The sequence below is a fragment of the Dipteris shenzhenensis genome, chromosome 2, assembly GCF_047967505.1.
Source record: "Dipteris shenzhenensis isolate YYH24624 ecotype China chromosome 2, Dip_SZ_1.0, whole genome shotgun sequence".
Lineage (NCBI taxonomy): Eukaryota > Viridiplantae > Streptophyta > Polypodiopsida > Gleicheniales > Dipteridaceae > Dipteris > Dipteris shenzhenensis.
Window position 1 is genome coordinate 45,425,429 of NC_141597.1, and position 72,089 is coordinate 45,497,517.

Consider the following 72,089-nt stretch of genomic DNA (forward strand, 5'->3'; position numbering starts at 1 on the left):
ACACAATGGTATTCGTGGACACTCATCAGAGCCAAGGAGTCAGCATCTGCCAATGACATCACCTCCTCTTGCCATCTCCACCTCCATTTCTGCAAGATCGACATCTATCTCTTCATCCTCTTGTGGAAGTGACCGCTCAATTTCTTCATCCATACCTTGAATTGCAACACTATCCACTTTAAGAACCTCTCTTTCATTCCCTATGTTGTCATGGACAGATCCCTCACTCGGGGGGCACTCTCTTTTCCTTCTTTGTGCCCTTGCAGTAGTGGCAAGAGGAGGCTTTTTGTTTTCACAAAGATTCAAAACCCTCTTCTTGACCATGATTCCAAGACTGAAATCCACCAATAACAAAAACCAATCCATGATGAAAAAACAATCAATCCGTTATTTTTCAAGCATTTGCTATATCAAGGCAAGCCAAAATTCACCTTTTTGCTCAAGCCCCAACAAATGGCTCCAAGAGTAAGCACGAGCACAACACTAATATGCCCTCCTAAATTTGCACGGGAACAACCTTTTGCACAGCGTATTAATACGCTGAGCTAAAACCTGCAAATTGCCTTGTTTAATGACATCTGAAATCTTGCCTTCCTCAAGCGCAAATATGGAATTTTCATAGACAAATCGTTTCCTAAAACACATCATTCTTGCCAACAAATCACCTCAATGGGGAATTGATAAAAGGCAAACTATAAAATCTTTGTAGCATGAGAAAATGGTAGAACATTTGGAAAAAAGCAAGATTAAAAGGTTTTCAACCACGTATTAATACGCGTGCTCTACCAATGAAAAAAATGCGTTTAGAGCTTGCCTGAAAGGCCTTCATTCCAAACTTGTTATCATGGTACTTGATTTTATCTCCACTGCTCTAGTTGAGTTGGAGACGAAGATTTGATCAAAAAGCTTTGTGATCTGTGAGGAAGTGGCAATTCAAAGAGTGAGTTAATTAAAGAGAAAGCAATAATTCAAACTAAGAGGAAGTGATAATTCAAACATAAACTACTTTCTCACATGCAAAGAAGTCATTTCAGCTTGCTTTGATACGAGAGTTTGGCACCGCGTATTAATACGCGGTGCTCAAGCCATGAAAAGGCGAAGATATATGCTGGTTCCATGGAGAGTGTGTAGGTGTGATGGAGAGAGAAGCACGATCAGCGAAAATCTATCCTGCTTTCAGTTACAGGCGTTGTATGTCCACTCTCGTTGAGTAACCCACAGCTTGGGGGCGAAGGCGACCATTTGTCCACTTGGACTTTCGAAGAGTGTCTTTCCAGTTAAGAAATGTTTCAACATGAGCAAGGATTACTTCTGATCAATGATTTCATTCCGGGCCTAGAGGATAGAGAACACATTGATCTCATTCCGGGCCTAGAGGACAGAGAACAGGTTCGTGACACACCGGCTGCAAATTCCAGCAACATTGAAAATCTTCCGAAAGAAAACCTTCCGCTCTGTGCATTACCCAACAACGAGCTTGTAGAGAAGGGACTTTGGCACTTTGGCACTTTGTAGAGAAGAGCTTATATAATACACTTTGGCACCGCGTATTAATACGCGGTGCTCAAGCCATGAAAGGATAGCAGCATCTGCCCGAAAACTTTGAGACCACATTCGTTTAAAACCCACGAACAGAACATATTCAGTGAAACGAAACCCACAAACAGAACATATTCAGTGACCAGCCAAGTGCTCACGAAGAGAAACTAGGGGCTAGCGTGTGCAGTGAGGGAAAAGAGAGTCGGGAGGTGCTCACCGAGGAAGGATGGGACGGAGACGAGGATGAGGTGAAGAAAATGCAGGTGGGAGGCAATTGCATGAAGGTTAGCATGTGGGAGGCGGCTGCATGAAGCCCCCTATTGCGATAAGGGGCTCACGGTAGCTATGGCGTCAGTCCTCAGGCTAGCAAGCTCTGTGCCATTCGGCGTGAAGGGAGCTTGAAGAGATGCAGAGAGATGGCATCAAAGGAAGCTCACAGAGATGCTCACAGAGAGACATGGCGTCAAAGGAAGCTCACAGAGATGCAGAGAGATGGCATCACAGAGAGACACGGCATCAGAGGAAGCAGACGATGCTCACAGAGAGACAGATGATGCTCAAAGAGAGACGATGCAGGAAGCTCACAGAGAGAGACATGACGATCCAGAAAGCTCACAGAGAGACCATGCAATTGAGGTCGCTGCAATTGATGGCTTTCAATGCTTTCCTGTGAGCTTGCGGGATTAAAGTAAATGCAGGATTACTGTCAGAGCTTGCAGCGCATGAGAAGTATTTTGGAGCGCATGAGATTTGGAGCGCATGAGAAGAAATCCGAGCGCAAGAAAAATCCAACGGTTTGCAGCGCATGAGATTTTGGAGCGCATGAAAAATCCAACGGTTTGGAGCGCATGAGATTTGGAGCGCATGAGATTTGTTGGTCGTCGACCGAATAGGAAGAGCACTTGCTTATTCTTCGAGCAAGCAAAGTATGGGAGAATCGGGTAAGCTTGGAGCAGTTTTCATGTGACGTATTCTTCTTCACCCAACTTTTCAACTTTGTCATACACCAAAAACTAACGATTATTTACGGTCTGCTTATCTATTGATTCGTTCAACTCTGCTTCTACGATTGACAAGAGCGGTGAGATGATACGTTCCTTCTTGCAAGCTACTGGGGCTGCCCAATGTGATTCCCGGTTTCCTACAGTGATAAATGCGAAGGAACATCTGGGCCTTGAATGCGGGCAACAGAGCGGGTAGAACTATATCTCTCATGAAGAATGAAAAGGTGATGCATTCCTTCGGAATCGGGGAGCATGCAAGAGGTAAACGAATGCTAAAATAAGCTTGTGGATTTGACAGAGATTGTGCTAGAAGAGGCTGGATTGAACTCTCCAGAGTTGAAGAGACCCATGACTGAACCCTTGACAACAAGAAGAAAGAGGGGTTCAGGATTACCTACTGAGGAGCATGAACTAGATAGTCATCGTCGTGAGTACATCACAGTGACAACAAATAGAGTGCTTGGTAAAAGAGGAAAGCCAAATATAGCAAGCCATTTAGGTCAACCAATTTGTAAAGAGACAGATGTGCATGTTGCCAATTGGGCAATACAGAGAACTGATCCACACAGTGTTGTCACATGCTTTGGGTACATGAAACATATGCGAAGGAGGTGTGGGGTGTTGATTAATGCACAGGGTAGAGGGGCTGATCATGGAGTGCCTGCACCATGCTTCAAAGGTAGAAGACAACATCCAAATGGAATCACAGAGCAATTTATCTGGTTTTGCAATACAACGGTGACCCATACTTGGAACGTGGATCGATCTATTCAAGGTGTGCTAGGGGATTCACCTGGTGTGTGGAAGGTTGCTGAGGGAACCTCTCTAAGTATTGAAGAGAGAGCTGAATTGATAAAAGTAGGCTTTGCCCTTGAGGATGTTGGGCAAGGTGATCCAGTGCAACAAGGCAACACAGTAAGCCATGCACGTCCATGTCATCGTGATGGAAAGATTGTGAGATGGAGATCTAAATTGAGTAAGGAATTCAAAGAAAGGATTGCGAAGGCAATGATAGAAAGTGGCGAGGTTTTGAAAGAGGATATCATTGTTCCAAATGTGTCGCATGTGTTTCACGTGCGGACTCCAGGCTCAATAGCTAAGAAGGTTAGTTATGCTGTGACAATTGCGGAGTTTCCACGTTGCACTTGTTTGGACTTCACACAACATGATGCAAAAAAGAATGCATACATGCCTTGCAAACACATATACTTCATATTCATTTCGGTGCTTGGCCTTGTTGCAGAAGTCTATCAATTCATGCATCAGGTTGCACTTACAAAGGTGGAGTTGTTTCATGCCTTAGCCGGTGGTAGAAACGTTGGACGCATGGAGTAGGTGCACAAGAAGGTGGCAAAATCCTAACATGTGCAGAGTGTGGAGAATGGTAGCAATGTATGGGAGATGAAAAGAGATCCCTGTCTCAATTTTGGTAATGTTTTGCACATACAATAACAAGGATTTGTGGGTTTGGTATATCAATACCTTTAGTCTTTACAAATGTTTGAAAGTAAGTAGAGCCAAACAAGTGTGGAGTAGATGAAAGAGACATCTCTATATTTCTTTAGTATCTATTGCATAAACATGTCATGGACACTTTTTGTAAGTGCAAGGTCGATGGGCTGTGATTTTCATATACATGGAAATAATGAAGATCTTTTGGTTTGGACTAGCTTCAGTACCTTTGGTATTTCACTCTACTGTGCATGAACTTTTTTTTCATTAAAATACTGGATGCATTATGAAATATGCTCCACTACATAAAGCAAGTACGTGAAAGTGGACTGATGGGATTTGATTGTTTGAGAACTAATTTGGCATCACTGCCTACCTGGCTTAATTCTTTGCATGGCTTCCTTGCTGTTACTAAATGCTTTCTCTAATGTCTTACCCCATTTCCATAAATTTAAGGTGCCATGATTAAGGAGACTGTGAAACTCTTCTATCCTCAGATTATTCGTGAAAAATGTGTGTGGCTTTGAAGTACAATACAGTGTCATGCAAAAGCCAAAATAAAAGTTTATTTCTATGCTCATATGATGTTAGGATAGACAGATAAAAGGTTAGGAAAATAATCCAAAAATTGAAGCTTCTTATGCTCCTTTTATTTGTTGTAAATAAGAAATAGATACATATATAGATAGATTTTGATAATCCATGTGAGAGGTAATACATATATAGACAGATTTCATTCATCCATGTGAGAGGTAATGGATCTTTAGAGTTACCTATAATGAGAAATAGGATGCTTAGAGCCTACAGAAACGAGTAGCAACTTTCCCTACACCACACTTCTGGCCCTTTCATGTTTTTAGTTGTGTTTGATGTTGGTTACAATATTATTTCACCAATACAATAAATGAATGATTTGGATGGTCTGCTCGCTTTTTTATGCTCGGTGTAATAGCTCTGCTCGGTTTTTCTTGCTCGCTTTTTGGTAACCCTCGGAAAGAGGCATTGGGAGGCAGTTAAGTGCATCATGAGGTACATGAAGCGTACCAAGGAGATGTGCATCTGCTTTGGTAGAGGAGACATGCGTGTACTTGGGTACACAGATTCAGACTATGCAGGGCATATGGATAGTAGGAGATCCGCTTTTGGTTATGTGTTCACCTTTGCAGGTGGTGCAGTGTCATGGATTTCTCACGCACAGAAGTGCGTTGCTTTGTCTACCACAGAGGCTGAGTATGTTGCAGCCACAGAGGGTTGCAAGGAGGCTATATGGCTTGATCAGCTAATGGGAGATTTGGGGATTCATACAGGTGTACCGACATTGCATAGTGATTCCATGAGTGCTATTCAACTAGCACGGAATCCGGTCTTTCATGCAAAGACCAAACACATTGAGGTCAGGTACCATGTCATCAAGGAGGTACTTGAGGACAAGTGCATAGAGCTTGTCAAGGTTCATACAGATGATAACCCTTCAGATATGCTGACGAAGAGTCTACCTAGTCACAGCGGTTTGAGTATTGTCATGTATTGATGGGCATTGGATCTCCGTTAAAAGGCACATTGTCCTTTAAGTGGGAGGTTGTGGGGGTTAAAGGTCACTATGCCTTTACCCCAGTTATGTACAATACTCAAACACATATATAAATGAATGAAAAAGAAGATTAGGGTGTTCTACACCCACCAAAACTTGTGTGGCTCTCTGTTTCTCTCTCTCCCTCTTCCGTTCTTGCTTCTGTTGAGAGCACTCTCAAAGTTTGCATTTGTCGATGGTATATTTCTCATCTACCAATTGTATTGTTCATACTACCAATCGTAGATTTCAGATTTCTAGTATTTTTATATTGGAAAGTTATTTCTATCTTTGTGCATGTCATTGCATGAAAATGATATTCACAAGAATTCCATGTGATTGTATGAATATGCAATCCCTAGAAAGTATCTATACTTTGGTACCTATATTGACCATTGTTTTATATTTATGGGTCTATCCTTTGAAGGCAATTGTGATGTATGTATGATATTCATTAGTTTGTTGTGATTGAAAACTAGACAAGATGTAAGGTACAAACTTTAAGAACAGGCAAACACAAGTAGCACATGTCAAATGCTTTTATAGCCTATTTGCAAGAAAAGGGCATTATGCACTAGTGTACATTGCTAAACACACCTCAACAAAATGGTGTTGTTTTTTAGAGGAAAAATAAGTCTTTAATGGACACGGCCAAGTGTGTGATCAAGGGTAGAAAGCTTCTTCATGGAAGAATTATGTGTGCCACACATGTCTTGAATAGGTACTTGACAAAATCCTTGGAAATGATCACACCCTTTGAGGCTTGGCATGACAAGAAACCCAAGGTTACCTTATGGTGTTTGGCTACATAATATATGCACATTGCTCTTTAGATGAGAAGTGAACTAGATGAGAAGGCCACAAAATTACTTTTTGTTAGCTATTTTAGTGAAAGTAAGAATTATCATCTCTAAAGTCCTCACACTTGGAGAATTTTTGTTGGATATGCTAGTGAAAGAAGGTTATCATCTCTATGACCTCACTGAAGGATTTTTGTTAGTTCAAATGTGGTCTTTATTCTACGATCAAGGGTAGAAATCATCTTCCTAAATTATGGATGGAATCCATTATGTGTGCCACACGTTTTGAATAGATGCTTAACCAAATCCTTGGAAATCATCACACCCTTTGAGGCTTGGAATAATAGGAAACCCAAGGTTACTTACCTTATGGAGTTTGGCTACATAGTGTATGCACATGTGCCCTAGTAGATGACAAGTAAACTAGATGCCATAAAATTACATTTTGTTGGCTATAGTAGTGAAAGTCAAAGTTATCATCTTTAAATCCTTACATTTAGAGAACTTTCATTGGATATAGGAGTGAAATGAAGAATTATCATCTCTATAATCCTCACTCAGATGATTTTTGTTAGTTTAGATGTGGTCTTTATCGAAAGCATAGACCACCCCATGACTAAATTTTAAATGCAACTTCCTATATTTTTATAAGAAGTATTTGGATTGCTACTCCCACTACCATCATAGATAGCAAAAAATCAACTTTTACAACTTGCATAGTAGACTTTGGATGCTCAAGATTAGGATTGTGAATAACCCATAACACATGAAGATCTGGAAAAAGTCAAATAAGAGAGAAAATTGTACAAGAAACCAAATCAGCTCCCAAGAAGTTGAAGCAAACTTTATAGGATTGAGATTAGCTCCTCTTCTCACAGAACATGGGCTGGTTCAAGGTGTCCAAAAGGAGAACAATATGTTGAAATAGCTTGGATGATCATACTTTGTGATTTGAAGAACTTGATATCTTCCAAAATCCTCAAGAACATGAGCATTGAATGAGAGCCATGAAAGATGAATTGGATTCAATCCACAAAAACAACCCATGGAACCTAGTGGAGTTGCCCATAAGTAAAAAGGTTGGGATAGATTATGATGAAACTTTTTCCCCATTTCTATAACGACCACCATCAGGTGTGTTGTTTCATTGGCTACTCATCATTGCTAGAAACTACATTAGCTAGACATTAAAACATCTGTTTTGAATGGGGACTTGCATGAGGAATTCTATGCAAGCGACCAATTATTTTCAAGATGATGATTGGTTGGGAAAATAAAGTATGCAACTTGCATAAGGCTCTTTGTGGGCTCAAACAAGTTCCATGGGCTTGGTGTAAGAATATTTATACTTATTTCACAAGCTAGATTCTAAAAAACATTCCAAGTAAATGTACCCTATATGTCAAGAAAAGCAAAGGGGATTTGTTGATAGACATCCTCTATGTGGATGACATGCTGCCAAGGGTAGCCATGAGGACAAAATTGCAAAATTCATGACTAATCTTGAAGCCTTATTTGAGGTATCAGATATGTGTGTATTGATTTATGACTTGGTAATTCGATTTATGCAGTTGGAAGAGGGCATTGTCATGAAACTAGTATATACACAGGCTATTACATAGTCCAAAATGCAAAATTCTAAGCCAATTTCAACTTCGATTGTACTTGGTCTACCTATGCAACACATATCTTGAAATTTAGTTTGGAGTGTCACAAGTAAGCAAATATATGCATAGGCCAAGGGACACTCCCTGATATGTAGTAAAATACATTTGTAGATACTTGCAGGGTGCCCAACCTCTCAGATTCTTTTATGCTAGGCATAGCCACTATGCCATGTTCAATCACTGAAAACATGGAACTAAGAGTCACCTTGATTGAGCAAGAAACAACCCACTATGTCCACCTCCCTCTTCATGTGAGGCTAAGTGCAAGGCAGCCTTCAAAACTCTAGGTGACTATGTATGACTCGAGATTAATGGCAAATCCACATGGGTTTTGTATCCACCAACTTATATTCTCACTGATAGTTATTGTGCTATCATAGTACTTCATGCTTGCACAAAAAAATATTAAGGTACACTATCATTATGTTAAAGAGAGATCATCTTAATCTATTGTCCTACACACTAGACATGGCAGATCTTTACACTAAAGAACTATTTAGAGAAAAATTTTAAGCTTTCCACAAAGCTTTTGGATTACTTTCTCTTGGTGATTGGCCCATTTCTATATACATTCTCACACTACCACAATAGGGGGGATTTGTTAGATTATGGTAGTGTGGTGTGAATCTACCCTTATGGAACTTTTCTCCTCCAATTAGGAGGTTTTGAGATCATGGAGTTCTTTGACATCTCTATGCAAGTTTGAAATCAAGTTAAAGAGGTTCATATAATCCTCTCATTATTTTAATACCTTCTCTCTCTCTCTTTCTATTGGTTCATTCCTTACCTTATAGAAAATATAAAAAAGTCCTATTCGACGTAACTTTGTAATACTCAAAATATAATACCTCACACATTAACAATAATTAAAAACTTTGTATGTTTCATTCCTAAAGCAAAACATTGAAGAGCCTCCCCAAGATGATATGGAATGGGAGGAAGAAGAATGAGATAACACAATTCTAAAACTAAAAGTGGAAGTTTAATCATTGAGAGACATGGTTTTCCTTGTAAACACAAATCATCACTTACAAGATGTGCTTGAATCCCTTGGTCTTCCCTAAGAGTTTGGTAGGGAGAAAAGGGAGAATCATATGGATTATGTAGAGTAACAATTGAATCAATATATATGTTATTTTGACTTGTATAATTTTAATTAGCAAAGGAGATTAACCACCATTGTAGGGGTATTTAGAAGGCAAAGCATTGAAAATAAAACCCTTCACCTAGGAGGAATTTCGGGAATATTTCATTCAAGATGGTGATGGAGTTCAATCACTTTCGTAAGTTTTAGTGGGTGCTAAGCATTTTACTAAAATTGATCTACATACCGGATATCATCAAATATGAATTGATGAAGGGATGTTTTATGCAATAAGAATGAGGTATGAGCACTATGAATTCTAGTAATATCTTTAGAATGAGTTATGGGCCCTTTGAATGAGGTATTACCTTTAGAATGAGTTGTGTGCCCTTTAAATTCCTAGCCTTACCTTTTGGTGTCATGATCTAGAAACCTTTAAAAAATGATGTATATTCAAGCCTTATATGTCCAAGTTTGAGGTGGTAGTATTGGATGATACCCATCTTACAATTGTTTTAGATATCCTAAGGCAAGTAAATTTATATGCCAAAGTAGGCATTTTGTTGAAATTTTCACATTTACATTAATGCATCATTCACGATTGTCATTTTTGGTCCAAAATAGCACAAAAGTTATCACATTAGTAGTTTGGAAAAACAATAGTGAGCTGGATAAATATGCCATTGATAATAGCATGATACTAACGGTAGTAGCCCCAGTACTAGTGGCAAAGAATATACCATCGATAATAGTCATGATACTAACAATAATAGACCTAATACCGGCGGTAATAGCTATGATACTAGCAGGCCATTGAGGATTACTGGTAGTAATAGTCTATATACCATCGATATTATGATAAGTATTGGTACTATTGCATTTATCGGTGGTGATATATATTGGGTTGTTTTACCAGTTTTTCCTTAGAAAGTTGCAAGATCTATACGTTCTTTTCATTCAGCAATATAGTAATCTATAACTCCTCTAGTTAGAGGAAGAGGGTGAGGGAGATACTGCTCATTGTGGTTGCAAAAGTGGTTGATTGCTCCAATATCTAGCATATCGGGGTAAGGATTTACTAGCCAATAAATGCAATAGAGATTATGGGAGGAGAGTGAGGTAATGAGATTTCATAGAGATTATTTTTTAAACTATTTTTTGAATCTAAATTTTGGTGCAACTTGCATGCACCACACCTTATATTTGTGTGAGGTGCTAGTTGTGGTTGAGGAGCAAAAAGCAATCCACCATCTAGGCCTTTCCATGCCTTTGGGATTTTTTATCCTCTAGAGTTTCTAGAATATTGTCCACAGCTTGCATGTATTAAACCTCTACTGTGTACTAGACAACTTACTATAGAGTAGACCCTTTGAAGTAATCATGGATAGTAGCATGATCATCTATTGTTGTTCTTTGAGTACCCATTATTGGGACCTCCTTCTAGGACACTTTAGAAGGTGATATGGGGTCTCGACCAAAGGCTCGATGATCGTAAATAAATTTGGACCATTTCTCAATTTGTGTGTGTCATCCTTGCATAGGGGTCATGCTAAACTTCTCTAGTATAAGTTCCAATTCTATCAAAGCTTCTTGTTTTACTATGTGTTACCGATGCAAGAGTGCAACAATAAGGCTATATTTGTAATGCTCCTCATCAACATTAGGAATGTGAATTCTCTCTTTAGGTGTTTCTTGAGCATGGTGCTTGGGATTGATAAAGTGTAGACATGTCAAGAAGAGTCTAGGGACTCCTGAGTGCCGATCCTTCAAGATATACATCAAACGAGAGTGAGGAATGAAAAAGAACACACATCAAATGAAAAAAACAAGATAGTAGGGAATAAAGATACTTACAAAATAGGTAGGCTCCACTGGTTAGTTTCTCTTTTAAGCTCTTCCTACTTTGAGCTCCTCCTTTGTTGGGCATCAATCTTCTAAGAAAGTGGACCAATATCTTATGGCTTGTTTGCCATGGTTTTGAGATTGGTTCATCAGCATAGTGCTATGATAATGATTTATAAAAGGTATGAATGATGCTCCAATCCCAAACATACGTGAAGGGTGTAGCCCAGTGAGCTATACCATTCACATGTATTTGGGATCAGAGCATCATTCATTCCATCTGCAAGCCATTATCATAGCACTATGGTGATGAACCAATATCAAAAGCATGGTAAACAATCCATAATCTACTACACCACTTACTTCGAAGCAATCTTTAATAGGTTTTTCTAAAATTTGTGGTTCTCCCAAAAGCCACAATAAGTATGAGGGTTGCATGCTTACTTGGTCATGACGATGCAATATGATATGATGCATGAGGATGCTACATGACATGAGACAACATGATACAATGCATGAAGACATTTGTAGATTTTAGGAAAGTAGATTCAAGAGGCTTAAAAATGAGTCCAAAATGTGACTTTATTACATCATTATTAAAAAATGTATGTACAAACAATTTGCCTTCTATTTCTACTCGGCCTCCATAATGGAAAATCCCCATCTTTATAGAAGGCTTTCACCCTCCATTCTCCATCCCAATTGAGAATTCCTGTCATCCTAAAGCAATCTATCTATTAAAATATCCAATGAAGCATATTGGGGATACATACCTTGGAAACTTTTTGGTGTTGGTTGCCGTTGGAGCAAGCCAAGTAACCACCCAAAAGCACCCTCTTCTTATGTGCCTTAAACCTTTGTGTAAAGTATATATTCATGGTCCCCTCGGTGACTATTTTTGACTGAGCTAATCCATCTCTACAAGTGGTACTATAGTGGTTCTCAAATCCCAAGGCTGAGCAATACCTTCCAAGCTCCTGCACAAAGTGTAACTCTTTGCTCCACTCTTCAATGTCTTTCATGAACACGGTCACAGGTGGGTTCACAAATTCTATCTTAATGGGACATGGAGTTGTCACTAAGAGTAGTTTGTCTCTTACCCTAAGAGTAGTTCGTCACTTACCAAATTGTCTAATGCCATGTCAGAGATGTCATCCTCCTTCACTTGGTCAGTCACCTTCTTTCGACAATCTTCAGCAAGATATTCAACTGTGTCACAACAAAAGCATGTTTTCTTGTTCGCTCTCTTCTCCTGATTTTCACTATCATAAGAGTGCCCATCATGATTCTTGGAATCCTCTTTTTGTGGCCTCCATTCTCTATTCTTGTATTTTGCCAAGGAGCTTTTCCATCAACATCATCCTTTCTATCATATAGTTTCATATGGGCTTCTTCTTGAAGCAATAGCCACTCCCAATTCCTCAAATGTGATTGGCCTTGTTTGTTCTCTAGTACTGAGAGTCATAACCAACCCTTGATAGCTCTTTGGAAGCTTGTTGATTACCAAGAGCATAGCCAACTAATTGCTATCCACCTTGTGACCAACTGCTACAAGTTGATCTCCAAGAATCTTCGCCTTCACAAGTCATGGGCTGACTCTCCTTTCCCCATCATTATGGTGAATAGTTGATTCTAGAGCATGATGAATCACCCCAGTGTTTTTGGCTTCATAAAGACCTACTAGCAGCTTCATTTGCCTTATCTACTAGCAGCTCGATATGAGGTATCATGACATCCACAATTGTCACATGGAAAGAGCAATTGTGTCCTTTAGGTTCCACTCCTTCACGTTATTTAAATTTTTCAAAATTGAGGTCTTTATTGAGGCATCCAACACGCTGATAGGTTTTGGCTCCTGTCAACCCCTAGCCTTTTCCTTGGCCACTAGATGACTATGAACCTTCACTTTCCATATAGGATAGTTAGTTTTGTCCAACTTCCCCGACTTGTTGAAATTTGAAAATGGTGAATTGGATCCCATGTTAGGGTGTAGATGACTTGAAGTCTTTTGACCTGTTTTGCATTCAAAAGGCCATAACTTCTTAATTGAAGTCACCTTTCTTTCTTAGAGCAAAGGCCTCCACCTTTAGTTGTCTTCTCGAAGTGGATTCTTGAGCATGCACCTTAGCTTTCTCACCAAGGACATTCACCATCTTGGCTCTAATACCATGCTCAAACACCTATCGTTGTCTAGAATATGGGAAAGCTAATGCAATATGTAGATAAATGAATGAATGTCCTTGCAACCCCCAATTGATAAAACAAGATATCCAAATGATTGAAAGATTTTGCCAAAGTACATCACTCACATATCCTGCTTCAAACTATGCATCTAGAAGAAGAGAGGGATATAGAACACTTTCAAAGCTAGAGAGAGAAAGAATACGTAGATGTACGTCCAATGATAGCTCTCATATAAATGTAGAGAACCATACAAAACAAGTCCCCAAAATGTACCTACACCTACAAAAAGCTTGTTGAGGAAGCCATGCACCCTTTGTCTTAGATCTCCTTCAAATTGTCATGTTTCACTCCTCTAGGCTTCAGTTAAGTTACTTCGTGTTGCTACTCCATCTTGGTAGCCTTATACACTTTTATGGCTCAAGGCATGCACCCAAATTCAACCCAATAAAGGCTGAGGTCTATATTGTGAATTGAGGGCCTATTTATAGAATCAAGTGACCCTCCAAACTGACCAACCCTATCAACAACCCACCGACTAGTAGAGAGGTTTGTTGACTTGCTACTGTGTCCTTCTACCTATGTGAGGTCTTCCTTGCAACTGCCTAGATGCTATTTATTGCTCTAGCCTTACGACAACCTTTAGGCCTCTTCTATACCTAACCAGTCCAACAATCCTTAGACCTTCGTGTTTTGCACATGCTATTGCACATGCCGACTTATTCTTGTTGTCCATGCCATCCTATTATAAACTTTGACCTACTATACTCAACCACTTTTACTATACTTGCCGACCAATACCTATGACTTGTTGTTCAAGCCTTCCATGGTGCCCTTCAACACCCCTTGGTGGCTACCTCTATTGATGTCTTGCCCCAACCCCTTGGGCTTTGTCCATAAACCGATAGTAGCATACAACCATATCACAAGCCCCATTCCCAAGCATGAGTGTTGCCCATGTGTCAACCTTTCATGCTTAACCACATGGCAACCATTGTATCTCGTTTGTTCTTGTATCATGCTACAAGCATCAAGCCTCATTGTACGCCTCATTTGGCAGCTAAAAGGTAGGGCATTGATTGTGCATAAATCTCTCCCTATGCTGCCACTAATAAGAAGCTGCAACAAACTTTAAGAATTCAACTTGCCCCAAAGAGTAGCTTCATTACCGCATCTGTTCTCGAGTTCACAGAGCATCTGATAAATAGCAATACCCTTTCCAATTCAGCTATGAAGACTTTTTTTAATCCTGAAGATAGCACTGCAGCTTCCCTTTAAAAAACAGGTGAGGTAATATATCTTACATTTTTTTGAAACCAATCTGTGAAAACCACGTACTCTAGGCCTTTCTCGTAAAAACATTAAGGCTTTCACAGTGAACTTTGTTAGGTTTACCTTTCTTTAAGAAAAGAAACTTGCGAACGACTCTAAGCTTAAGACTGAATGCACACATCCCTGAGCTTAAAGGGATCTGAAAACTCTAAGAAAATAATGGCAGTTGCAGGTTCAAAAACGATAGCCTTCTACAAAAACTGGTCTTCTATTATTACTTTGATAATTTCCAACTGACTAATTATTGTGGGAGTCATCAGGTGACGGGCAGACTCCATCACGGTGCTTTGCTTGTTCAGATAGTAGGCATCAAGCACAATCTTCATCCACTTCAGCAATTTGTCAGGAGTCCTGTCACCCAACAAAGTAAATAACTTTGGTCCTTCAAACCTGCATTCTTCTCAAAATAGCAGCGCTGAGCTAAGCATTGAACAATGGAGCATAAGAAAAGGGCCAGTGGGTTTCATTCTTACGTGTAAAGCAAATCCTGCTCCTGCTCATCTCCAGGCGAAAATACCGCAGTAATAGCTTCAAACCGCTGATTTGGATCGTCAAACGACAAGATGTGCCGTATAATGTGAATCTCCTTTGGTATCGATTTCTGCAAGCTCCCACGAGCTACCATATAAATATATCGCATGGTCTCTTTAACCTGCATTCCCAGTCAGCCAAAAATAAATCAGGGAACCCAACAGTAAAAACGTTTCTTTTGGTTAAACCCCAAACTGTAAAAGAAAAAACCAAGGCCTCCTGCATTTTTTCCTAAAACCAAACTAAAAGTCAAGAATGTGCTTTCCTCTATGACATCCTGTCAGTAAAAATTCTTAATAATGGAGAAAAACCACGGTCCTCTTCAGATCGTCCCTCTGGTTCTTCATTATTGCTCCTCATTACTGATCCCTCTAGCAGCCCAGCTTCTGTCTATTCAATGTCCTGAACTGCAGTATTCTTCCTTCATAGACCTTTGGGCAAAATCACCACATGGCTCTCGTATCAGTATAATCCTATAGTTCAACCTTAAAAACATTAAAAGACAGCACCAGTTTGGACTGAAACTGCCTTTTTTGCTTGCATCCCCACATAATTTCCCATAGATTCCTCTTCTTACCATACTGGGCCTCTTTGAGATGTTCCTTGTGTTACTAGTTTATCCACGTACCTGCTGTCAGTGAGTGCTATTACAAAGAAAGACATGAAGGTTGACTTCGACAAGGCAAGGCTATTCAAAGATTCAGAGGACATATTTCTGGTTTGCATAATGGATTATGGGACACAGATGCTTTCCCTTAAGAAAGAAAATTTTAAGGCTAATGCTCCACTTCCACAAATGTGAATGGATGCGAGCACGGCCTTTAGCAAAGCCGCCTACTTTGAAGTAAGGAACCACTCCATTGGTGAGATGGCCTGTCGCATGCTCAAAGAAAGGGGTCTTCTTGATTCAGCACGGGTAAAGGCAGCACACAGCCATCCACTTTCTCAATGAAGCATTACAAAGGCAGGTCAGGGGCAAGACACCACATGAGGCCTATTCTCGTAAGAAACCTTCCATCATTCATTTGAAGTATTTGCTTTGTTCATGTCTTAATAAGAACAGGACCAAGTGTGATTCAAAGAGCCAATGAGTCTAGTGACAAGGAACAAGAAAGTTCCTTGTTGCCAGGTTTAAGAATCTGTGTACCTTTGAATCAAGGCTACACTTAATGAAGATGTACTCATCGGCTCTTTGAATCAAGCTTGGTCCTGTTCTCATTAAGAAATGAAAAAAGCATTCATATCCAAATACTTTCAAATGAATGATGGGAGGTTTTTTTAACTAGAGGAGACCCAGTGTAGTGTCTTGCCCTTGACTTGCCTTTGTAATTCTTGTATTAAGCAGCTAGACACCACGTGTAACCTTTACCCACAAGAAATCAAGAGTAACGCTTTCTTTGAGCATGCCACAGGCCTGTTTTTGGAACAAGATGCCTAGGTACCAAAACAAAACAAGGAGAATTTATGACATTCATACATGCTGACATTGGAGAAGTCTAGTTTCGCATGACATTCCCAAGACAAGTTCAAATCTCTTGGCAGAGGTCGAAAGACCTTGAGAGAATAGCATAAGCCAAGAAAAGTCGCACTAAAAGAGTATGCCATGCAGCAGGAATTCGACTCCACTCATTGTCATACTTTGTGGACAAGACAATGAAACACGAGGTTGTAGACACGAAGTGAATTAAAATCTTGAGAAAGTTTTGATGAGTACAACACCACGTTGGTAGCCATTGGTTGATAGCCAAGGATAGTGTAGAGATGGGAACTTTAGTACCACAAGACATTTGCTCTAATGGCAAGGACGACCACGATCCAACCATTCTTACACTCTTTATCACACATGACCTAGGTCCCAAATAGATGTCAAGACAGCCGTTTTACATGGTGGCCTTGAGAGAAACCTGCATGAAGTAACCCTAGGGTCTGACATCCCCAATTTAGAGAATACAGTGTCCAGTGGGGATGAACACATTATTAGGCCAAGGTACTACTTAATTGAAGAGACCTTTCAAGAGAGGCTTGGCTTGGGGCCATATAGGCCACCCCTTTGTACTTTCTCATTATCCATTTGCAAGTACTTCGTGTTCCTTCAACTGGTTTGCTCCCTTGCACTCCACTCCTATTCCATTGCTTTCCGCACCCAACAGTGGTATCAAAGCGGGTTCTCTTGTTCCTACTTGCCTCCCCTCATGCTCGACCATTGCTCCTACCTGCCATTTTGCTCCAGCTCAGTCCGGTACCTCATTTCATCGCCAAAAAACTGTTTTTTGAGCAGAAAAAACAGTCCAGCGGCTGTCCCGCACCATTTCGTTCCGGGGGGGGGGGGGGGCAATGTCCGTACAGTTGTACGAACACTTGCACAGCGGTGCCAAGAATTTGTACGACCTGTCAAAAGTTGATTTCGAGCATTTTTTGGCCTTCCTCCGGCTGCTCTTTTCAGTCATTCGGACCTTCCTCCAACTGCTCCAACCTACTCTAGCACCATTTGGCTGGGATTTTCTCCCTCTTGATTTAGATCTGCCTATTGGTACAATTGGATTTGAAGCTTTTGACCCTCTTTTCTGTCACATTTGCACACAATGCAGTGACATTGAGGTGATTTTGCTCTAGAAATTGGGGCGTTTGCAGATTTTGCAGTGACATTTGCTCCCTTTGGTCACATTTTGGGGATTTTGCAGTATTTGCCCTATTTCGACTCCATTTGCCTAAATAGCAGTGACATTTGGCTGCTTTGATGTGAAATTGGGAGTTTCGAGTGACATTGGCAAGAAATTGCAGCAGATTTGGTCCCATTTGCAAAATTACAGCTTATTTAGGGGCTTTTACCAATTTGCCCTCTTTTTGGCATAATTGCCCTCTCCAAATTTGGGCTTTTGCCAGATTTGCTGATACTTGCAGCATTCTTTGCTTGACATAGCCAAATGTGCGTTCTATTTACATTTTCCCTTTCCTTTGGGCCATTTGTTCTCTGATATTTGTGGCATTCAACCACCATTTGGGACAGATTCAGCTCAAATTTGTATTGGACAGATTTGCAAACATTTGCCCTTTGATTTGGGCTGGTCAATTGCAGGACAACTATTTGCAGGGGGATTGTTTGATTGGACATATATTCTCTTGCAGGTCATTTTTTAGAAATGGCTTGTGCATTTTGGTCAATGTTTGAGGAGCCATCTTGGCATTGACACTTGCAGACATTTGCTGTCATTTTTGGTTTGACTTTGTAGCCAGCAATCACATACTTGGGCAGCCAGCTCTTTGCATTGTAGCCTTGAGGCTGTAACACTTGCGGAGAACTTTTATTTTTTGGGGATTTTCATTTGCAATGGCAAACCGTGAATCTTTTGGGATGCTTGTTGCTGAGGACACGCTTGATGGCACCAATTATCCCATGTGGTCGTACTTGGTGCGCCACCTGTTGGTGTCCATAAACTTTTGGGGAATTGTATCTAGATCGGGGACTAGAGATGTCTCTTCATCACAGGCACCTGCTGCCACCGCAGCCACTTCTGCCACTTCTGGTTCATCCACCACTACTCCCTCCGTGCCTACCGTCGACCCTCCAACACAAGAATAGATTCATTGGGATCAGCAAGAACATGCAGTGCTTGCCATGAATTGCAAGGGAGTTATTATACCTCACATTCGGTCTTGCAAAACAACCAAGGCTGCATGGGACACTTTGGCCAGTCTTTATCAGACACGCAATGAGGCCAGAGTTGCTTATTTGCGCAAGCAACTTGACAATGTTGAGATGAATGAAGGGGGCAGCATGGATGCCTATTTGACACAGGTCAAAGACTTCAGAGAGCAGCTCATCAATGTTGATGAGATTGTACCAAACCCACAGGTTGTGTCTACCACAATTGATGGGCTTCTTGACTCATATCAGGGATTTGCTACAACACTTGGACTTGTGGCCATGGGCAACCCCATCCACTATTCTTTTGATCAGCTTGTTTCCTCCTGCAGCAAGAGTAGAGTCGCCAAAACAGGGCTGCTTCAACTCATGTGTCTTGCAACATGCACAAGAGTCAAGGAAGAGAGAATGTGAGGAGAAGTTTCCTATGCCTAAGTGGTAAGGCAGGTGCTTTGGTGGCACTGCGATCAAGGATGCCCTTGTCCTACGGATGTCAATATTTAGAGCCATATTCCTTGCCCCCAAAGTTTTGGCTCCAAAGTAAGGTGTAAACAAGTTTGCTCCTTTTCTTCAACAACTAGTCTGTCTAATCGAATAAGGAAGTAGGAGACTCTGTTGCAAATCTCAAACATCTTCTTGAGGCTCTAGTGATCCTATCCTATCTCTGAGACATAGCTTCAGCATCGTCTTCCAAGGTGCCTTTTCTAATTTGTGCTAGACTAATCAAGTTCCCCTACAGGTGGTGTATGACTTGACATTTCATCCTTGACATTTCATCCTTTTTTGTATCCTAGGCCTTTTTGGCATTCCATAGAGGTAAATCTCTCTCTCTCTCTCTCTCTCTCTCTCTCTGTGTACCGAGTTAGGAAATATGGGGATTACACCTCGGGACGTAGCAGGCTACCATGGATAGCTCTATCCTCTTCTATGGCACTTGCAGCAGGAGGGGACCAGCGGTGCTGGTATGCACATACAGAGAGATGGTTTGAGCGACTGGGGCTCCACACGGATAGACTACCTTCCTTCTAGTATAGCATGGATGCTCCGTTTTCTCCCCTCCTTATCACACGAGGTTTCTTTCTCTCCATCTTAGAAGGAATCCCCTTAAAGGACAAAGAAAAGATTGAAGGAGTATGCCTTTTAGCCACAAACAATAGCTTTGGACATTTTTTGACTCACAAACCATTACAAGCCATGAAAAATCTCTCTCTCTCTCTCTCTCTCTCTCTCTCTCTCTAAGATTGAAGGAGTATGCCTTTTAGCCACAAACAATAGCTTTGGACATTTTTTGACTCACAAACCATTACAAGCCATGAAATCTCTCTCTCTCTCTCTCTCTCTCTCTCTAACACGCACACACACACACACACACATGCAATTAAAATTGGAAAATGCACAAAAAAGACCCTATTACAAGCTAGAATATGACTTTCCAATCTGCGTACAAAGTCTCATTTTCCATTCAATACAGGCTCACAGTCACGTCCCTTCACAATCCTCTTCAATTTGCATAGTACATACATCCTTCGAAAATGAACTACATATATACATACATACTTTTTTCATTTGCAAATCTTACCGACAAGATGCATATTCACATACATACATATTATTTCATTTGTAAAGCATTGACGGGACAGCCCTGGCGAACTGAGCATCCCAAAGTCCATGGAGAAGAGAGTGCATCACCCATGGATCTTACCGCCAAGAAAGCTTATCTTCTTTTATTCCCACAGCCATGGATTTAAAAGCGTAGGTTTCATATTTTAGGTTTCATATTTGGCACAGGTTTCATATCTGGCACGTTGACAAAACTCTGGCCTGGTGCAAGGTTTGTCTTCCCCACATTTGGAACAGTAAACTTCCTCTTAAGTGGCGGCTTTTCTTATGGCATTGTTTGGTAGGCGCACTACCGGTGGGCTTTTTCTTGGCTACCAGGAATATAGCTTCATCGTCTTGCCTTTCTTGTTCCCATCCCAGGGAGACGGTTCTGCATCTACCTTGGACCTGCCCAGCTGCCAAAGATTTTCTTCCTAGATTGGCAACTTATCTTCATGCTCGCTTTCCTGGCGTCCCTTTTGGCAGGCGGTTTTGGTTGTTTGGGCGATATGCCTCTACACTGGACTATGATTACTTTTTCACTTGGTGTCGTTACTGGGCTTTATGGTGCCCAGAACTCTCACCTGTATATGCTTTCCTATGTGGTTTTATTGTTTTTCCAGATCCTCCCTGCATCAGTCCCTTCAGGATGCATATGGCCCAGGGAGATCTTCCTCTGGCCCAGTTAGAAGCATTCTTTCACTGTTTTAAGTTCTTCAGTACAAGTTGCTCTCCCTTGGAGCATTTTCAAATGTACATTTTCTCTTGATGATATACTCCCCTTTTTTTAAAAAAAATGTGTGTGTGCGCACGTGCATGCGTGCACACACACACACACCCCTTCAGAAGACAAGAATACATCCAATCTTACAAACTAAAATTGTATAAAACAAGCGAAAGAACAAAGGTGAGAGAAAAAGAGACAAGGGAACAAGGGAATTTGTAAGCAATATTCAACAAAAGTAGGAGTAAATGAGAAAAGAAAAAAACACTTGGTAAGGCTTTGCTTGATGGAAGGAATGTTTTGAGTAGTTACAAACATCAATTCAAACTAGGAAAAACTTATATAATTCCAAGCATCATTTAAGATGAAACAAAAATTTCTGTTAAACTTATCACTGCTTCGCCCTAACCTTCCTTTCCTTCAATCAGTGCATCAAGGTGCAGTCACAAGCACATTGTATTCTCATTTCAATCTAATTCGCCACTTCAAAAACAACAAGCCTCTGAGATGGGACCAAATGATAGTACCAAATGATAGTAAAAGAAAATCTCAAACCTCCTCCATCATCGTGTTTGAATCATTAGCAGCTGCACATGCTTTTGTGATGAGGAGCATCAGAGTCGAGTCAAGCTGCTTTCTTTTCACCAAGCCCGCAATTTTCTTACATGCTGCGTCCAGGGAAGGAGAGTTCAAAATATCATCAAACTTCTTCTGAGCAATAGTGATTGACTCATCATCCTCCGCCGCCCTGTCATGAGCTTCAACTGCTGAAAGGCATTGTGCAGCAACCCTTGCAAGGTCTGTAAAGAAGAACATCGGCAACATCCTTTTGTTATAGAGATTCTTGGAGCTGCTGCAGCAACATCCTAACCTGTAGCACCTTCATAAGACCCGGAAGAAAAAGAGAGAAAGGGAAGGAGGGCCTTTACAAGGGGCACAAAACAAGCTAAAAATGAAAGAAAAGAAATATAAGCTCAGCTGCGCTAATATTCTCATCAATATAAGTTGCCATCTGTTCCAAAAGGTTCCAGAATTTATTGTGAGAACTCACTAAGCCCATCTCCCCCCCCCCAAAAAAAAAGGAAGAATGAGAAGAAGCTACATAACAATCTATTCTATGATTCACCCCTCTACTTGGAGGTAAAATTTTAGGCAGATCATCAAGAAATACATCATCAGCAATACACATAGCTGTACCAAACGAGCTGTGCTCCTGCGAGCTTCCCCCGCCCCCTCCGTACCTCTACCTCCCCTAGCCCTCCTCCTCCTCGCCCGACTTCACCTCCCCCTCACCCGCTGCCGCTGCGCCCTCCGTCGCCATCCCCGCTCACCTCCGTCTCACCCCCCCTCGCACCTCCGCTCACCCTCTCCGCTTCCCCGCCTCACCCCACCCTCACCCCGCCTCACCCTTCCCGCCTTGCTCCGCCCCCCCTCGCCACGCTCACCCCCCCCCGCTCCGTCTCTCCCCTTGCCCCTCCGCTCCACCCCTCTCCGCCTCCGCTCCACTCACACCCCCCTTCCGTCTCTCCCCCCTTGCCCCTCCGTCTCTCCCCCTTGCCGTCTCTCCCCCTTGCCCCTCCGCTCCACCCCTCCCCGCCTCCCGCTCCGCCCACCCACCCCCGCCCCGCCTCCCGCTCCGCCCACCCACCCCGCCCCTCCCCGCCTCCCGCTCCGCCCACCCACCCCTCGCCCCCCGCCCCCTTTCGCCTCACCGCCCCCCCTCCATTTCACCCCGTCTCCCCTTCCCGCTCTCCGCCCCCCGCCCCCCCAAAAAAAAAAAAAAAAAAACCACCGTCCGCCTCTCGCCCCACTCCGCCTCTCCCCCGCCCCCGCCTCCTCTCCACCGCCCCCGATCCCCGCCCCCACTCCTCCACCCCGCGCCATCTCCGCCTCCTGCCCCCCATCCCGCTTCCTCCGCCCCCCGCCCTCCATCCTTCCCGCCACACCCCGGCTCCACCCTCCCGCATCTACCCCCCCCTTTTTGGGTTGCAGCCTTCTCCTCATCGGAAGCCTCGCAGTTTGTCTTGGCGGTATGGCGGCCCCTTGCCCGGAACCGGAGGCCCAGACGGACCCTCCCTCTCCAGATGCCTACCGCGTCATCCTGACAGAGCAACAATCATCTCGGGTTCAGGAGGTTGCCAATGACTTTGCCCTTACCTCTGTTTATGGCAGAGTCATTGGACACTCCCCCTCCAGATCAGCCATCAGGGACTGGCTCCAGTCCACTCTCATGCTAGAGGACGGCCATATTGAGGAGGTGGCCCTTATGGGAAGGGGCATCTTCTGGCTCAAACTCTCCAATGCGAAAGCTGCGAGCAACCTGATTGCTGGCTCCCCCACGACTGTGGATGGAAAGATTGTCATGATAGTCCCGTGGTACCGCGGATTTAGCGCAGCGGATTTTGATGCTCGGTTCCGTATACCTCGTCATCCAGTGACGCTAGTTTTTCCAGGTCTTGCTGCTGAGCTACGGCCGATTGTCAGGGACCTGGGCTCCCACTTTGGCTGGGTTATGCACGATACTTTCGCCGATGCGGTGACTACGGCAGGAGCCCCTCGAGTCCGTGTGGCTGTGGCGGATCCTGCGACTCTCCCGACAGTGATCGAGATCGTGACAGATGCCGGCAGCATCACCCAGAGCATGGTAGTCACCGGACAGCCAGGGCAGTGTTTGAGGTGTCACGGCTTCGGGCACCTGGCGGCTGTTTGTCCACGCTTCGCCAGCTCTTCTCGACCCCCTCCGCCCCCCCCCTCTCCGCCCCCCCCCCCCTCCGGGCAGCCACGCCAGGAGGAGCAGAGGCAGCCGGAGCCCGGACCAGAGTTAGCTGGCGGCTGGACTGAGGTTAGAAGGAAAAGAGGAAAGAACAAGAAGAATTTTGATAAAGGCAAGGAGGCTGAGGTTACCCAACCTGCAGCTGCACCTCAGAGACCTGACAGGCAACCGCCCCAGGGACCTGGGAGAGCATCTTCTTCGACGGTAGCCCGCCCTCCACAGACTCAGGTCCTCCTCTCCTCTCCCCAGCCTCTTCCCATTCAGCCCCAGGCCATCCCCCATCTGCACCCCATTTCTCCCGACCCGCTGCTTCAGCCCCCTCCTCGTCCTCCTCAGTCTTCTCCCCCTCCTTCTCAGCCCCAGTTCCAGATGCATCCCCATCCCTCCCCCCCCCCGCCTCTTTCAGCTCTCCCGCAGAGCTAGTTGCACCGACGGTTCCTCAGCCGAGGGCAGCCCCCGCCCCCCCTCCTCCTCCTCCTCCACCAGTCGCCCCTGAGGAGTCTGTGTTGCCTATTCCCCAGCCTCCTCCCCCTCCCCCTCCGCTGGCAAGACACCCTGAGTCTACACCTTCACCGGAGCAGGCTTCTCTGTCCGCTAGCCCCTCAGTAGCAGACTCCGACGGGTCTCAGCTTCAGGAGAGAGAGCTCCCCCGCGACTTTTACAGATCTGGCCCCTGGGACTACTTGGATGTGGCCGACCTCGGGACTTTCCCTGCTTGCCTCGACATCAGTATCTTCCTGCTCCGCAAAGGGGCGGATGGGAGGATAGCCGCCTTGGCCCCCAGGGATGGCCCTAGCTTTGCTTTCACGTTCCTTAGCGACGGCACCGAGACCTGGACAGACGACTCGGTCTGGGAGGCTCTCAGGGAGCAGACACATGCTCAGGTTTGCTCCTGGATAGGCCCGTCCGGTGGGCAGCTTCTCGAGACGCAGTGGTCCGAGGGTGACGTGCGCCTGCGGTGGCGCTGCGCCGCCAAACGCTTCAGACTGATTGTGATCCTCAGGCCCCCCCTGTCTTGGCCCCTCCCCCAAGATGTCAGAGCCTGGACCCCTCAGAAACTCCGCGTTTCTACGGCATGACCACCTCAGAGATCTCGAGCTGGCTCGAGAATGCTTTCGTTCATGGTACCAAAGGCCTCTCGCCTTTGCTGAAGGTGTTGAAGAACGGGCAGGATGACCCCGCCTCCCCCTCCAAACCTTCCCATAAGCGTCAGCGCCTCCACTCCGAGATGTCAGCTTCTTCTTCGACTTCGACCGCGAGCAGACAGCTGTTCGCAGCCCCCCAGCCCTCACCATGAGCCTACACCTCGTTTCCTGGAATGTGAACGGGTTTCACTCTTCTGGAACCCGTGGTCCTAGGAAGCTCATTTTGAGACAGGATCTTCAGCCAGCAGTGATAGGTCGTTTGGATGTACTTCTGCTCCAGGAGCACAAGCTTTCTGCGACTCACTCCCGCAGATGCGGGAAGATTCTCCCTGGACGTTCTCACACTTATTGGGAGCCCTCGATCGGCGCACTGGGGAGGAGTGGTGGTGTTTGTACCTCCGTGGGCGAGCAGCTAGCCCAGGGAGTTTTCGGTCATGGCACGCTGATACCAGGCCGTGCCCTTTGGGTAGGCTTGGAACTGGAGGGATTCAGAGTTGGAGTCCTCAACATTTATGCTCCCACAGATCTCCGTTGTAGAGCCACCTTCTGGAGGACACTTACAGGGATTCTCCCAGACATGGATTCCTGGATTGTTGGAGGTGACTTCAACAATTTGGAGACCTTGGAGGACCAGCAGGGCAGAGGACCGGAGTTTACAGGTATGTCTCAGGCAGAGCAGTCAGCTTGGGACTCTTTCATCTTTGCGACAGGAGGAAGGGACAGTTGGCGAGACCCGTCCTTCCGACGCTGGCACGGGAGCTTGGACTTCTCGTGGGGCTTCCGCAGGGAAGGAGGTAGACTCCTGGAGAGGCTGGATAGATTTTATGTTAGTGATTGGGCCATCGGCAGAGGCGGTCAGGCGGGTATAGTTCCAGGGACGACACTGTCCGACCATGCGCCTGTGTTCTTATCATTAGATTCGGCAGCTCAGTCCCTTCCCCCCCGCTCATGCCGGATTTCTGATTCCATTTTCTCGAGGGAGGATGTGCGCAGCAGTATTTGCAGTCTTTGGGACAGAGACTGGGGCGAGTGCGTGGATCTGGTTGGCTCGGTGGCGCAGGCTTTGCAAGAGTCCAGCCAGATTTGCCAGCTTGCAGCCCTACAGGTTCGACAGGATTGGTGGGGCAGAGAGAGAGCTCTTCGGAGGGACCTCGCCTCCATTCAGCGACTCCAGCAGGCTTCCCCAGGTTCGGAGGAGCTTCGGATCCAGGCCCTTCGAGCCAGAGCCCTTCTGGAGGAGACACTCCAGCGTCGATCAGAGTTTTCCTATCACGCCTCTCTCTCCTTCTGGGCCCGGAAGGGTGACCGGATGTGCAGGGAGTTCTTCAGGACGCATGGCCAGAGAGCTGCAAGTGATCAGCTTCGGAGTCTCAGGACAGCGGATGGTCACATCGTTACGGATCCGGGGGAGGTATTGGGGTTGGCCACTGACTTCTACAGGACCCTCTTCCAGCAGGAGCCGCTTGCCCCTCGTACTCGACGTGCCCGTGAGGAGGTGTGGAGGCACACTCCATCCCTGGTCCAGCCTAGCATACAGGCGACGCTGTTGGCACCGTTCACCATGGATGAGATGTTGGAGGCCTTGATGGCCATCGACGGACAGAAATGCCCAGGTGAGGATGGGCTATCCCGGGCATTCTTCACCTCCTTCTGGGACCAGATCCATCAGCCCCTCCTTGCAGCTCTGCAGAGGATTTTCAGCAGCGGTCAGATGCCAGAGAGCCTTTCCTCGGGACTGATTTGCCTCAATTATTGGGTAGTGTCAATACATATATCAATTGATAGATGTCTCTATGTGAACCATTAAAAAGATTCACCATGATATCTTCTATGTCTTCAAATAGGTAACTTACTATCATCACCAAAATAGATATTTTCAGGTTGTCAAATGGCTTGCTTAACTTGAACAAATCGTTTCTTACAGGGACACTCTTGAATCTATGTATCAAAATTGGACTGCTTGGTAGCTAAGCACATGAAGAGTGCAACCTGAGATATATAAGTCTTCACGAAGACTCAACGCCTCTTTCACACGTATGGCGCATAACAAACAAATAGCAAGTTGGTCAAGTAAGACAACACAGAGGATGAATCTACCCAATGGTTGAATTACGAGGAAGAAAATTCGGATGGATACTCAACTGTATCTAGGGTTGTATGGTAGATATAGAACAAATATTTGAGCCAATTGTCATACATTTTTTAACGATCACCATTTTGCTATTGGGTGAATACCGGGTGCATATTTCCCCTTTGTGGTGGGAGAAAACTTGTTGTGTTATCAATTTTGCCCACATAAATTGTTCAGTGGTATGTTAGATGTTATCCATCTTTTCCAAGTTCATTCTACTAGTGACTTCTAGGAAAATGTTTTAAATTTAAAAAAGCTTAATAAGTCTGGTACTCTCTGTAAGTATGGTACTCTATGTATAATAATGATTTAAATTTAAAAAGCTTAGTAAGTCTGGTACTCTATGTATAATAATTTTGAGAATGAAGTATTAATGAGCAATCTTTAGAGAGCAGTTAATAGTTTATTTTTGCAACTTCTTGGGTTTATACCCCTTATGGATATTTCAGCCATAGCTTTGGCCTCCAGCAACATTATGTTAATGACAAGGGAACAACGTCGTGCGGTTGGGATAACCCACTATCAGTATATTCGATGAAATGATCCACCTAGTTAAAAATTGAGCTTGTGTTGGTCCCTAAGGTAATATGCTTGTCACTTCAGTGACAAACTCAAGCTTTGGATTGTGGATTCACTGAAGCCCCCAGCTAAATTAAGAGAAATTTCTTATTTTCATTTCCTTAGTTTGGATTAAGCACCAAATAGAGAAATGTTGAGTACCATTCATAAATAAACTATGGAGCCCCTTGCTACATGCCCTACTTGGAGTTGCACATGTGTATTAATGCCTTATTTGACATAGATGAGGCTTTACTCTCCTAAAATTTATGTAAGCAAGGAAAGATTGTGAGAATCTGATTCCAAGATAAGGATCGCTTCTATAGTATGAAAATGTGGCTAAGGTTTTTCCTGTGATTGTAAACGTTGTGGACAAGAATGTTCATGTCAAAAATAGGCATTGAGTGAATCTCATGTCAAGATAGGCGTGCAGGTCAAACTATGTAGGTGACTAAGTTTCCATCCATACCTCTCACAAGACCAAGGTATTTTGGATGTGTATAGGTCTGGGATTATTTTAAAGGAGGGAGAGAAGACAGTCATAAATGATTTTCTAAGATCTAGCAACACATTCATTATTTTACAAACTAGCAATAGATTCATTATTTTACAAAGTCCAAGATGGATTTGTTTAGACCTTGGATTTTCAATTTGGATCCTACCAAGGCCTATGCTTGTGATGATCCAAATAGGTCATCCGGATGGATGGTCTGTAGTGGTATCGAGCACTACAAAAATATTATTGATAGATGCTTCAAAATTCCTTAGTGGTAGGAATTCGAAACCAATACCAACAGGCCCTTAAGTTTTAACTTTAGTTAATGGTATATCGTTTAATACCTTCCAAATAGATTGGTTTTTGGCTAAAGAAGGAGTTGTGGCAATATGATTCCTGCTCAAAGAGACTACGTCCCACCAAGGTCAAAAGTGACCTAACCTAGTTAGGGGTGTTTCCTTATGACTCTCGACTCCTCTACCCTCTTGTTGATGATTTGGAGGAGCCTAGGGGCGAGGGGCAATGGGATGCATGCGTGCATGCGTGTGTGTGTGTGTGTGTGTGTGTGTAAACACTTGATAAATGTGAGCAAGCCTAGCCACGTGGCCCATCTCTCTGTGACATAGGCACTGCCCTAGTAGACATAAAACCTCTACCTAGTCCACAAAGACACCTCCAACTAGAATCTCTAGAAGTACCTCTTCTGGTAGGGTGTCTTTGTCATCTACTATTACACCCCTAGCTAATTCAAGTTTGCTAGTGACTCGTCTATCAATCGAGGGAGATCCTTGTGGGTGGAGTCAATGGGTTAGAAAGGGTAATCCTAACCAGAGTATTATATCTAGAAGAAGAGAGTGGAGCATGTATGCTGATTATGGCCGTGGATTGTGGCTATATATTGGCATAGGGAGCTCAATGTTGTGAAACATTTGATTAGTACTTGGACAATGGATCCCACTCGAGGCATGGCAATTCCTTGCAAGCTAGGTCAATGCATACTCAGTGAATATGGCCTCCGTGGTATGGGATGTGGAGGTCTAATGACCTAGAGTCAAGCCATGTGTCTTCCCTATAAACTCTAGTGCTCAAGTGCAGACATGAGATGCCAATGCCCCAAACACCTCCTCTCAGTTCTTGGATGTCATACCAAACCCAAGGAGCTATAGTATCGACGGAGCATCTAAAGAAGCTTTGGGTCCTACCTCCTCGCCAAGTGGCACTCGCAACCACACCAACTGCCACGTCACTGTCAGGCCACGTCATCCCGCACGTGTGTGCCACATCATCCCGCACGTCAGCACAACTATGTCAGCACCACACGGACAGGTCACCACGTCAATGTTGCCTTGTCTGAACCTTCGCGCAAGCAAATGACGATTCTTGGCTATGCTGCTACGCGAGATGCCTTTGCGTGAAGGTCACCGACGAGCCTTCCTCCACAACGGTCGTCTGCTCAGCCACTGGCATACAGCACCGCATTAGCATCACCGGCCCAAAATATCTACGCAATGAGTGTCCGTCGACTCTCTTGGATACCAAGTAAGGTGGTGTCCCAATTTTGCATAGCGTATGTTAGAGCCCGTGCCCATATCAGACCTGCACCGTTTCCTTTTCGCCTACTCGAAATTTATCAACACCCGAGAGTACTCCAAGTGTTTGCAAGATCCGGAAGAATCTGGCATGTTGTTGTGACTAGGCCATGCAAAGCCTATGCAGGTGGCTCGTAGCTGTAACTATTTCATACGGAATGCACCTCGACGCTCTGGGCATTTCCTACTTCGTCGGCGTGGTCTTTGAGCAAGCTTTTGGGGCGGCAATTCATTGCCTTCAGAGTACCAGAGGTTTTTGTGCGCTCACCGCATCAACACAATTAGCAGAACTTGGTGATGCACTCATGGATTGGCTTGCAGAAAATTAATGTTGCTTCAGCCTGTTCTCACACTTTTCCTCAAATCGTCACTGCCATTGGAAGACAACGAACCAAAGCTCTGATACCGATTGCAACCATCATTACGAATAGCTCTCTCATTGAAACCTCAATTACAGCAAATAACTCTCTCTCTCTATCTCTCTCTCACAGCACACTAGGGCCCAGGACAACAGTCGGGATGGAACCCCCCGAAGGTCTTTATTATGTCACGATCTGTGACGTATTCCTTTCTCTATATCTAGACTTATGGATGGTTTGATGAATGGACACTTGTGGAAGGATATGCCCTTTCGACGGGACACTTCCTATGAGGCACAACCCTTCACAAGAGACATTCTATTCAAGAGACATTCCTATTGTAATGTACCCTCTCATCAAGGGTCACACCCTTCACAAGAGGTACACACCTCTTCATGCACATACACTTTGGAGTACACACCTTTTCATGTGTGACTCTTCACTCTCTATATATGAGAGGCCCAATTGTATGGATGACACAACAGATATCCTACAGACATTCAAGCAATACAATTATTCCTTGTTCTCTGCTATTTCAGTCTCCTTTTTGTTCCTTAGCACATTTCTAAATATAGTAAATCTAGGATTTCTTACAGAGGTATCACAGCAAATTTCGCTCCTGCCTGTAAGAAATGCCCCCCACCTTCTAGCGCCTATCTGATACATCTCTTTCCGCTAGAAGGACATCCATGCACATTGTGCATGGAAGAGATGGAGAGGATGAGCGTAAAAATTTTTAGCGCCAACCCTGCCTAAAGTCATCAATGGCCTCTCCATCTCCCACACATCACGAGTTGATGTGAATGGACACGACAAAAATCGTGCCTTTTCAAGTGCTTGGGCTGTCCCAAGACCAAGGGACGCACCTTTTCCACCATCGGACACCCCTTTTGATGAAGCGTTTTGACTCCTCACCCAAGGGACACATCCCATCATGGAAAAAAGGTCATGCCTATTCATGTGGGGACACCCTCTTTCAAAATAGGGACACACCCCCTCATGAAAAGGTGCACCTATTCCAAGGGTCACGTCCCTTCGAATAGGCACACCTTTTGGCACCAAGCACTTATAAAAGGGTACCTAAAGGGGTTAAAAAGGGAAACCCAGCCCCAAACCTTAGGTCTACCCTAGATTACCCAAGGGTCAAATAAACCCACCTTTTAATTCTTTTTTTTTGGGCAACCACCCAACGTAGGCAGCACAAACAAAAAAAAAAGGGACGTAGCTTTTCAACGCCCTACAGATTTTCGTCAAACAGGTTGGTCTCGCTGCCAGCCCCTGCTTTCGCCATTTCGCTGCCAGCCCCTGCCCTCGCCATTTAGCTGCCAGCCCCCTCGCCATCTGCAGCCCCTAGTCTCGCTAGTTTACGGCCCTGTTTCCTGCCAGCCTGCAGCGTGAGCACAGCGCCAGCCAGCCATTCTGCCGCAAATCAGCCTGCAACCAGTTTTTCGCCATTGCCAGCCTGCCTCCCCCTTTCTGTTTCGCCAGTCTTCCATGACATCAGCAGCCTGGTGCGCCAGCCCCTATTGCAATCCAGAATTGGGTACCTGCAGCCTGTTGCACCATTGATAGCCTGCTCCCCTTGTTTCGCCACCTTTTTCCTGCCAGATCAGCAGCAGTTTCAGCCTCCTATCGCGATGAAGACAGCCTATTAAATGCCAGGCCCAGATCTGCTCCTTGCCACCCACTGCAACATGGACAGAAATCTGCAGGCCCCTTCTACGCAACAATTTGGCAGATTAAATCAATGCCAGGTGGAGTCTTTCCATTCTTCTTTTAAGGATTCTCTTGTCATTCTCCAATTACAGCAAATGAAAGACACTCCCTTAAAGCATGGAAACCCCTAGTAACTCACCCGGCATTTCAAGGACGCCTCAGGCATCATCTACCACACAATATCGTGTTCAGATTGCACAACCAGCCCATTTCGGAGCTTTGGCATCGTGGGTCTTCCGTGTCACGTGCCCTCCTAGTGATTTGGACCACATCCTATACCTTCTGCGTGAGGCACCTCAATTACATTACTTCCTCAGCACAGTCCAGGTTGTGTTCGACGAGACACGAAGATACCCCGAACCCGACATTCCTCAAGAGTTTGCTGTCCATCTTTGGAGAGAATTTTACCCCTCACCTTCGGCATCTCCAGGATACTCTCCACCTCCTTCAACTCCCAGATATCCTCCTTATCCCTTCTCAGATCCGTGGACTCTGCAACCTACTCCTGTCCTCTCACGAGCGGTAACACCCCTTTCGGCATCACCAGTGTTACCTCAGACAGGACCTCCTTTACCAGATTTCCACGGGTGGTTCCATCCTGCCTCGTCTGCCCCCTCCAACATGAGCAACCTCAGGGAGCAGCCCGAATCTTCTTCCAGGAATGGTACAAACTAGAGCGCAGGTTCGCGCTTTTCTCACAGGGATCTCCGATATGTCGCAACGCTCGTGTGAAGCCTCTCCAGAGATCAAAGACTCAAGTCCAAAAAAGACCCCTGAAGTCAAGGTACAAGGCGAAACACTACTGCAACTTCAAATTTCCCAACTTCAGGACAGCATCTCCGACTTGGTCCAAAAAGTCCAAAACTTCAAGATTCTCGCAGTACCACACATACAGAGGATGACGTGACGCAACCAGACGACTATGCAGATTCATTCCCACCTGAGGTAGAAAACACTGAACTACGTGCCCTCTACCGTTTACTTCAAGCTTCCAAAACTAAAAGACTTGACATCAAACTTCCGGAAGCCTACACTGGTCAACGCAATCGCCGAACAGTTAACCAATGGCTCGCAAAAATACGCATGTATTTTGATACTATTGACCTCACTGAAGGCAAAAAGATCGCCAGGGCAGCCTCCCTCCTCAAGGATACATCTTTTCTATGGTGGCAAAGACGCTTAAAGGACGGCAAAAGTGTGTTAACATGGGAACGTTTTGAACACGTGCTCCGTAAGCAATTCATACCTGCCAATGCGGACTTCCAAGCACGTTCAAAACTCCGACAGTTGGAGCAAACAGGCTCCCTGTCTTCCTACATCTCTCAGTTCACCACATTGGTGCTGGAGATTGATGGTTTAACTGAGGATGATCGCTTTCATCTCAGGCCTAAATCCCTTGTTACGCATTGATGTCCTTAAAGCAAACATCACCACCACAACTAGCGCTATTGCTTATTCAGAGCGCATTACAGATTTCCAACACATAGGGAAGCAGAGTACTAATCGCACACAGAACTCTACTATGGCCAAAGGTGCTCGCCCTCAAGATAACACCAGGTTTCGAAAAAACTCCGGTAATCAAGGTCAGCGATAGTCTCAAGATCCCCAGAAGACTCAGAAATCATATGCTGGATTCCAACAGAAGCACTCCTCCAAGGATCGCACCTCTTCTTCTTCACAAAGTCATTACCGACATCCCCAACATAAAGGTGCGGCCACTGACAAGAAGAACAACTCCAGCACAAAAGGACTTTGTACCATCTGTACAGGCGACCATAGATGGTTCGATTGTCCCAAGCGACCAAAGCAAAATTCCAATATGGAACCTAGCACTTCTCAAAGAGAAGATGCTACCCCAGCACAAGACAAGAAAGGCAAAGCTATTCGAATGGCGAATACCATCCACCTAAGCCTTGCCAGCAACCCCGAATCTTCCCTGGCCACTCAAGTACTTTGTGTTCAAGGATCGATTCGTGGAACAACGGTCACTATCCTCATCGACAGTGGCTGCTCTCATAATTTCCTAGCTAGTTCTATGGTCGAAAAACTTCGGTTGACCACCAGTCCTAGTCTCATGGACTATTAGATTGAACTCGCAAATGGAACTACCTTCTTGTGCAACACCAGGATCAAAAACTTGTCTTTTCGCATCTAACATTATACGAACAAGTTGAACTTCGACATCATGCCTCTCTCTCGGTATGATGTCATACTTGGACAACAGTGGCTCTACGACTATGATCCATCAATCAATTTTTGCAGCCATACTATCCAGTTTGTCCACCAGGGAAAACTTATTGAGCTAACTGGTTCTAGGGACTCTCCTTCAACCCCAGTTGCCTCTGCCCTACAAGTAAAGAAGTGGGTTCGTAAACGTCAAGTAAAGACTTTACTTCTGTTGGTTACGGCAGTAGAGGAGACACCAACAAAGGATCCTCCTGAATATCTCAACCAACCTTTTTTCCAGCCCTACCTGGATATTTTTCCACAGGAATTGCCAAAGCAGTTACCACCTCGACGACCAGTGGATCACCCAATCGAACTTATTCCCGGCAGTAATCCACCGTCGAAACCTCCCTATCGGGTTTCTTACACTCAAAATGAAGAAATCCAAAGACAAGTCACCGAACTACTCGACAAAGGTCACATTCGGCCCAATCGCAGCCCTTTCGGATCTCCTGTACTACTTGTGGAAAAAAAGAATAAGTCAATGCGCCTCTGCATCGACTACCGAGCCCTCAACAAGCTCACTATCAAAAACAAGTATCCATTGCCTCGCATCGATGACCTCTTCGATCAACTTCTACACGCAACACAATTCTCAAAGATTGATCTTCGTTCAGGTTATCATGAAATTCACATACGAGAAGGCGATGAGTACAAGACAGCTTTTCGAGCAAAGTATGGACACTATGAATGTTTGGTCATGCCTTTTGGGTTAAACAATGCCCCGGCCACATTCATGACACTCATGAACGACATCTTCAGGCCTTTCCTCGATAAGTTTGTCATCGGTTACCTCGATGACATCCTCGTTTTCAGCAGATCCCTACATGAGCACAAACAACATCTTCACCAAGTTTTTGAAGTTCTCCGTGCAAATTCTCTCTACATCAACATTGAGAAGAGTGAGTTCTTCAAGACCCAACTCGAATATTTGGGACATGTTATTTCAGCTCAAGGCATCTCTGTGGATCCCAAGAAGGTCGAGGTAATCCGAAACTCGCCTACTCCTAAGAATGTTCATGATGTCCGCTCTTTTCTCGGATTGGCAAACTTCTACCATACAAAGGTCTATCAGTTTTCCGAAATCGCAGCTCCTATGTCCGAATTATTGAAAAGCACAGCCGTTTTTCAGTGGCTTCCCGAAACCGAGTATAGTTTCCAACAACTCAAGCAAGCACTCACTACCACACCAGTTATGGCTATTGCTGACCCAAACCTTCCGTTTGAGGTCATGACCGACGCTTCCGACATCGCTACAAGAGCAGTCTTGATGCAAGAAGGCAGAGTTATTGCTTTTGACAGCCATAAACATTCTGATATCCAAACCCGATACTCGGTTTATGATAAGGAGTTTCTTGCCGTTGTACATGCTTATCGCTCTTGGAAACATTATCTCATGGGAGCCGACTCGGTGGTTAAGACAGACCATCACTCTCTAAAGTATATCTTTACTCAGCCAGTCATGAACGCTCGAGATCTGGATGACTCCGACGCTACTTGGCAATCTGATGAAGACTTGCAGCAGTACCCTGACATTTTACAGCAATATTTTCAGAATTTACCGTGATATTTTCTGCATCAGTTCATTATCTCCACCAGGGTCTTATTTTGAGTGGGAGGGGATGTCACGATCTGTGACGTATCCCTTTCTCTATATCTAGACTTATGAATGGTTTGATGAATGGACACTTGTGGAAGGGTATGCCCTTTCGACGGGACACTTCCTATGAGGCACAACCCTTCACAAGAGACATTCTATTCAAGAGAAATTCCTATTGTAATGTACCCTCTCATCAAGGGCCACACCCTTCACAAGGGGTACACACCTCTTCATGCACATACACTTTGGAGTACACACCTTTTCATGTGTGACTCTTCACTCTCTATATAAGAGAGGCCCAATTGTATGGATGACACAACAGATATCCTACAGACATTCGAGCAATACAATTAGTCCTTGTTCTCTGCTATTTCAGTCTCCTTTCTGTTCCTTAGCACATTTCTAAATATAGTAAATCTAGGATTTCTTACATATTACTTGAAAATTTTTTGAGTACAGAGAGTTCAGCATAGAGCTGTTCTTACAAAATTCAAAACGTGAATAGTTTTACAAAGAGCTCAAGGCTCATTCATTTGGCAACATGCCGAGTGTCAAATTCTAATCTACTTTCCTAATTACATGCCAATAGGGGCAACTCTGGAGTCTTCGAAGCACTTGGTCATGCGAGTGATCTCCGAAGCGCTCCATATTGCTTGGTTCTTCAATCCTTCTTAGTACCTACAACCATGGCACCCATTAATGATCAGCAGCTTCTTATGCTTTCACTTTGGAATATTTACAGCTTGATGACACCTTTCTGCCTCCAGTTCAATGAGACTGGGATGTGGCGGAAGCCTTGGGCTATTTTCTATGTCCTCAGGCACTTGGCCTCACGAGGATGAGGTTGCCAATCCGACAAGAGGAGGAGCTCCTAGATTTGGAGTTTGCAGATGATACGGCACTCCATATTGCCAGTTCTACAACCAGTCTAGAGCGAGTCAAAGGTGCGTTGTCCATATATTGTGAGGCTTCCAGAGCTCACATAAATTAGACCAGATATGTTGGCTTCTTCACAAGCACAGAGGAGAGCCACGAGTTCGAGGCTGGGGCACATATTTTGGCCTTCGATGGATCCCGAAAGGAAGACAACTAGATACCTGGGCTACCAAGTGGGTATCGACATTTCGGCAGAGCAGCAGTTCAGCCCGGTTCTAGAGAGTGTTCGGCGGAAGCTCTTGTATTGGAGCTCCGCAAAACTCTCTCTCGCAGGTCGAGCTCTAGTGGTGAACCAGGTACTCCTTGACACATCTTGGTACATCGCATTGTTGGTGCTTTCACCGAGGTTGCATGGGAGAGCTACGCCGATTGGTTCGGCACTTCCTCTGGTCGCGATCGAATGGCACCCGCAACACCAAAGCGAGGGTGGCCTGGTAGACAATGATTAAGCATAAGGTGGACTTGGCATCATTGATCCTAAGATGCAGAGTAGATCCCTCTTAGGCAAGCTTGTAGTGCAAGGTCTCACCCCAAGGATGGAACCTTGGAAGCTCCTATTACAGCAGGGGCTACACGCCTCACACTGGGGGCCAGTGTCAGCAGTCCTACAGGTGAATTTCTCCGAGGCACCGCTGACAAGGAAGGGTTCTCCGCTGATGCGGAGTCTCTATAGAGTATGGCAGAGATTGGCACGAAGACTCATCCGAGCTAGGCCGTTTTGCAGATAGGTGTTTGAGAGGCGGCCGCTCATCTGGCACCCGGAGGTCAAAGGCTCAGAGGGGCGCATGCTTGGGCAGCAGACTCATATTGGATGGGCACACTGGGACAGTGGACCAGCCACATCCGTTGGGACTTGGAGACGACTTCCCAGAGAGACAAGCGCTCTCTTATCTCCGAGGAGCAGGCACCAGTATACAAGAGATTGAGGAGGCCATCCCGGACTCTTGGTGGGAGGGATTATGGAGCCCTTGGACCCCCCATTGCTGGTCAAGACAGTTCTCGGACAGGAGTACCATCCGGATACGCTTCTGTAGGGAGAGTCTTGGCTTCCCCCAATCTCGCTTTTACCAAGTGGGACCAGGAGGATCTCTGCAGGCTAAGAGTCGGAGATGGAGGAACAAACAGAGGTGGACTTAGAGGACTTAGCAGAGGATCAGGATATTGGGCCGCATGGGCAGGGCATGGTACATCGACCCCAACATAGTCTTATCAACCCCAGAGGGAACAATATCGCGCTTATGGATCTAGGAGGGCAGACCTTTATGTGACCTTCAGTTAGACCCAGGGGAGTGGTTGTGGCTAGCCCACATCAGGCACTCCAACCGGGTGGAGAAGGTGTCTTTCTTCTCGTACACTACTTGTATTGGGCACCGTTTACAGCTTGAGGCAGCAGCATGTTGCCCCACGAGGGAACGTCACTGGCTATAGCAGGATGTCCGTGAGAGCTCATCGGCTGCTTTTGGCCCCGCCTTTGGACGAGTTTGTGCCCACGGAAGATTTCTTATTTCTTCTGGCTGTTGGCACATGGGGGCCTGCCCATTGGCCTATGGCTGGAGCAAATGAGGATAGATGGCAAATGCACTGGTTGTATGGATGGAATTTTGGAGACGATCCCGCACTGTATTTGGGGCTGCCCTCTCGCACAACAGATATGGCTAGCGTCCTTCATGACTGTTGCTAGCACGCGAAGGATGAGCAGGGATTTCACGTGGGGATGGTGGCCTGGCTCACCGAGGAAGGCCACGCCTTTGCGATCGACCCTGTCACACCGGCTTGCAGGATACATGGGCAGCAGGTTTCCCAGATTGAGATTCACGATGCAGTTCAGCCCTCCCATCCACGCCCACCACCTCTTGCGGAGGATGGTGTTTGCGAGATTGTTGCCAGCATCACTGCCAGGAACGTCAGGGTGGCTCGATGCAGCCTGGTGATGGGAGGCCAGATGATTTCTTAAAAACCAAGGAGGGAAAATCCAAGAAGAGTGGAGAAAGGAGAAAAACAAAAGAGAAGATTGGGAGAAGGAAAAGGAAGAAAGAGTCAACCAATATGAAGAAGAAGCTACAAACCATGCACGACAGGCTGGAAATTTTCATTAGATGGAAGAATCACCTGGACTGCACCAAACATGTGCAAGACAATGGAGGAATTACAATCCGCTAATGAGAAGTTAAGAGGGAAGTGGAAGCTATGAGGACAGCGCATGAAGCTACAGACCATGCTGGAAAACAATTCAAGCAGATGAAAGAGTCGCCCGAGCCTGCACTGAGCATGTGCAAGGCAATGGAGGATTTAAATTGAGAGAATGAGAAGCTTAAGAGGGACGTGGAAGCTATGAGGACAGCGCAGGGGAAACATGAAGTAATGGTGAAGGGGGTGGCAAACAAACATGTGGAAGTGGAAGGAGAAGGAGATAGCTACACTCAGGGCAGAAAGGATTACCGGGAAGAGGGAAACGGAGGCAGTCACAAAGACCGAGCGCAGAGCAAAGACAGACCAGGAAACACACGACGGAGGTTCAATCTGTTTTGGCTCTACTTAGAGGTGACCACCAGACACGAGGGTTCTAGTTTTGATTTTGATATCTCTTGTCAGCACTCAGCATACTACAAGGGTCTCAGTGCACCATGCAACTGCACCAGCCCATGATGGTTTGTATTTGGATCGACTTTGGATGTACCTTTTGTCCCATAGGCTTGAAGGCCTTTGGAGGACATTAATCCTCTCTCTCTCTCTCTCTCTCTCTCTCTGCCTTGACAACAACATTGATTGGACCTTGATCCTCTCTCTAATTCCCCCTGTTCTGCAATGTCATTCCACAGGAAAACTCTTGCGTATTTTGGCATTAGGATAGATGATCTTACCATCCTGCTGACTAGGCCTATCAACAGCCTGACAAAGCAACTCAAGGTGATGAAAAAATTCATTGTTGAAGTCAGTTCGACGCCTTGCAACTACAGCATCCAGCTCTGGCCAATGTTCTTTGACATAAGTGAGCAATTCGTTGTGCCTCTCCATGTCATCATCAATCTGTCCAACAAATTCCAAGCTATCTAATCAGTTCTCCAAAGAAGTACACTTCAGACATCATGCCTGCTGGCTCCTAGAGGCCAGTAGACCTATTTACAAGACAATCCAGCTCCTAGACGCCCAAGGGTTTATGGCAACAAAAAAATTTGGTTTGAAAATGGCAACATGATATCAAGGTATATCAAGTAGAAAAGACCGAGGCAGGTTGTAGTACTTATAATATGAGAAATAGAAAAAATTAACCCTTAGTGATAGTTTAAGACAGTGCAAAAATGAGTAGAATGGCCAATCTCTGGCGGCTCTGCATGGCCCATTCTAAGGCCTCCCAAAATGAGAAAATATTATCAAAAATACTTCTGCCATGCACAAACCCTGTCTGCGTGTCATGAATCAAATCTGGAAGAAAAACCTGTAGCCGTAGACTAATGGCTTTCGCTAGAATCTTATAAAAAGTGCCCAATAGAGTGATGGGTCTCCATTGAGACACAAGATTCCTATTACATTGCAAAAGTTTATGGCATCAATGGACATCGCAAAAATACCTTGCTTCCCAATTATGTAATGAGCATTATTTAATACTTGCTATGCTATGAACATTTTTTGTTATTACTTTGAATCTCACAGTACTACCAGTTAACAGGCTAATGAGGAGCTAGTATCAACTTGGGATGGCCATTAAGGCCAAAAGAACTTAAAGGGGGATCATAACGATACTAAGCACTTCTACTCAATCGTTAAAAAATGCTCGAGGTCCATCAACCAGTCATGTATGTGCACTAAAAAGAGCTACAAGGATGAAGAACATTAGAAACGTGCGAGTTTAGTAAAGGAAACACAAATGCATTGGCAAAGATCTCACCCAAAGACTATTCTCATAGAGAGAGGGTAAGGCTGAAACCCTTTGTGTGTGTGTGTGTGTGTGTGTGTGTGTGGATATTTATCATTTCTTCCGTTCCTCCCTGCATCGCTCCCTTCAAGACGCACATTTCATGGGAGATCTTCCTCCCGCCTAGCTTTAGTTTTGGAGTACTAAATACTCTTCACTAGAGCAGCTATGACTATACTTTTTTCCACCTTTTTCTAGTTTATGAGTAATAGCTGTTCTACTTTGGGACAGCTATAAGTGTACATTCTTCTTAATGAAAGGTTCTTTGCAACAACAAAAAAAGCACGCGCACATGTGTGTGTGTGTGTGTGTGTGTGTGTCAAGTACGTTCAGCGCCTTTACATCTCTATTTAACCCTGCCTTTCCCGTACAGTTCCGTGCATATTTCCGTGCAGTATCTTTGTCCGTACAAAACCTCCGTACAGTATCTGATATTTCCGTCCGTACAGTATCTTCCGTACAGTATCTTGGCTGTCCCGTACAGTCTCTTGGCTGTCCCGTACAGTTCTGGTACAGTATCTTCCGTACAGGTTTTCCGTACAGTATCTTCCGCACAGTATCTTCCGTACAGCCTCTGCTGTACAGTTCTGGACTTCTTCCCTGTGCCTTTCCGTACATTTCTCTGTCTGCTTCATCTTTCACTCTATTTCTTTCTTGCTTTGCCATATTTCAATCATGGCTTCAGGTTCCGACGTCTGTACATATGCTAGAAAAGAAAGACCCGCAGATGCCAAGCGCCGTCCTTCTCAGCCTGCATCACAAGATGATGAGCTTACTATGGAAGCTCAATATGTGTTTGATACACTTAAGGATGACTTTCAGCAGTCACGACAGGAATGGGGCAAACCAGTTCCAGAGGTCACATACAAATTGAAATTGCCCTCCCTTGTGAATCCTCTCAGGAAGCTATCTCAAACCGCAGTAATAATTTTCTTTCCAGGAAGAATCCCAGCAGCCAGTGATGTTGTGCAATGGATCAAGTCTATCCTTGGAGGATGCTTTGTAGAGGGTGTCTATTTTGCATCCAGAGGCTTTTATGAGGTGCACTTATCAGATGCCTTGTGTAAGCAGAGGCTCCTTGAGCTTTCTCCCCTCTTCTATGGGAAGCAGATGGTACATGCCATGCCTTGGTCCCCAAACAAGGATTACCAAAGTCTTATACGACATCATTGTCCTGTATGGGTTGAGGTTGTTAACTTCCCGGATTATATGCATGAAGAATTGCCTGGCCTGGCTGCTTCATTGGGACAGGTCATTTGTCCTCCACGCTCCATGGGAAATCGTAACAGATTCTACATCCTCTGGGACACTGACATACCTACCCCTCCTTCTATTGCAGTGGAAGTTGAGGGTGTGCAATTGGGGAAAAAGTTTTTCGACTTAAAATGGGGTGTGTTTGCAGGCGCTTGCTTTGCCTGCCACAAGTTTGGGCATCTAGCCTTTGAATGCCCAATGGTTCTGCATCAACCCCCTCCTAATGCCTTGCCGCCACAGACACGGGAGAAGAATGAGAATTTGCAAGCTAAGGCAGCAAATCGAAATGGAGCAAAGAATGCTAAACCAGTTAATCAGGTGCAATCACTTGCTGGAAAAGCAAAAGAAAAAGAAAAAGAGAAGATGAAGCAATCTGTGGGGACAGATCGGGATGGTTTTCAACAGCCTAAGAAGGTGGTTATATTGAAGCAACGCCCCTTTCAATCTCGTCAATGGGATGCTTCTTCTCCCTCACCAGGACAAGCTTCCACTTCAGCTCCTGTCCTTCAAAATTGGGTGGGGGTTTTGAAGAAGGGCATCCCCATATGTGATTCTGAAGAAGGGGAGAATGCTATATCTTTCATGGATCATGAAGCCCGGGGCGCCATCGTGGGACGGGGTCGCGGCGGCGTCGGTTTGGAGGCATGGGTACGCAAGGCATCGTCGAGGGGCGCGACAGCGTTCGGGGTACCATGCGGGTGCTCTGTCAAAGTGTGGATCGTACTAGCCTAATCTATCAGTTAATGAGCATAAAGATCACGGAGGATCAAACCAAATATGGTATGCCATGGAGAGAGAGACAGGAAGTATGAAACACTCAATCTATTCCAATGTATATTCTCAACAATACATGATAGGCTTCTTATATAGAGAGAGCCTTTAGAATAGTCAAACCATGTGGGATCCTCTCATCCACATCTCTCCTTGTGGATATCCTCAATCCACATCTCCACATCATGTAGTCCACATCCTAGGGTGGCTACTTTAATTCTTTCCTTATCACATACCTTTGCCCTTTAATCTATGTGCTCATGGCACCATATCTCAACACCTCCCCTTGGTGCCATGATCCTTTGGCTACTGCAAGGTGGTCAGATGTGAGTTACATTCCATCACCTCCCCTTAGTGCATGCATTGCTACTTAAGGTGGTCAAGTGTGGATTTTCCATGTCAATACCTCCCCTGGGTGCTTTCATAGCTACTCTCAGGTGGTCAGGCTTGATTTACAAAACATAGGCAAGGTTGGCAAGGTTTTTGCTTTTCAATGCTTCATGTCGATGGCGTTTGCTTCTTCGCTTGACATAGCTAGATGCTTGATGCTTTGTTCTTCCATGTGCTTTGATGCTTTGTGTGTGGATGCCATGATTTTTGCTATGGTCATCTCATGCACTTGTGCTTTTGGCATGCTTTCTGCATTCATGCGTTGATTTTTCATTTGTTGCAAAGGTCTTACCAATTGATTTCTTTCAATATTGGCAGTGTCTAATTGCTAACAATGATTCTGACTTGATAGACGCGTAGAGCTCGAAAAAACGATCACTTTTCCTTTTTAGAGCATGTCCAAATTCTTCCTGGATTGGAAGTTACGGCTTGTCAAAGGTTCTATGAAGAAGAGGGTCTTTGATGATGTGGCACAGGGATTCACATGCTGAATTCCATACTGTGCTTAACAAGAGACTCTATGCTTAGGTGGCACTGTGGTGATGTGGCAGTTAACCTTAACTTAACTATGGTTATTTGCCACGTGTCCTTATCCTCTCCACACCCAGGGTCAGATGAACTTAACCTATACTGGGTCAAATTCTATCTGCCACGTGTCAACGCCCTGACCATTGGACAAACTCAAGGTTAGCTTGATCTAACCTTGGTGGAAGCCTATCTGCCATGTGTCTTTTTTTTTTTTTTGAGGAGAACTGAAGCTTTGAAGCTTGCAGAGAAATTGAAGCGACGACGTACAACAACGTATGCACGGGCAACCGCAGTGGCAAAAGAGTCGAGCCAGGAGTCCATTGTCTCACTGTGAAAACCCAGTGTCACCGATCCGCTTCCATGTAAGGCTCAACCCCTTCAATTGGCAATTAGGAGAACTGAGAGCTTGGGCAAGGCTTGCAACCCTTGATGCATTGACCGACACCTCGAGCCTTTCCAATAGACAGGATTGGGTTGTGATGGCATGAGCAATGCTAGAGGTGTCGCTATTGGAGCGGACTGGCGACGTTGAAGGCATGAGGCTAGCTGCTAACAGAGCTATTGAAGGCTAGCTAGAGCACAGTAGATGTGAGCCATTTGGAGGTGATTGCAATCACGCTATGGAGCCAAAGTGATTGTAGGAGCTAGGAGGCTGCGCTGGTGTTCATCGTCAGGGGGTCGGCTTGCTTGCCTTGTGTGCTGAAGGTGCGTGCGTTGGAGGAGCCTGAGAAGGGCCTAGTGCACTGCTCATTTGCACCAGCGTTGGATGAGGCTGGTCGGTTGGTAGAGCTTTAGAGGCTGGGTCACTGGGAGCACGAGTCTCAAAAGGGGGCGGAGGCCTGAAAACATGCTCCCGTCTTCACGCGACACAGTCAACTCTGCGGCTTGATGGAGTCAAAGGCGGCATCCAGGTCCCATTGAGCACATTGCACTGCTGTTTGGAGGAGCTTAACTGTGGGAGAGCTGGCAGCAGCAGCTTCTGTGGACAGCTTCAGGCCGTAGATGTCGAGGGAGCGTAGAAACTACTGGCGCAAAACTGCTGGACAACGAGGCTGTTGGTGGTTGTAGAAGGAGCACTACTGTGGCAGTTATGGGCTATGGAGCTGCGAGAGATCAAGCTATGGGAAGTCCATTGTGGATGAAGCTTGTTGATGAAGAACCTTTCTTCCAACCGCCTCACAGATTAGAGGACAAACACACTCTCTTGAATGAGACTTCTCAAAGGATGAAATGGAATCCTAACAATGAAATCTCAATGCTAATCAAAGAATTTCCTAACTAAGAAAAAACATCTCTCTCTCAAAGAACGGAAATCTCTATCTACCTAAGGATTCTTAGATCTATCTCTCAATGACCTTAATCTAATCTAGGCTTAGCTAAACCTGCTCTGATACCATGTCAAAGTGCGGATCGTACTAGCCTAATCTATCACTTAATGAGCATAAAGATCACGGAGGATCAAACCAAATATGGTATGCCATGGAGAGAGAGACAGGAAGTATGAAACACTCAATCTATTCCAATGTATATTCTCAACAATACACGATAGGCTTCTTATATAGAGAGAGCCTTTAGAATAGTCAAACCATGTGGGATCCTCTCATCCACATCTCTCCTTGTGGATATCCTCAATCCACATCTCCACATCATGTAGTCCACATCCTAGGGTGGCTACTTTAATTCTTTCCTTATCACATACCTTTGCCCTTTAATCTATGTGCTCATGGCACCATATCTCAACATGCTCGGGGCGCCACACATCCCGACCCGACCCGAGAGCCCGAGGCACGCTCGTGGGATGGGGGCCCGCTCGTCCTCTGTGGCAAAAGATTGCTCGAATGCTTCAGCCTAATCTGCCAGTACCACCACTTGAGCTTCGGGATAGGCTTGATTTGGATTCCTCATTCCCCACATTCGTCGGCCCGTCCCTTGCAGCTGTCTCACATTACGGTATCTTCCTTATATAAAGTTTTGCTCCCCCACCTCAGGCTTCAGGTAAGGCAAATCAACTCTCGCGCATGAATTGCCCAACAAAGTGGTGGCGGAAGAGATTGCAGCGGCTTTGGACTTCCAAAGTTCCTCTTCGACAACAGGTTTTCTTATGGCGGGCATTGTCACATGAAAACACGTTTCATCCTGTCGAAACGCGACGAAATGTTTCATCACGAAACATTTCGGAACAAGACGAAACGCTCTGCATAAAACATTGTTCGTCCAAATCCTGAAATATTTTTTAAAACAATTTTTTCCTGTTTTTTCAATGATTCAGTGTTCATATATCTAGATTCTAGATTCCATATGCTTTTCAATCCTTAAAGATTGATTTCTCTGAAATTGAAACTTGAGAATCAAGATTGAAAGCTTGAAATAAATTTGAACAATGTGTTGGTGTTTTAAATCTCCTTTTTGGGTGTCTTGAATTATATTCCTCTTTGTTAACTCTGGACTCTATGGAAGGATAGAAATCATAGAGTCTTTGGTGATTCTACTTTTTCTACTTCCCTTTTTTCAGACGCTCTCTACAGAAATCTTTTTTTTATTGTCTGCAAACCAAATATATAGACTATGATGTATATTTGTCATATATTGAAACCTTCAGCTGATGTACTTTTGCGCTCCCCATTCTGGGGAAGCCATTGTGTAATATAAAGCATAACAATTTCCACACAAAAAAGTGTGTATACCCTGGGGGGTGTGTGTGTGTGTGTGTGTAGTGTCACCGTGTGTGAGGTGTGTGTAGAGGCACTAAGCAACGATGGTGTTTCTGTACCGTCTGCCTTTCTGGGTCATAGAGTGGAAGGTGGCGCAGGAGGCATTGAGCAACCATACATCTGCCTTTCTAGGTCATCGCTTCTTGGAGAGGCTTCACAAGGTGTTTCGCCTTTGCTGGAGTCAGCCTTCAGTGACGCATTCTGCAAGGATCCCTTGTAGCAGCTTATCGTCAGCCTTTCATTTTGGCTGACAGCAGCTGCCAGCTGCTGTCTGTTTGCCTTCAGATAGTTCGTGGTGAACTTTGGTGATGATCTACAACCTCTCTTACGCTCGTGACTGGTTTTCTGGCCGCTGCTAGCCTTTGTCCTCTTTCATGCCCCCCTCCATCGCCGTTTTTCTCTTGTTTTTTCCTGTAGCATGCTGCGTGGGTTGTGTGTGTGGGTTTGTGGGCTGCAGTCCCTTCTTTCCAGCTGATCTTCCTAGGTTATTTCCCTTGTGAAATATTTTGTCATTTACCTCTTTTTTGGCCTGCCCCCAATGGGTAGGCCTTAGTAATTGTTTGGCTTGTGTGTGTGGGTTTGTGGGCTGCAGTCCCTTCTTTCCAGCTGATCTTCCTAGGTTATTTCCCTTGTGAAATATTTTGTCATTTACCTCTTTTTTGGCCTGCCCCCAATGGGTAGGCCTTAGTAATCGTTTGGCCTCCAAAGAGAAAAATCAAGTATTTAGTTATTTTTATGTTCACTTTTTTTTTGGCATGCATTGATTGGATGAGCATATGAGAATCCCACCTTTTTCTATCTCTCTCTCTCCTCTCATCCCTTCAAATCCTCCACTTCTCTCTCTCTCTCTCTCTCTCTTCTTCTTCTCCTTCTCTCTCTCTCTCACCTTGCAATTCACCCCCTTTTCCGCTCACCATCTAGGGCAAGCCACATGAATGAAATTCATCTTGTTTCTTCTTCTAAGCCTAAGGTTTTACCTCACTTTCTCTGTGATATAAAGCGTCTCTCGCTGTGTGTATCCTGCTTCCAAGTCAACGCTCTTCTTAGTTTTGGGACTTTTCTTTTGTATCATAAGATGGCAGCTTATGTGAAAAACTTTCAGCAAAGAACGATTGGCTCTAAACAAGAAACAGAAAGCAAGCTTTGGGTCAAGATGACCTGTCTTCACCTCTCAAGAGGCACAATTGGTTTTTGATGTTATGCATGAAGAATTTGAAGATAAAGATGCCCCTCCCACTATAGGAATTATGGTGGAGGTTAATGAAATAGTAGACCCAATACGGGAATATTCCAAACACGCTCTCATTATCTTCTTCCCATTATGCAACTAAGGGCTTTTTTGAAGTTATCATGTCACATGAACATCACAATTAAATGGTTTTCGAACATTCCCCTCTTTTTTATGGGCAGCAAAGGATGCATCTCTTGCCTTGGTCACCTACTCAGGATTACCAAGCATTGATCAGGCAGCGCTGCCCGGTCTGGGTGGAAGTGGTGGAATTTCATCAATGCTTGGATTCACTCTTACCTAAAATTGCAGCATCTTTGGGGAAGGTGGTATGTCAACCTCGCCCAAATGGCAATTCTAACGGGTTTTGCATTCTCTGGGATACAGGAAAAGACCACTCCCAAATCTTACTCCGTCACAATTAATGATGTGGCTATGAGAAGTGCTTTTTATAGGCCGAAATGAGGTCTTTTTGCAGGAGCATGCTTTGAGTGCAAAAAGTTTTGGGCATATGGCTTCCCGGTGTCCATTGGTGTTGCATAAAATCCCCTCTCGCAAGATCTAACCCTATCGAAACCCTGGTCTACCACACCGGAATCCTATGCAAGCAACTCGCCAAGCAACCGTGATTATGTATTTTAGATGCTCCATAGAGGATATAGACGGACGAACCTCCTTCAAATTCTTTGAAAGCTTCAAGAGATCGCGTTTCCTTTTAGCGTCGGTTTCCTGATTCGCTTTGGACTTGCACCGCTTGAAAAAGTAAGGCCTAATCTTGCTCCAATCCTGACTGTATGCCAGCAACTTTTTCCATTCCTCTTTTTTGGTCTTCTCGCACATGAACACCTCAATAAGTCTGTCACATACTCTGCTCATAGTGTAACCATGCTCGAGTTCAAAATCCAGGTCATCTCCATTCCCATCGTCAGCTAGACCGTTTTGAACTTCAACCCGAGGCGAAGTCCGGGAAGAATCGGTCTTTCCTTCAATGGGGGTAGCAGAGGTCTGGGCCACAGTTTCCGACCTCTCAACAAGCTCTCTTTTAGAACCAGGGTCCTCGACAGCGGTGGCAGCATCTGTTTTGCGTTTGGAGGCACCGGCAACTGCCAAATGACTTCAGAGTAAACAGTTATATCGACCAAAGTTATGAACCCACGAAAGCAAATGAGAGGAAATCGACAAATGATGAATTGGGTGCAAAGCAAAAGGGAAGGATTCTTACGAGTTTTGGGAAGGAAGGCTGGTGGGTCGTGGGAGAAGGAAAGGGAGAGGGAGGGGTTGAGGGAGAAGGGGAGGTGGGAAAAGGAGGAGGAGGAGGAAGGAGGAGGAAAGGAGCAAAGAGAAAGTTTGGATTGATTGAGTGTTGTTAGCTCAAAGGAGAAGCACTTGACGTGGGTGGCAGCCATAGCATGCAACTGAGCTTCCCGCCAGCTTCACCTTCTCTTAATGGTGAGTTTAGTAAGCTCTCTTGTCTTGGTGGGCTTCAAGTTCTCTTCCTTCATGTGAATAGCGCCTGTTTCCACGTCCCGGTGACTAGTAGCACCTGGTAAGGGCCTGTTTCCACTCCTAGGTCCGTGATAACGATACACTCCGATGCCCAAATGAGTCTGCCCTTGCGTCCATGGGCTAGATTGGGCACTGGTGGCCAATCTATCGTTATCACGCATCCGGGTGACGTGGAAATAGACCCTAAGCTCTCTTGTGTTGGTGGTCTTCATCAGCTTGCTAGCCCATGGCTCCTGGTTCCCACTAGCTTCCCACTCGAGACGGAAACAATATGAATTTCATTCATTGGGCCTAGCCTTCTTGAAACTTTTCCTCATTCATTTAGGTTGTTAGCACTCGCTCGTTAGAGTCAATGGTTAAGAGAGGGATTTGGGCACGGTTGAACTAACTAGTGTAAAAAGCCACATATTATTATGATTTTTTGGAAATGGTTTATGTGGTGGTGAAGTAGAGTTTCTTTACACCTTTACTTGAGTTAATTTGGGTGGTGTTTATGTTATTATGGGCAATTGCATCCGAAATTTTGCATTAACTTTGCATTGCATGACAAGTTTGGATCGCTATTTCCATCGTGAAGTCTCCTAGAGCTATTACCACGATACCTATTCTTCTTAGTTTATGCATCATCTCTCCTTGATCGCTAGCAATCTCTGCAAGGAATTCCTTGGCCATCTCTAGTTGATCTTTCGAGGAGATCTTCTAAGGTGGACTTCGATAGGGAGACCGAGGAGGGATAATAGTAGGTGGTTACCATCTTCAGTTGATCACTAGCAATCTCTACCAGCTTTCGCAGTCATCACCACATACCATCACCGCTCCTAGTAATTCTTAGACCATGTTGCCAATAATTGTTAAGTTCTTTTTGCTTGGGATGGTTTGGATGGATGTTTGGTGTAGTTGAAAACATACACCTCTACATTGATTGTTTTGGTTGCTATGATAATTGGGTTCTGTGGCATGTAGCGGACATGATTAACTTCTCCCTTGTGATTAATATGTCGGATAATTTGGACCTTTCCAAACCCAGCAGTCTCGTCTCTATCTTCTTCATACTAACGAGCATAAGCCTCCACCTCTTCAAGTGGAAGCTACACCTCGAATCATCAAATAATTAGGCTCCCAGCACCTATTTGTTGCATGAAGCTTTGGGCAATTGCTTCTTAGCCTCGAGTATATCAAGCATACGTACGATGTTGGGATGCTTAGTCCTCTTTAGTATGCCAATCCTCTCACGTGTTTTCTAACTAAGGTTTTGAACGGCAATTTCTTTGATTGCCACTTCACTTCCATCCAGTTTATGGTTTGCCTTACAAACCACTGCATAGGTGCCTGCACTGATCTGTTGCATCACAATATAGTTGTCAATAGCCTTCCATTCTTCTGCCATGTTGCCCATGAGCATGCAAGAGCCATGCATGGAATGCCTTAATAAAATATAGCTCGCTTCTTGTGTGGAAGTGGAATTGATGCTTCTCATTTTGAAATCTATATTTTCTTATGGACCGTCATGGAATTCACAGTGTGTGAAGTGGAGAGCAATATATCATGGAGCCATGAGCATGAAACATTCGAAGTCTCTTTTTGAATTTGCAATAGGGATTTGGCAAAGTAGGCATGAGGTTGCAGAATTTGCTAGCCATACGAGGTGGCATTAATGTTTGCTCATCAGAAATACGTATTTGCTTATCGATCCCTGTGGCATGCACAATGTACTTGAGCTCAAGATCCACATCAATAGAATGTGAAAATGCCAATGCCAATATAGAATCTCTAAAACCATACATGAAATTGGCATACATATGAAATTACCCATCACCTTAGGTCTCCGTTTTCCCGATGGGAGGAGTTTCCTTTTGCATACAATAGGATCCATCAGCATAAATCAATTTTGGATTAGCAAAAACTCAATGCTACCTCAATAAAACCATAAAAATAATCTTTGGTCTAACAAATCAATTTCCATCTTGCTCATGACATGACATGCACTTGCACTAAAAGAAAGTAAAACTTCTTTCATAAGAATCCATATTTCCATGGATTCCTAATGTAAACCAGTCCGAAAATTCTCAATAGCCAGTTCTACTTGATATCCAACACCCATAGAGTCTTCTCTGTTCTCAATAACTCTCACATTATCATTGCCGAATGCAAATTCAGCCGAGCATTCACCAATCCCCATATCTCAAGTGTTTGTCATTTATCATATTCGTGATTTCCCTTCATCGAGCGATCTAGAGGCCTCAGCATGTTGTACTTCTCGAAACACTCCACCAATGGACAATTGCTCTAATGTAGTGAAAATGTCTAAAGCTATGGAATCGATGACAATGGGGGTGCTCTGAGCTCTTGGCTACTGCGAAGTGCTTCACTATCATGTATTTGCAAGTGCAACTCTGATTCAATTTGTAGATTTGCGAGACTCGTGATTCCAACATTGGATGACCCGTGCTAGTGCTATCACAACGCAAATGCCTTGTGTCGATAGCCATAAGGTGCATGGCAGAAGCGAGCAATAGCACATCACTCATAAGTCAACTTGCAATGTATATGCTTGTCGATCCTTTCATGAACTCCCTTGAAGATGGAGCCCTATCCATCACCTTGCCCATTGATTCGACCACCACACCAATGGACGTTGCTTCAACCTCGCTTATGCTAGTGGACCATGCTCTAGTAGGACCTTGCATACCCTTGCCTCGCTATACACCTTCCCTCCATGCAATAGTAACTCCACCTCGCATGTTGCTCTCAAAAGGGTGCAAACATAAGGGAACGCAGAAAATGATTTTGTCGACCCTCGCTTCAAAATTTTCCAGAATGTTGGCCTAGATTACAAATAACAAGTGAGCATAATCATTATCGAATACATTGGGTATGCCCCTTGCTTAATGGAAGGGCAACAAAATTCCACATTATTTGAAGGGTTTACTAGCGCTAGAGAGCGGAAATGGTTGAACATGATTGTATTCTTACTTCATCTGATTTTCCTCAAGCTGTGCACGTGTCTGCACATACTGATCATAGTTCCCCGTATAGGATTTCCTATATGTTTGTATGTGTGTGTGTGTGCGCGTGCGTGCGTGCATGTGTGTTTGTGTACATATATCTATATGTATGTATCTATACTTATATATGTCCTCACACACACACAGAGGACATTGGGTTAAGTAAGCTACTAAAAGTAAGCTGTGGTCCACCACAAGCATGCCGACATCCTTGGGCCAGACTTTATTCATCTAAAATACTTTAATCTCCTTGAACAATACACATACCTGATTGATGCTTGTAGTATTTGCTTTGTGAGACTAGTCACATGGAATATACATGGAACGCATAGCATGCATATACAAACTCTATAAAATATGTAGAATCTAGATCAAATTATCACACGGTTGAATTTTTGTACATAATCCATAAGTAAACTTGTATGCAAATCCTATTGACTATTATGTCCCATTTAAGCAATTCCTTGCGGGAATACTTTAAGGCACATGAAATGCACATCCGTATGTTGCAATTACATATTAAAACATGCTGACTCACATGACCTAAATGAAACATATAAGCTGCACATGAGTAGATCTCAGAATTTCAATTTGCGGAAACAATTCACACTGACAACATACCTAAAGCAACACCGTTTATTCCAAAAAACAAAGAACATAAATGAAATGTATTCCATATTCCATTTGAGCAAGTCCTTCTAGGAATACTCAAAAGCACATGGAACATACAATCCACAAATCTTTCTTTCAACATTAGGAAAGTTATAGTGGGAAATATTAAAAGCATACAGCAAGCAAGTTCACACATTAGCAAACAAGAATATGCAATGAACGAACACATGCACAACATGCAAATTCCATATGCCATTTGAGCAACCCTTGTAGGAATACTCTAAAGCACAAGAAAAGTACATGATGGCCATAATTTTTCACAATATATTTGTACATCACCAATGATACGCATTCAAAACAAACTTCTAAATGCAAAGTCCATGTGCCATTTTGAGCAAACCCTTGTAGGGATACTCCAAAGCACAAGGAACATAAATTGAAATTTTTAAATGACTCCCCACTAGAATACTCGAAGGCGTAGAAAATGTAGACGCAATCCTTATATCACATGCACTGACTTGAATTAACACCCCATATGCAAATTGCATGTATAATTAAAGTTTCAGTCACCCTATCAAACACGTAAAACAATATATCCTTTCCTGTCCCTCCTTCTATCTATCTCTCTCTCCAAAGCACATGAAATGCACACGTAAAAATCTCAAAACTTCAACTGCGTCAACAATGCACATTGACAACAAGACTACCAGCCAAAGAGAAAGGGAAAAAACCTAAATAAAACATATGGGTTGCACATGTGCCATTTGAGCAAGTCCTTGTAGGAATACACTAAAGCACATGGAACATACAATTCACAAATCCCTCTATCAACATTGAGGAACTTAAAGCAGAAAATCTCAAAAGCACACAACAAACAAGTCTACGCACGAGCGAAGGAGAATACCTAATGAACAAATACATGCACAACATGCAAATTCCATGTGCCATCTAAGGAAACCCTTGCAGGAATACTCCAAAGCACACGAAAAATACATGATGGCTATGATGTTTCACAATGTGTTAAGTGACTCTTGAAAAGAATGTATGCCCAACTTATACATCACCAATGATCACTCACACACTTAAATCAAAGCTCTAAATGTAAAGTCCATATGCCATTTGAGCAAACCCTTGTAGGGATACTCCAAAGCACAAGGAACATACATACTCTAGAGCACAAGGAATATCCACCAAACATTTTAGATGACTCCCCACAAGAATACTTAAAGGCATAGAAAATGTAGATACAAGCTTTAAATGACATGTACTCGCTCAAATTAGCACATCATATGCAAATTGCATGTATAATATAGTATCAAATCTAGGTTGTCAATTAAACAAGTTTGCGCACCAATGAACGAGAATACCCAATGAATGTATCACATGCACAACATGCAAATCCCATGTGCTATTTGAGCAAACCCTTGTAGGAATACTCCCAACCATAGGAAAAGTACATCATGGCTATGATGTTTCACAACCCTTATAGGGATACTCCAAAGAAGAAGAACATACACTAAACATTTTAAATGACTCCCCATTAGAAGACTTAGAAGCATAGAAAATATAGATGTAACCCTTACATCACATGCACTTATTCAAATTAATACCTGATATGCAAATTGCATGTATAATTGAAATTTGATCCACCCTAACAAACATGTAAAGTAATATATCCATCCTTCTCTCTCTCTCTCTCTTTCTCTCTCTCTCTCTCTCTCTCTCTCTCTCTCTCTCTCTCTCTCTCTCTCTCTCTCCCTCCCTCCCTCCCTCCCTTCCTCCCTCCCTCCTTCTCTCTCTCTCTCTCTCTCTCTCTCTCTCTCTTTCTCTCTTTCTCTCTCTCTCTCTCTCTCTCTCTCTCTCTCTCTCTCTCTCTCTCTTCCCCCCTCTCTCTATAGAGCAATGTGTTTCATGTGAACTACAAGTGGAAATAGCAATTGGTGTGGGTTAAAATTTGTGTGATTTGATTGCAAATGACACATAGAATTTATATAACAAGTGTTGCTTGGAATATGTAAGTGTGCTTTGAGTTGATTTTTAGAAAGTCTAGTTGAATGATACAAGAGTTGGAGTGCCAATTCATTTGTGTTTTGCATTGACTTGTTGTTTGTTCTCTCAGCAAACAAACATGGTTTGAGTTGAAGCCCCAAGCTCATTCGATAGGCCGTGCTATCGGAGTGCTGCAATTGTTTTTGTGCTCTAGCTAATCGAAGTGCCTCATCTTCGATACTTGCCTAGTGAGACATATTATCTTTTCATGGTGACGAGGTCACTTGGGGTGAGGAGACGGTGCCATATTTAAATGCTATGGTATTATTTGTTCCATGGGCATCGTAAAATGGGTTAGCATACATTACTCATACATGGGTTGGTAAGTACCTTTCTTTTGCCAACATTTATTTGTTGGCTACATGTCAAAAGAGAAGCTTAGATTTTTTGATGGTGTGGACTGTATGCCGATCCTAGGCTTCCAAAGCTAAAATTGCTACTTAGTGTTAATAGAGTTCAGCTTTAAGGAAGCCTTTATGTAACATGAAGAAACCTCTTTTTGTTATGATCTTTTTAAAACCACAAGGCGTTTGATTACAGAATGTCTTTTGAATGCAAAAAAATACTCATTCTATAATATACACTTTATTATTCTAACTTGTAACATTTACATTACTAGCAATTAGATATGATCGATTTAATTAGCATTTGATCTTACACTCATACTACTGTTGCAAATACATATAGATGAATAGACATGGGGCCTTGCCTAGAAATGCAAATGTTGTTGTAAGTGAACAAGATGAAGTAGATTCTATTGAATGGCCTGTTACTAGAGAATCATTGACTTGGGATGACTGAAAAGGAGGCATCTGTAATTTATTTAAGATTTTGTTCGGAGTCAAGGAAATTTGTGAAGGCCTTGGTGGACATTTTGTTGAATTAAAACATATTATTTATGAGAAGCTAGTTAAAGGCTTTCCTCGTTTAAAATATGGTCCAACCACGGAGATCCTTTACTTCTAATGTGGTGTATTTGAATGGGATACTAGTATAGGCAAGTAACACTTGAATGTAATGTCTTTGTGTGTCTTCTTGGAGTTGTTACATCAATAGATGTTAGTGATAGTTATGTAGGATGCGGAGTACCAAATTTTGTTAAGGCACAAAATGAACTTGTGCCATATTTGCCTAAGGAAAAACTTAGGTTCCTTTATGGTAACAGGTATGTCCTAGTACTAGGGTTCTGGTGATAATACACTATGTCTTGTTCTAACTCTAAAGGAATTTTTTTTCAAGGAGCCATTTTTTGCTCTTACAACAAGAGTTGCAGCAAAAATATTGTGTCTTGATGTATGTGCAAATCAAGTAGCTATTTTATTTATTTTAAGTGTATAGTAACGACATATTCCTTCCACTTTGCCTAAATGTTTGATACATATCTTATAACCTATTTGTGGGTATGGAAACAAAATAGAACACAAAGGAATTGGAAAATTTATTTGTTTTAGTTATCTCGTACATGAGTTAACTAGCAATTGAAGGGCATAGTTCCAATGAGAATTTGAGAGATATGTTTAACAAGGGGTGTGCCTCTGGGGTACTGTGTGATGAGGTGGCACAGGTGGTCATATAGTCTGTCGAGCAAGGGCAGTGCTGATTAGACAGTTTACCTAACCATGGTCAAGTTGACTAACCCAAGGTAAGGTTGACCAAGGTCATAGTAACTATGATGATGAGGTAATGACAGGTTGCAAGTGATGTGACATAGCCTACGTGGCTCTACTGACTGGTCAATGCTAATGTGGCTTAAATCTGGGGTGATGATGTGGATGCTTATGTGGAAGTCAGACCTTATCTGATGATGCGGCACATGGGGTGCCATGTAATGTGGCACTTGCACGAATTAGGTTTGTAAACTTTTATGATGTGATGTCAACGAGGTGTCAATGCATCTTCATTCCATTGATTTTTTGATACCCTTAACTTCCATGTACATTTGAAAATAAATATGACAAAAAAAACCTTTAGGTTGCTTGCTATATTATCCATACAAAAGGCATTCATCTAATCGATAGATAGTTTGCTTCTCTCCAAATGTTTTCCCTTACATTTTTGTATTTTGCTCATACACATTAACTGTTAAGTTAGTATTATGTTGTGGTGTTAATGCATAGTCACTCCATGAATGTTTTTGAAACATCAACTGAATATGAGGGCTTCCGCTCATTTCCTCCCAGCCACGGTTTTGCAGCAGTGATCCCCCTTTCGTAAGTCCCCTTTGTTTTTTCATCGTGTTGAAGATCCCTCTTTGGAAACCTCCCCCAAGCCCAGTGCTTGCAAAGTGGCCTCCTCTTTTGGTGCCACGTGTCCCACAAGGGACTTTACCCTTCTAGCCCCCTCATGGCTCTCCTTTGCACTTCTTAATTAATGTCTAGGCCTAGGCATGACCCTAGACCCAAACCCTCTAGGATTCATAGTATGCAAGCATCATCAAGCCCTCTGGTTTCTCGCCTAACCACAATCACCATACATGGTTTCGGGATTATGGTTGACATAACATTCCCTTCCCCTTAAGAATGGTTTACATCCTCGAAAACAAAAATGGGAAACCTTCTCTGGAGACTGCTTACCCTTTCCCATGTTGAACTCTCTTCAAATCTATCTTTCCACTTAACTAGACATTCTTGCCATATAGTATGTCGCGTTCTTTTTTCTTGTCTATCTAAAATTCTTTCTGGTTCATGTGGTAAAGATGCGGGTTCAATGAGTTCAACTAGGACTTCATTTCCAATGAGATTATCATCATCTCCTAATTTTTTTAAAAGCCTACTGACATGAAAAACTGGATGTACTCTACATCCCTTAGGTAAGGTCTTTTCCCTCCTACAAGCACTTTTCCTTCTACTACAACAACTCTTTGCTCTCCTACAGGAGCTTTTTCCCTCTTTCTTTTCCTTCTTGTATAGGATACAACTGCTCTTTCCTCTCCTATACCTATTGTTTTCCCAATAGGCATGGTCTAGAACATAGTGACACAAGGTGGTAATGTTGTGAGATCATGTGTTCTAGAGGCATGGTCAAGAAGAAAGTGACACAAGCTCGCAATATTGTGAGCTCTAGTGTGTTGTAGAGGCATGGTCAAGAAGAAAGTGATAGAAGTTGAAAAATATTGGGAGCTCTAGTGTGTTCCTCATAAGCTTCCCAAGAGGAAGGATGTATTTCTTAGACTATGTACCTTCCTTGCCTATCTTCTTTACAAGATCCTATTTTAACATAGGAGTGGGAAGTAGTGGAATCTTTGATATAATTGACAATGGACTATCTATAAGTTATGTGTAGGAATACCTTTTAGTCATGGAAAACGAAATGTATAGTCCTTCAACTTTACTTGAAATGGTGAAATAGCAGGCAAGAATCTAGAGAAATGCATGAAAATGTCCATTTTATCCCTCATGCAACATCAAACAATGTGTTTGACTAGTACAAGCTATCCATAAATTGTAGGTTGGGCATTTTGGAATTTACATAGGTTTTCTTCATGACTTGGAGGACATTAAAAGCATTGATGGTGTCGTTTTGTGTCCAAAGTTTTCAGATAATATATATAAAGTTTTCATGCCTAAAGTTTTCATGTCTAAAGTTTACAGTTTATACCCATTTGCCTTGCTTTCATCATTAAAGGAGACAATGCCATGATGGTAAGCATCCTATGTATTGATTTATATTTTATGGTCTTGTAATGTAATGTGCTTTGTTAGGTCTGCTAATGTAATGGTTGTTGAATTGATGCAGGAGGAATTTGAGATCACTCATTGGTGCACTATATTAGTCGAGTAGGAGGATATGTTGTGGTCTTCCACATCCAATTTTTATAATGGCCTACTTAACTACTGAAGTGCATCAAAGTATTGATAGCTTGATCATTGTGATCCACATCACATGGCTTCCCCTATTGCATTGTATCCCATTGGCAATGGTGTAAAAAACTTTGTGCCTAGCTACCCTAAGAGGAGAGCCTTAATGGTATTAGTATTAGGATCTTACTTGGGGATTTCAAAAGCCTCTTTTTTCTATGTATTAGAGGTAGCAAAGAGGAGGTACATGCTATGAAGAGTCTTTGTATTTGAATGGAGAGATTATAATACAAAAATGTACATTTTATCACATTCTCTTCCTTGCAAGATACCATGTCATAAGCAATAATTTTGATTGAGTCATGGTTGAAATTTTGAATGTGTTGTTAATTCAATATAAGGTAATGTCGTTTTGAATTGTAGAGTATTGAATACACCACCTCCAAGTTTGTTGTGTAGAGAGATGAACCTTTTAGATGCAAACTTGTCCCTTTTCCTCCATTTGTATCCGAAGTAATTACAAATTTATGACCCCCTAAACTTGTGACTGATTTTTGAAGGTCTTCTACATTGAATTTGAACATTCAATCAAATATCGTAGAGCTACTCATGCTCTTGATTTTGAACTAAAAAAATTTACAATCGGAGTTATAGCGCAAAAGTTATAGCTATTTTACTATTCTCTTCATATTCCATGCAATTAAGTTCCATTCCTTGTATATATATTTTTGTAAAAATAATTATGAAAATATTATGAATATTCCAAGTCAAAATAATACTCTTGACCAAGTTTGGTAATTTTGGTGATCATTTTTGGCAAATGTAGGAGGAATTTGACCACGGCGCAGAAGGCACAGTTGGCCAGGACATCATGGGGTGTCCAAAAATGCACAAACCCCCCACGGCATGAATTTGGACACCCCATGATGTCCTGGCCAACTGCGCCTTCTGCGCCGTGGTCAAATTCCTCCTTTATTTGCCAAAAATGGACATCAAAATGGCTGAAGTTGTCAAACTCCTTTATCTACCTCTTCAAAATCTATATTTCTTCATAGGAAATCATGAAGTGCATCAATCCTTTACAAGGTCATATAATAGCAAACCTAAAAATTAAAATAAAAGATACATGGACATAGCCAACCTTCATGACTAAGAAAACATAGAAAATGAAAATTTTAGATTCCTCTTCAAAATATATATTTTCTCATGTAATGCATCAAATTATTTCAAGGTAATTTAGTGATATGAAATCAAATATTTCATTGACATAGCCAACCTAAAAGGTGGCTCCAAAGGCAAGATAAACAAAGAAAATGAAAATTTACAAGATGATGTAGTGGAAGATCAAAGTCTTCTAGATTAAATTAAAAATTACATTGACATAGCCAACCTACAAGGTTCCTCCAAAGTGCAAGAAATTATATAGAGAATATATTGCTCAAGGGTCTTACCAGAGCTATGCTACAGGGCACATAAGTTGTCATATTGACCAACTGTCATTTGCTAAGTTACTTTGTAAATATTTTCTTTTCCATGTTTATCTATGTTGAAGTTGATGCATCTATAAAGACACATGGATTTCAATTAGGTAGATGAAGGAATTTGACAATTTGGACCATTCCAATGTTCATTTTTGGCAAATGTTGAAGGAATTCGATTGCGGCACTGAAGACAAAGTTGGTCGCGATGTCGTGGGGTGTCCCAAAATGCAAAAACCCACCACGGTGTGAATTTTGCCATTTGGACACCCTCCAAATGGCCAAATTTGCACCGTGGTGGGTTTTTGCATTTTTGGACACCCCATGATGTCTCGACCAACTTTGCCTTCTTTGCCACGATCAAATTCCTCCTACATTTGGCAAAAATTAACATTGAAATGGCCAAAGTTGTCAAATTTCTTCATCTACCCCTTTAAAATCTATATTTCTTCATAGAAAATCATGAAATGCATCAATCCTTTACAAGGTGATGTAGGAAAATCTCAAATTTTGGTTTTTAAACACTCCATCTAATCAATGTGGTGCCATGGTCAAATCCCTTCTACATATGTATTGGAATGGCCGAACTTGGCAAACAACATTTTATTGACTTGTAAGTTACATCAAAATGTGATATAACTTTTGTGTGCAAGCTGATATAAAAAAAGATGCAATATTAAAAACAACAGATAATTAAAATAGACATAACAAAAGATTCACCATTTGGCCATAGATACATGATTTTTTTTGGCTTTAGATAGAAGAATATTATTAGAAATAGGTGTTTGTATTTCAAATTGTATTACAAAGAGGCTTCATAGCCTATTTCTCTTCTTCTTCAACTCTAATACACCAATAATAAGGTCTTTGAATCCTCGACTACGTCCTTAGAAAGACCGCTATGCTATTTGGAATCTCACATTCAACTCATAAGTTCTTATAATCTCATGTACAACACATTGGAATGGATCATGTAGGTTGCCTTGGGCTAATACTGTGAATTCTCCATGCCTTCTTGTTCTAAATGGATAGATTCTCCATTCCTGCTTGCTGCTACACACATGAAGAAACATCATTTTAGAAATTTTAATTTAAATAAATGTAATGCATCATGTGAATTCTTCTTCTTCAATAAACTTTTGACCTTCAAGACTTACATTAGTAGCATTACAAGCTCTAAGCATCTCGTTTGCATCACCATTCCCTTCAAGTCCTGCATCACCTCCAAAACAACTTGCTCATGCATGACTTTGTGTCTTTCGATATAAAGAGTCCATATCATCCATGCCCACTATTCTCATATCATCCTCCATGAAGATCCTGAAAGAACAACTAAGGGAACCTTAGCAAAAGCAATGCACCACTGTGGATAATCCAAAGTAAGAAGTTATATTAAAACACTACAAAATTAACATTTTATCTCATATTCTCCTCTTTAGAGCACCTACTGAGGTTCAAGATGCTTCTTTTCTTGAAAAAACAATCATGGATCACGTATTGATCCTGCAACTATACGGTCACATGGTAACATGGGAGATCTCCACAAATGGTGCCATCAATAGTTGCAGAGTTTACAAAGACTGTGATAGGCCATGATAGAAGGTAGGTGATGTTTGAGGAGGGATGAGAAGGACCATGAATGATTACGAGGGATGAGAAGCAAGCGGAGGGCTAGGTGTGAGAATGAAGGCAGACAAATACGCATGAGTAGGAGGAGTAGAAGCAACAAGAGCAGGCATGAGCATGAGGCAAGAGGAGCTTGCATGAGTAGGAGGAAGGAGGAGTAGGCATGAGCATGAGGGAAGATGAGAATGGATGAGCATGAGGGAGGAGGAGGAGCAGGAAAAAGCAGCAAGGGGGAGGAGGAGGATGCATGTGGGAGAAGGGAGGAGGAGGAAAAAGCAGCAGGGGGAGGAGGAGGATGCATGTGGGAGGAGGAGGCATGTGGACAAAAGGAGGAGAAGGGGGGGAGGGAGGAGGGAGGCATGGGGAGGGAGGAGGAGGAGGAATGGGACGTGTGGAAGAGGAGGAGGGAGGAGGGAGACAAGGAGGAGGATGGGGGGAGGAGGAGGGAATTCAAATTCAAATTTCAAAATTCAGAAGTTTGACTTTGGAGGATGGGGGGAGGAGGGAGAGAGAGGGAATTCAAATTCGAAATTCAAAATTTTGACTTTCAGAAAAGTGCCCCTTCCTTGGTGTAAGAGGTGGCCCCCTCCTAGGTGTAAGAGGTGGGATCAATTGGGCTTAACCCACCTAGGTAGGGGGGGTTAGGACTCCCTTGGACCCCACAAGAGGACTTGCATTAGGCCTAATCTGTTAACCCATTCCTTATGAGGCCCTTTTGAGACCTGCAATATGGAAGCATACCTCAAACTCCCCAGCAATGGTGCCAAAAATGTGAAGTCTTTGGTGGCGATTCATGTGTCATGGGGATCTTGGTGGAATGTTATCGAAGCCTCTACTCTGGAACAACTCCCTCCTTATGGGAGCTCTATATGCACAAACCATCCACTTGTGTCACCCAAGCATCTACTAGATCATGTGCAAGTGATTCCATTAGGGGAGGGAAGAGAGGGGAGAAGGGAGGGGAATGAGAGCATGAGGGAGAGGAAAGGGGGATAGGGGAATACTAGAAATAACAAGGCAACTCACAAGAAAGAACAAGAGTATTCAATACCAGAGAATGAGAAGAAGAGAGAGCTATTCCAATGCTTAAAAGTACACAATGAAGACAAAAGTCAAACTTGTGGCCTTATATATATATCCACATTTTGAAGGGAGGGCTAACCCTTTCACTCTCTTGTATCTCTCTTCTCTCATTTTACAAACAACTAGGGCCCACCATTCAGCTCCAAGGGAATTATCACCTGCTACTCCTCAAGCTCTCTCCTACATTTCCGCTTTCATTGTTAACTGACATGGTAGTAGTTAACAATCCTTATCTCTAGCAACATGTGCAAGAGATGGCATTGGCTTGCAAGTAATCTATTTTCATGTCTTGTATTTCTTGCTCCACATCCACACATTCAAATGTATGGTGCTTCCTAGGTGTAACTTGATGAGTCAGATATGACCACTTTTGTTAACAAAAGCAACCTGAGAAGTTCGATAGAAGAATCCACAATAATCTCATGGCTTTACATGCTCTAAGTGCATGCATATTGGGTGCATCCATATAAGGGTGTTTACTTGCTTACAGTATACAAGTAGGTCATCCCATAAATTTGCATCCATATAAGAATGTTTACTTGCTCACAATACATAAGACACAAGTTGAATGAATGGTTTTGTAAGGTCATCCCAGAATTTTTTCAAGTCTATGGCAAAGAAACTTCTTGAATCCTTTCTTAGTAAATCTATACATGACCTTGAACAATTAGACATCAAAGGTAAATGCTTGGAACTCTTAAAATTCATTTGGATAATGTCTTATATGGTTCCAACACCATCCATTTCTCCTACAATGAGATTTGTATCAATGGCAGATAGTCATTTGTCTTGTACAAAGCTTGCCATGACTCCAACCCACCCTTGGATCATCTTTGTCATCCAAAAGTTGAGGCATGGATGGATTTAATTCTTAGTAACACATAACATTGACTCTAGCACTAGTATGCTTTTGCCTTGCTACCTCTAATCTTGTATTTTTCTTTACATACCCTTCCAATAGCTTGATAAAACTTTTCAAAAACAACCTTCATACACTATGCATAGCCCTAATGTAAGCCACCTCATCCATTAGGTGCATGAGAAGATTCAATTAGATTTCCATAACACTTATTTTTTCTTCTCAATTAAAAATAGAGCTTTGATGGCTTGGATACTCATTGGCTTAAAGGATGATTCTTTTAACGTGTTTTGAGGATATCCACCTGCTAGCATAAGAAATCTATTACCTAGTTCAATCTATGGAATTTCCTCTATTTGGATACTATTATATGCTCAAATAAATTTGACATCATGCCTCAAAAAATGCTCCATTTATTGATGGCATTTCTAGCATCATTTGTTAAAGAGCCTTGTAACGATTATATGAAAATTGTTTTCATTCAATATGAACAACTAGTTTTCTTCATAGCCATTGTGAAATATTTTGACTTTGATTATCAACAAGCTTAGCCCCACCCATGCCAAAACTTACGACTCCCTAGAAATCAACTGAAGCCTAATATTGAACCCAATAATAAACCATTCAAATAGAAGAGTGGTGATGATACAAAATTTAGTGCACCCATACCAAAACTTAAGACTCAATCCACAAAGCTTTCTTAGCAGTAGAGGTCGCACTATACAAAGTTACATAGCTGTTGTATTCTTGTCATAAAAAACATGTGTGTAGATAAATGGAGGTAAATGGTATAAGTCATATTAAACTTGCAATAGCTTGTGCCAACAATGCGACTTGAGATTGTCAAGTTTCTCATCTAGAATATAGGTTCCCTTTAGAAGATGCAAAACCCTATTGTAGTTTTGATACTGATGATAACACTTTTCTAATATTTTTTCTCCATTTTGATAAAAACCCTTGGTGCCTTAGTAACATCACCTTGCCATTTTCTACTATTGGCCATAGGCCCTCCTCATTTCCATATCCTTCAAGTCTTTGTGGGCTTTGATAGTGTCTCTATTACCAATCATATGCTTCTAGTGGATTTTTTTTCACATTCTTAAATATACGCATTGGATCTAATAGATATGTGAATTTTAAGGGTTTCCAATAACAAAGACTATAAAATATTGAGAGTTTTATGATTGGAATATTGCTAAGTCATCCTATGGCTCTACACAATATGGATGATTTGATGGATGTTAAGAAATCTCTTGTGGTTTTCATAAACAACTGAGCCAAGATTGTTGGGTCTCATATTGCCTTTGGACGTTTGGAGAGGCCTTAAGGGTTTGAGAGGTGAATCTAGTCTTGCACATCTAGTGGAGCATGGCTCTCATATTGCCTTTGGATGTTTGGAGAGGCCCTAAGGGTCTGAGAGGTGAACCTAGTATTGCACATATGGTGGAGCATGGCTCTCAGAAAGGAGCCCTTCATACTCCATGACATAGCTTAGGAGGATTTTTAGAAAAGGTATCAAAGTTTGGGGTGACATCGGGGATAGCCAACATGTCGATTAGATTTTATTAGAAGACCTATGCACCCGATTTGCATAGAATGATGGCAATGTATACTAGGCTTAGGAGGATCTTGGCTACATTGGTGTACTATAACTTTATAAAAGAATAATCTTTGATTGTAGATCGGAATCACAAGTGTCTATGAGGCATGGCCCAGCATGGTGGAGGCAATACTTTTGTGAATTATGGAAGTGTCGTGTGGTAGGGAAGCAAAGTTTGTGCTATGGAAAGTAATTCATCAGTGGCTACCGGCTAGGGGCAAGATGGAAAAACACCTCAAGGTCTCCCATGTCTACCTACTCTACAAAAGTTCCTTTGAATTGTGGTGTTTCTCGATGGTGCATGAGGTCTAGAGATGCATGGAAATGGTAAGTAACAAAGTCAGGCCTCATGATGAAGTTTTCCATCGACTCCAAGTGGAGAATGGTGATCACAGGGGAGATTCTCCATGTGCCTTCCACACTTGCAAAGTGTTGGCTGTTGATTTGTGTGTCTCTAATGATAGCCATATGGAAAATACAAAATTAGCTAGCCTTCCAGAGAAGGGTGGAAATCCAAGGAAGCTATCATTTAGCCCAGGTAAAGGGGCTGCTCAAGGACTTTGGGTGGCTATTGTAACAAGGATCCTATAGTTAGTAGGAACTTGTTAGTTTTGGGCTCCTTCATCCTGATGTAACCAATGCTACATGTAGCGTAGGCCAATGGTGGGTAGCCCATAAATTGGATTATTTTTTGTAATTGTTGCTTGACCAACCACCTATATTAAATGCATGACAGGGGGCTCCACTAAGCCATTACTCCACAACTACTCTCCACTTTGATTAATGGTTCCCTCCCTCCATGGGCTATATTAAATGCATAACATGTTGAAGACAAGCTCGGGTATGCTATTCCACAGATATGTTACAGATAGCTGGATATGCCTATCGGCACTATGATTGGTGTGTTAGTAGTTAGTAGTGGTTAGACCATGGTTCATACCCATGGTTAGTTCTTATCAGTCTAGTTAGGTCTTATCTTGTGGTTTTAGTTCTTTTTAGTGTGTTCACTTGGTTGATGTACTGTCTTTTTCCTTCTAGTATGGAATAGACTGTGTGTTGGAGGCTGCTTGTCCTCTTGGTGTTCTTCCTCATACCTGGTGTTGCCACTTTCGCTACGCTATCTTCTTTGACATGGTATCAGAGCACTTCAATGCTTATGGGTGGGCTGCTATGGTAGAGTGGTGTGTTGAGGTAGAACCTTGGTCGTTTTTGAGGATAAGAGAGACGTGCTAAGCCTGTGTTGAAGAATTCCTAGCTTGTCCTCCCTTCTACAAGCAGCTTTTGGTCACATCGAAATTTTGCAAATGAATACTCTACATTACTCAATTTCGTCGCTCTGAGTGATTTCAGGTCCTTAGGATCTGGGTCTACTATTTTTTGGCCAAATTCAATCATTTACGTCCCCAAATTGCCGTTTTAAAATTCTTGTGAAGAAATCTGGCATATTGAATCTGTGGAAGTTGCATCTGCTCAAGTCTGTTGAAGACCATTTATCAAATCTTGGAGGCTAAGGGAAGAAGACCTCTTGAAGGTTCTCAAGAGATTGGTTGCCACTTATAGTTAAAAAAGAAATACAGGTGCCTTGTTTCTCTACACTACACTAATTTTTCTTATTCATTTTACTGCAAGGATTGGCATAGCCCACCGCTATAGGAGTGGTAGACTTGTGCCTGGGGTGAGGTTTTCTTGCAGCACTTGCAAATACAGTGGTTGACAGTGGTTGATGCCTTACTATGCATGAGGTTATGCTTATCTATTGTCATATTGCCGGGTGATCCTATGCTAGTGACATACTATTGGTAAATGCATCTTGGGGCCTGATATCGTCCATGGTTGATGCATGATTTTGCAGTGATATTTGAGTATTTGCAATGGATCAGATGCCTTTGATCTTGCTGTGACATAGTGGTTGGTTTGAGGATCTTAATGCCTAGCAAGCGGTTGTACTTTTTATGCCTAATTCCGGCTACATATTGATTGTTGTTTGCTCATGCTATGAGCTGCTAGTGATTGACTGTTGGAATATTGTGAGGCATTATTGGACACCTTGATTGCCATTATTGGTTGGTGTGTTGCTTTGCCTTGCCACTGAAAGGAGCAAAGTGCCATTTTGATAACAGTTGTGATCAGTTGTGCAGTGGTAACTGGAAGTTCTTGGACTGCAGTCAAGAGTGTGCAAGTGGCTGTTTTCAGCAGCAGATATCAGAAAATACTTAAGGAATTTGGATCTGCACTGAACTGGAAGTTTGTAGAGCCATGCACTGGCTACATTTTTTCTTTTGACAGTATTTGCATCCAAGCTAAGGTGTGAAATCTGTTTTTTTGTAATTATGGCAAATGCAAGTGGGTCTGATAATATCATCCAGATTGTTGGTGAGAAATTATATTACCATAACTATCCCATTTGGAAATTTAGAATGGAGAACTTTCTAATTGGAAAAGGCTATTCCCAGGATTTGGTTACAGGTGATGAGAAAGAGCCTAATTTGCCAGAAAGAAATGCTACTGCAGAACAAGTAAAGAATCATAAAGCTTGGCTGGAAAGAGCATGGAGGGCGCTTCACTGGTTTTCAATATCTATTTCAGATGCCATGGTTATGCAAATTCTGAACTACAAGTCTCCCAAGAATGCATGGGATATCTTAACAAGATATTATGGCACAACTACAGGTGGGGTAGAACAATACAAGACTACGTGACTGAAATCAAAACCATAGCTGATCACTATTGATGCTTCTGTGGATGATGATGACATGGTTGCAGTCACTTTGAATGGACTTGGTCTTGAATATAAGTCTTTTGACACTTTCATTTCGGTGAGGCCAGATATGCCCGATTTCAATGAACTGGTTGCTCTTTTGACACATGAAGAAGTGAAGCTTGGGCTGAATACTGGTGCTAGTAGCTCCAGAAATAGAGATGTTGTTTTTACTCTAATCAAAGAGGTAGAGGTGGTAGAGGCAAGAGTGCCTCTCATGGTAGAGGTGATGTTAGATATACATCACAGGCTTAAGCCCATAATTGGAGCAATCAAAATCAGCCTCATAGAGGAGGAGGATCTCTCTGAGGCAATCTAATGAGGAGGTAGAGGGGCTTGGCAGCCACCTCACCATGTGGATCAGCCCAATAAGGATAAGGTATGCCATTACTGTGGGAAGATTGGCCATATTGCCAGGGATCGCTTCAAGAAGTAAGCGAATCAAAGAGGAAGGGCAAATCAGCAAGGTCACTTCACTTTTTCAAGTCATACACATGACACACCCGTAGACTAGTTGTTTGCTATGACGTATGTACAAGATCATAAGCCTACTGATGATGGCTTTGAGGATGTGTGGTACATAGATTCAGGAGCATCTAACCATATGACACCACATGGTGAGTGGTTTGAACAGATGACTCCTGGACTGCATGGATTTGTTTGCATCGATGATGATACTCAACATGATATTACTCATACGGGTGTTGTACCTTTGGCTATGCATGATGGCTAGACTAAGAAATTGATTGATGTGTTGCATGCGCCTTCTATCACGAAGAATTTGTTGTTTGTTGGGCAAATGGCTGAGCAAAACTTGCAGGTGCGGTTTAATAAGCATGGCTGTTTCATTGAAGAATTTGATAATGGCTGTAAACTTATTGCAAAAGGGAAAAGACAAGGAAGAATGTTCATTTCCATGTTCACCCACGGTACGGGTGTTGTTCAAGACTTGGAAATTTGGCACAAATGCATTGGTCATATTAATATTTAGAAGCTGAAAAATATGCAGCATAAAGGCATTGTTGTTGGCCTACCAATGTTTAAGTATAATGGTTTGGAGCATGTATGTCCAGCATGCCAATTTGGGAAGCAATCCAAGTTGCCATTTACTAGGCATATGCGGGAAAGTAATAGACCCTTGTAGTTGATTCACACTGATGTCTGGGGTCCAACTCAGACTACCTCGATGGGAGGTTCATCATATTATGTCACATTTATTGATGATTTCAGCCGGTATACATGGCTGTATATTTTGAAACATAAGGATGAGGTTTTGCCTGCCTTCAAGCATTTCAAGCAACATGTTGAAAAGGAGTTTGGGTCATATATCACATGCTTGAGATCAAATAATGGAGGTGAATATCTGTCAAATGAATTTGATGACTTCTTGGCCTATCATGGGATTAGATGGGAGCTTACATGCCCATATACACCACAGCAGAATGGACTGGCTGAACGTAAGAATGGGGTGATTGGTTCATCTAGTAGAGCCATGTTGAATGAAAAGAACTTACTGGGTAGAAGCACTTGCAACTACAGTGTATGTGTTGAATCACACTCCTACTGCTGACATTCATATGCTCACACCATATGAGAAATTGTATCGACAGAATCCTGATGTCGGTCATTTAAAAGTGTTTGGTAGCTTGGCATATGTGCATATACCGGATGAGAAGAGGAGAAAATTAGATCCGAAGGCTAAAAAATGTGTGTTTATAGGCCATGCTCAAGATCGAAAAGGCTATAAGTGTTACAATCCCTCTACTAGGAAGAATTTGATCAGTCGTGATGTTATTTTTGATGAGATGAAATCTTGGTATGGAAAACCTGATATAGTGGTTCCACATCATGCCTCGGATGCTAAGTTGAATGATAAAAATCAGCCACATACTACTTCTATAATAGGATGTATAGCCAGTGGTGATTTCACTGTGAGTCCTTGGTCAGTAGGCAGGTTGCATTCTTCCACCATTGACACCTCTATGTTAGTGAGGGGGAGAGATAAAGGGAAGAACAAGGTGAATGAGATTGTTTCAGTGCCTAAGATCAAGGTTGATATGCCCCTTGGACCATCTAATTCAGGTTATGATTCTTTTGGTAACGATAGTTTGGATAGTGAATTCCCATCCTTCTATTTCCACACCAGGTGTGAAAAGCAATAGGTATGTGCCTCCTCATGAGAGAGGAGAAGTTGAAAAGTTAATGTCAAGAAAGTCTGTGAGATCTCAAAGGGTAAGATACCTTGTTGACAGGTTGACATACACTGGGTTTGTGGCAAAACACCATGCATACATGGCAAAAGTTGTGGGACATACAGAGCCATCTAGATTTAATGATGCTGTGCATGATGAGCAATGGTGGATAGCCATGGATGAAGAAATGGATGCCCTTGCCTTGAATCAGACTTGGGATTTGGTTGAGCTTCCTGCAGGAAAGAAACCCATTGGATGTAAATGGGTATACAAAGAGAAATGCAAGTTTGATGGATCAATAGAAAGGTATAAGGCAAGGTTGGTCGCAAAGGGTTATGCACAAAAGTATGGTTTGGACTATGAGGAAACCTTTAGCCTAGTTGCAAAGATGGCTACTGTGAGGACGGTAGTTAAGAATGCCTTTCTCAATGGTGATTTGCAGGAAGAGGTATACATGTCACAACCAGAAGGATATGTCCATCCTGATTTTCCACAACATGTTTGCAGATTGAAGAAAGCCTTGTATGGGCTAAAGCAAGCTCCACGAGCCTGGAATGAGAGGATCAGTCAATACTTGCAAAGTCTTGGTTTTATGGTTGGCAGGGCTGATCACTCATTGTTTGTGAAGAAGACAGATGCCGATTATGTTGTGATTGTTATATATGTTGATGATTTGATTCTGACTAGCAATGATGATGATGGGATTGTTGGAATTAAGAGCATGCAGAAAATGGAGTTTGACATGAAGGATTTAGGAGATTTGAAGTTTTTTCTTGGCATAGAGGTGTTAAGAACACCTAATGGCATTTGGCTTATGCAGAGGCAGTATGCCTTGAATATGTTGGAGAGGTTTGGCATGAAGGAATGCAAACTTATGGATACACCTTTGGAGCAAAACTTGAGGATTATGGCTGATTCTAGAGCTGAGATTCAGGATATTACCATGTACAGGTAGATGGTTGGCAACTTGATATATTTGACTATCACTAGGCCTGATTTGGCATATGATGTGGGACTCATTAGTCAATTTATGCAAAACCATGGAAGCCTCACTTGGATGTAGTGAGGAGGATTATGCGGTATGTCAAGGCTACATATGAACATGGGCTCTTTTATGCATATGGCAAGAAAATAGAGCTGGCTAGATATACAGATGCAGATTGGGCAGGATGTGGATATGACAAGAGATCCACTAGTGGCTATGCATTCAGCCTTGGAAAGTGCTATGGTTAAAGTGTTGCAGGATTTGGGATTGCATGTGGATAAGCCAATCAAACTTTACTGTGATAACATGAGTAGTGTCTAGTTGGCAAGTAATCCCGTATATCATGCTAGAACAAAGCATATTGAGGTACACTACCATTTCATAAGAGAGATGGTGTTGATGAGGCAAGTTGACCTCATTCATGTTCGGATTGAAGATCAGGTTGCAGATATCTTTACCAAGTCCTTGGGTAAAGATAAGTTCACATGCTTTCGAGAGCTTCTTGGTGTCTTACTCCCTACTTGAGCTTGAGGGGGAGTGTTGGAAGATAAGCTCAGGTATGCTATCCCACAGATTTGTTATAGATAGCTGGATATGCCTCTCGGCACTGTGATTGGTGTCTTAGTAGTTAGTAGTAGTTAGACCATGGTTCATACCCATGGTTAGTTCTTATCAGTCCAGTTAGGTCTTATCTTGTGGTTTTAGTTCTTTATAGTGTGTTCACTTGGTTGATGTACTGTCTTTTTCCTTCTAGTATGGAACAGACTGTGTGTTGGAGGCTGCTTGCCCTCCTAGTGTTCTTCCTCATACCTGGGTGTTCCCACTTCCACTATGCTATCTTCTTTGACATAACAAGGTCTCCACTAAGCCATTTACTCCACCTACTCTTTGCCCCCTAATTAATGGGGCCCTCTCCCCTTTAGTCTCTTTTCATGCATCTCTTGTCCTCCCTTTTCAACCTTTTAGTTTCTTTTCTCACTTATTATAGTGTAATTTCCTCATCCCTGCTTAGGGTGCCTTTTTCCACTTTTAGAGCACCATGAAGCTAACTTGTGTACTCATGAGGTAAAGATTTAGGGAGATTTGGAAGGGTTGTGTGGTGTGCAGGCCACATTTCTTCTTTGAAGATAGTTCACTAGTGGCTACCAGTTCGAGGAAAGCTGGCAAGAGAATCCCAATTAGCCTGATATTCCCCCTTTGCTGTAAGCTAGTTGAGATCCTAAGGCACGTGATGTGGAGTTGCAATG

General features: G+C 43.1%; 1 protein-coding gene and 1 non-coding gene across 2 annotated transcripts; both read right to left on the bottom strand.

Moving 5' to 3' along the window:
• Nucleotides 1-10,611: 10,611 nt before the first annotated feature.
• LOC147904838 (U6 spliceosomal RNA) lies at nucleotides 10,612-10,718 on the bottom strand. Its single transcript, XR_015543652.1, has one exon. It is a non-coding gene; the product is annotated as a U6 spliceosomal RNA (small nuclear RNA).
• Nucleotides 10,719-14,292: 3,574 nt separating this feature from the next.
• On the bottom strand, nucleotides 14,293-48,729 carry LOC147904839 (uncharacterized protein At4g37920-like). Its single transcript, XM_087395772.1, has 6 exons — nucleotides 48,515-48,729; nucleotides 47,965-48,395; nucleotides 39,359-39,524; nucleotides 21,524-21,768; nucleotides 14,945-15,123; nucleotides 14,293-14,822 (listed from the first exon to the last, which is right to left on the bottom strand). Exons 1-6 carry the CDS (start codon nucleotides 48,696-48,698, stop codon nucleotides 14,663-14,665), a joined length of 1,365 nt encoding a protein of 454 aa, XP_087251898.1. The 5' UTR covers nucleotides 48,699-48,729; the 3' UTR covers nucleotides 14,293-14,662.
• Nucleotides 48,730-72,089: the final 23,360 nt, after the last annotated feature.

Coding starts and splice junctions, on each gene's coding strand:
- LOC147904839 (XM_087395772.1), bottom strand. CDS start 48,698: ATGGCTGCCACCCACGTCAAGTGCTTCTCCTTTGAGCTAACAACACTC. Junction 21,769..39,358: donor TAGGCCTAGTCAGCAGGATG/GTAAGATCATCT, acceptor TCTTCTTTACAG/ACCTTGCAAGGGTTGCTGCA. Junction 14,823..14,944: donor GAGCAGGATTTGCTTTACAC/GTAAGAATGAAA, acceptor GTTGGGTGACAG/GACTCCTGACAAATTGCTGA.